Below are 72,089 nucleotides of genomic sequence, written 5' to 3' on the forward strand. Positions count from 1 at the left end.
CTTTTGCTGGCACCCAGGATTTGGGTCTCCTGGGGTACGGGATTGCTGGCACTCACTGCTTTCTCCATGTGCGTGCGAGACTTTTTTTTTTTTTTTAACTGGCACCCATTGTCTATGGGTGCGGGATTTCTCTTTTCCTGACCTCTTGCCCTTCGTCATCTTTCAAATTTAAAATCTGCTGTTCAAAAATTTCACTCATTATCCAAGCTTTTTTATTTGTAGTCCAACTGTAACGACTTTACTCCTTTGAAACATTGGGGTGTTACCAGAAGCTTCAGTCCTTCATTACGGCCATATTTGACTGGTAACGAGACACCAGAGTGGTTTTTAAAATATTTAGCCAATTTTGTGTTCTGCGCATGCGAGAATAGTTTCTTAAAAGATTCCCTGGGAACAAGTCGATAAGATGACGACTTCCATCCCAGGTATGTGGAGATTCCTTTTGGGTAACCACCTTATTAACTCCTGGCGAAAAAACACAATATTCTAAGGAGTGTGATGAACAGTTTGAACTTTCAACTTGGAACTCTTTACATTTTATCCCAAAACGCGATAAACACTAATTTATTTTGTGATTTTTTATTAAATTATATTCATTTTCCATAAAAAAATACGCCATTACTATTGCAAATGAGCTCGATGAAAACTGTTTTTATATCCGTAGCGAGGAAAGGGTCGCAATTGGAGAGAAGTTACAACCCTGTTTCGCCAAGAACTGAGGGTGGAATTCTGAAAATTGAAGAGTTTTCCCAACAGAAGAATCCTTCAATTTAAACGCATACCAACGATTTTCTTTATAGGTTCTTGTAACAGAATTTTATTTACAACTTTTGTTCAATAAATGTATTGTAGATGGATGTGAGAAGTGTGGTATTGGGGTCACGGAAGGGTATTACGGTGGATATAAAGGAGTTAAGTGGAAAAAGACAAAAATTCGTCGTAAATGTGCAGGGTTCAGAAATTTACTAGTGTTACGCACAGCGTCCCTAGAGTCCTGCCTTAGGGGCCTTCTGGGATTTTTCTTTTATTTTCAATAATGATATTGAAAGAGAAATAAACTTTAAAATCATTTTGTAGTTTGACCACTCTTCGTCTAACAGCGTGTTTGGAAATCGATATGTACACATCGCAACGCGCAGTAGACCACTACGAAGCTTAAAAAGAGACTTGCCACCTGTACGAACTCCAGTTACTATGGCTACCACCATTCGAATTGTCTATCAAAATGCAAGGAGTATTTGTAACAAGCTAGACACTGTCGAACAGCTTCTCCTCTCTAAAATCTTTGATATTCTCTGCATTGCCGAAACGTGGCTTGGGAATGGGCGGGATTCCCTTGCCTGTGCTCCTCAGGCAGGGTACCAGATACTCAGTTCCTCCAGAGAGGATCGTAGAGCGGGGGGGAGTCGCAATATTCTATAATACCACTATCTTCTCATTGGTACATTCTGTGGTAACCAAATCCCTTGCATTTGAAGCTGCTATGGTATCCCTCAAGCTCAATGCCAACCTGATAAACATAGCAACAGTATACATTCCACCAGGCCCAAACAGTGACATCATTGAAGATGTGATCCACTGGCTGGTAAATCATCTCCATGCCTCTGCTAAGCACATTATTTGTGGAGACTTCAATCTTCCACCTACTCTCACACATCTTAGTAGGAAACTCATTAGAAGTATGAATTCATTGGGTATCGGCCTACTTAATTGCCACCCCACGAGAGGATCTAATCTCTTGGATCTGATATTCTCCTCAGCACCATGCGACCTCGAAGACAGTCCTCAAAACCTATTTCAATCCGATCACGAACCCATTGCCTTACTCCTGCACTTAGCCGCACCTAACTTTGATATCCAAGGTCCAAAAAAGAAAAAAGACATCACAGCACCCAAATTCATTGATCCACCACGATGTCTCGAAGCTGCATCCTCGATACCTTGGGAGGCTCTCAATAATTGTGATCTCGAGCTAGCTGTGGACCTCATGACTAGATGGATTCGAACCATTGCAAGTTATGGTGCTACAAAGACTGTCTGCATCACTCCCCGTTCGAGAGCTTGGTGGACACCAGCACTGAACAACAGCTTTCAACGAAAACAAAATCTGCATAAGAGATGGAAAGAATCAGGCGCTATACAAGATCGTATTGCCTTCTCCAGAGCCCGAGCAGTTTTCAACCGTCAGAAAATATTCGCAATTAAAAAGCATTTAAATTCAACCCTACGAAAAGGCAAATCGTTTTATGACTCTCAGCACACAGGAATTCCTAAGACACTGGACCTTGAACTGTGGATGGACCACGTTGCACGGTTCTCAAACACTGTGGCCCCGATGCACCTAGGCAACTTATTCATCAACAACGTCCCTACTGATATGCTCGCCACCGTTCGCATCACCAGGAAACAGCTTATAACTGCTATAAATGGATTGCCACCCACTGCAACTGCAGGCCCCGATCTTGTGCCACAATTCATGATTAAATGTCTTAGCTCGTTTATCATCGATCCGCTACTATCAATTTTTAACCGTGTATTAACGCAGCACTACTTTCCCCCTCTCTGGAACAGATATGCTGTGAGGCCACACGCTAAATGCCAATCTGCAACCCTCATTAAACAGTTCAGGCCAATCTCTCATTCTCCCAGCCTATTGAAGATCATGGAGAAGACATTACTTTCCACCATCACCAATCAAATCATGCCTCACAAACCCCCACAGATTCACTATGGCATTCCAGGTAGATCCACAGTCACCAATTTAACATCGATAACCAACACCATTCTCAGTGCACTAGAAGCTAAAGCAGAGCTTTCTGTCACCTACATTGACCTGGAAGCTGCTTTCGACTCCATCAGTATCCCCTCACTTGTTCACCTCCGAGAAAACTACTTCTACATAAAAGGTGACATGTTGTGGTTTATCACAGCCCTGCTCTCTGACAGAACCATTCTTCTCAAAGTGGATCAACACACAATCTGGAGAAAGATCACTGCGGGAGTTCCCCAAGGCGGAGTTCTCTCTGGAGCATTATTCACCGCAATTATTCTTCCGTTTGTGCAACAGAGAGAAGACATACTCTGCTATGCCGATGATATTAAAATATATACTCAGATTAACCCCGGCGATCATCTCTCAAACATCAATAAAAAGATCTGTGAAAAATTACATAACTTAGGATCCTATCTCCATCAATTTGGCCTCCTCATTAACCCTGCCAAATCAGCCCAAATTGTCTTTTCTCTGAAGCGCCAACCCACTGAAATCCAAGCTTCTCTAGACGGCATTCCCTTCCCAGTGGTCAAGATGCATACAGACTTGGGAGTCGTCTTCGACTATAAACTGAGCTTCAACCCCCACATTGACAAGCTCACAGCAAAATTCTGTCAAATGCGCTGGACCACAAAACAACAACTGCTCCACGTTGGGGATCTGGATGTGACTCGTCGGTACGTATACACCTCAGTATACTCCGTCGTACTGTATGCCTCGGAAATTTGGGGGTCCGCGGCCCCTACCAACATCAATACTGGCTCCTTCGTTGGATCACGCAAAAACATCGTCGTCCACCCCCAGCAAAGAACAACTGCGATGGCGATGTCACTTCACTTTGGCCGACTTCCAGATCTTGTATTTGAAAAACGCCTCGTTCTCACTGTCAAGATGACAACCGGAATGGTCTCGGAGCCAAGCATCTGGGAACTGTGTGGCTGGAGGATCCCTCTACCCCGACTGAGGTCAGCTCCCACGCTCACAGCTCACTATAACAGACTATCGCTTAGTGACCGCTTTCTCCCCAGGGAGATGCTCCCCACAATCCTTTCAATTGACGGCGACCTCTGTAGGTTCGTGAAGGATCGGAGGTACCGAAGACAGATCCTTAAGAGCCTGACCTTGGCCAGGCAAAGTGCACATTGATAAGGGCAGCATAATAATAATGCCCAATATATTGTAAATAATGTTCAAAGCACGATGTCTTTATGAATGTGTTGTAAATAAAGTCAACAATATCTTTATGAATATAAATAACATAATTTAAATATGAATATCTTTATTATTTCATTGTAAATACTGCCAAAAGCATAAAATGTCCTGTAAATAATCTGACACTGATTCCATTTTATTGTTGGCTCTGGGGGATGAGCCCGAACTTCGATGTGGGCCCCGTTCCCCCAAGGCTATTGTCCACCAACCAATGTAAAACCCCTGGCATTGCTGCTGTGAAGGGTCTATTGTATATACCATGTTTGTATACAATAAAGATGGTTGGTTGGTTGGTGTCGTGTCCATTTGAAGTCAAATTGAACCATGCGCTGATATCACTGCTTTAGCTAAGTCCACGATCTTTTCGTTGTAAAGTTCTCCCTGAAAAGGGGATTCGTCCATGCTTTGCAAAGTCGCCTGAATTGCAGGACAGCTGAAGATGTGTTCCGGAGTAAGCTGTTCTCTCGGGCAGTTTCTGCAAAGTTTATAAGTTCTGGTACCATCCGCACTAATTTTCATACCTGCCATGTGTCGAGTTCTCAGTCTGGCAATGGTCTTAGTGATGTTCCTATTTGCATTAATCTCGCAGATTTGGTGATCAGTTTCTATATGTTTCTGTCTGAGTCTGTATCTGGCGATGGCATTAGCATCATCTAGAGTTATGGTTTTTGAGGTGTTGTGATTTAAGTTTCTTGCCTCTTTTGCCAGTTTATCGGCCGCCTCATTTCCTTCTATACCCACATGCGCAGGCATCCACTGCAGTGTGCAGCTCTTTCCCAATTGATGAACTGTCTCCAGGTGTCGGTGAATGTCCTGTGTGAGTCCTGTGCGTCCATGTTTTATTGCCAGCAGGGCCGCTCTCGAGTCGCAGAAGATTACAAGCCCTCTGGCTCTGTCTATGTCTCTTAGTGAAATATAACTATTTAGGGCCTCAAGGATTGCCCTTAGCTCACATGTGAAGTTAGAGGCGATGCTGCCTGCACCTATGCTTTGTTGCATTTTTGTAGTATTTGTCAGGGTGGTGTGTATGCCTGCTCCGCCCTTGAGGATAGTCTCGTCAGAGGATCCATCGGTATACATCTGTACTAAGTCTCGCCTCGAATAAGTCTCAATTGTTTTGATTCCTATAGCTTTGACAATGGTCTCGATTTCTTTTTTTGTACAGTGTTCCACGAGATCCAAATTTATTATAGTATTTTGGGGGATGCAAGATGGTAAGGTAGGCTCTTGAAGTATGTCATATTTTGTGAGTTCAAGATCAAGACTTTCTCTGATTTCCTTATCGTATTTCATGGTGGATGACCTTTTGAGTCTTGACCTGCAGTTCCAATTTATAAAGGTCCTACGGGAGATGTGATCAATGTCTCTGCTGTTAGCCTTATTAGTGAATTTAATTGTGTGATATCTTCTTCTTTGATTGAGTGTCTGAAGGCCGCATTCCCGCTCTGCTTTGGTGTTGTTTGTAGACGAAACAGCCCCGATGATTATTTTGGCTGCTCTTGCTTGGATCCTGTCCAGTTTTCCAAGTGCAGACTCAGAAGCATGTGCCCATATTGGTGCTGCATATTCCAAATTAGCCCTGATAAGTGAGGTATAAGTTGTTTTAAGTGTTTTCGGATTTGCTCCCCAGTTCGTACCACATAAGCTTTTTAGGATGTTTAACTTCTTCAGTGCTCTGTTGGAGCTGTTTTCAATGTGTTTGGTGAAACGTAGTTCTGTGTCGAGGGTTATACCCAAATATTTTGGGTTATCCATTTTTGAAGTGGGCACGCCGTCTATAGCGATAGCTGGGTTAAAGTTCTTTCTGCGGCTTCTGTCTGTGGTAAAAACTGTGTGGTTAGTTTTATGGGGATTTATCTGTAATTTCAGTTCTCTTGCCCAGTCCACAATTCCTTTTAGTGATCTGTTTATGGATATTTCTGATTTTGCCATGTCTCTGCTGGTATGCCATATTGCTATGTCATCTGCATAGCATGCAATCTTGGTGTCTTCGTCTATATGTTGATGGACGTTATTGGTGTATAGCAGGAAGAGCAGGGGACTGAGAACAGAGCCTTGCGGGACTCCCTGCCATGTTCTTCTGTCCCTGGAGTAGGCCCCATTATATCTTACTCTGATCTTTCTGTCTCTTAGAAAGTCTGCAATCCATATTAGGGCGTTACCCTTTATACCATGTTTGTATGCTATTTCAATTAATTTCTTTCTCCAGACTGTGTCAAAGGCCGATGTCATGTCGAGGAAGACAGCAATAGTCTTTTTTGGAGGGTTTTCTTGCAAGCCGTCTATGATTGACTGACATAGATAAAAGAGTTGATCTTCTGTGGCATGTTGTTTCTTGTAAGCTGTTTGATAGAAATTTAATATTTTCGTTTTTATGAGTTCATTCATAATTCTAGAATGTATTATACGTTCCGTGATTTTGCAGAGAATACTAGTGAGTGCAATGGGTCTGTAATGTTTACACTCGGTGGGCGATTTCCCCGGCTTAAGTAAGGGGACAATGATTGAGGTTTTCCATGCCTTGGGGAGTTTTCCCTTTTGCCAAGTTATGTTTATTATTTCCAGTAAGCATTTTGTAGCGGTTTCTCCAAAGCGCTTGACCATCTCCCCAAAAATTAGATCACTGCCTGGAGATTTTCTTGCATCAATGTTCCTGATCGCTGTCTTAAGCTCTTGGCAAGTTATAGCCTGAGTAAAGATATCATCATTTTTGTATCCTCTTGCCTCTGTCAGAAGTCTTCTAACTCTTCTATTCAATTTCTTGTCTTCCCTATTGAAGGATAATTTACTGATGTTGGAGTAGTGTGTTGCTAGCATATTTGCTGCCGCTTTGTTTGTATCTGCATCAGAACCAGAAGAGTTAATGATGTTTGAATTCTGATCTGTTGTACTAGAAGAGCATTTATTTAGGGCTCCGACGACTTTCCAATACTTTGCATCTTTCCTTGGGTCTAAGCTGTTGCAAAATTCTGTCCATTTTTTACTCTTACCCTTTGCTATCTCTTCCTCTACCTTTCTTGTAGCTTCGGCAAGCCTGTTTCTGTTTAGGCTTGTGTTGTTAGTCTTTACTAGTTCGTTTAAATGGTCCCTTTCTTTAATCAAAGAATCAATGTTGAGATCTTTCCAATAAGGGACCCACTGTTTTTTCCTTTTACCTCTGGGTATGAACCGCTTGGCCGCAATTGTGATGTTCTTTGTAAAGTTTGAAGTCTTTTCTTCAAGACATTCAGTTCGAGGCTCATTTAAACATAGTTCGTCCAGTAACTGTGTGAAACCTGTCCAGTCTGCTTTTCTGAAGTTCCATGATCTCTTTTTCTGGTCAACTTCCTCCGTTTGAAATTTAAGTGTGGTTATAATGGGGCGATGATCACTCATGGCACTATTCAGGATTCTCCAGCTGCAAAGGCTTGAGATATGATAGCTGACTGCTGTGAGATCAAGGGCAGATTCCGTGCCAGTAGTTCTTGATAAGTAGGTATTTTGCTTGTTATTTAATATGATCAGACCTAGATCAATTAGGATATCTTCTACCTGTTGTCCCTTTTCATCCAGGACAGGTGATCCCCAAGTGGGACTTTTTGCATTAAAGTCTCCTACCATAATAACAGAGTCTATTGGGATGTTGCTTATTTCATTGAATGAATTGGGGCTGATGGAGGAGTTATCAGGATGATACACATTGATCAAGATGAAGGAGCGCTCTGGAGAGATGATCTCCAGAGCCTGGACTTCTGTGTTGCCAGTATCTTGCCCTGCTGTGATAACTTTATACTTGACAGCAGAGTCTTTAATTAGGAACGCTAATCCACCTCCACGTTTATTCTCTCTATTTTTTCGAATCGTAGTGTAACCTTTAATGTTGAGCTGTATTTTGTCGTTCAGCCATGTCTCCTGAAGGCAGGCAATGTGAACATCATTTTCAAGTAATAGACTCTGTAGTTCGTCTCTTTTCCTCTGTGTTCCATTAATGTTTAGCTGTAGGATATTGATTGTCCTCGTAGCACATTTCCCATCAAGTTCCCGGACTGCAGAGCTTGACGCGTCGGCTACCCCGTACGCGGTAGCATGGTCTAAATCTGTGAATTGACTTCTCATGGAAAAAGGGTTGCCATTGCCGTAGGGAGGTTGGACTTCTACCTGTTGGTCCGCGGAAGGTATTTGATTTCCCTTCTACCACCCAATGGGAGGCATTCCCCGATCCGCCACCTGGGGACGCGCCCTCTAGGGGTTACAGGCTCCCCCGAGGGATACAATAAAGATTATATATTTTTTTTTTGCGAAATAAAATGAATCCTCGCAGGACTTCCGTTGCTGTTTCCGATCGTGGAAATCGCGAATGCAGCGCTGGATGGGCGCAACTGTACAGCGCTTTTTGAATAACAAAATCGTTCCATTAAAAACAGTAAATGACTTAAAAATATTTCTCGTTTCTTTTTATCCGCACCATGTGCTTAAGAAAAAGAAAATTTATTTCATTTTTCAGTAATGGAATAGGCTGGTGATGCAGGATTCCCCTTAACCAACCCCGCTGACATCTGTTTAAGATTACCTGTAACACTTTTATAGACAATGCACTCTCGGTCCTAACCACTCTCCTACATCAGTAGCCGAGTGGTCAGGAGCGAGAGTGCAGGTCGCCGTTTGAGCATTCCAGGCTGAGGAACTTGATGAAGTGAGTTTTGGGACAGAGGACTAAATAATTGCTGCATAAAGAGGAACGTGAGAGAGACATCGGAGGAAGTAGTAGTAGTAGTAGTAGTAGTGGCACGAGAAGCAAGAAACCAAATGTATCAGCTTATGCAGCATCAGCCAAAAAAAAAAAAAAAAAAAAAAAAATCACACCATTCCCTCCAAATGCCTGTCCAGTTCCTCCTTAAATTTATTTGACCTATCAACTTCCACAACGACAGATGGAAGTTTGTTCCAGCAATTAACCACCCGCTGGCTAAAGGCAAATTTCCGCACATCTATTCTACACCGGTCCTTCCTCAATTTCAATTTATGTCCCCTTAGGTTCGTAATCTGAACAAGTGGAAGGATCCCATCAGAATTCAGCGTGCTCAACCCATTCAAGACCTTATAGACCTCAATCAGATCACCGCGCAGGTGCCTAGTCTCCAGCCACTGCAATTTGCACAACTTAAGCCTCTCTTGGTAAGAGGATCCCTTCATTCCCGTCACCAAACTTATTGCCCTTCTCCGTACATGCTCAAGCAACTCTACATCCTTCCTAAAATGAGGCCTCCAGACCTGTACGCAGTACTCAAGGCGTGGCCTGACCATTGCCTTATACAGAGGGACAATCACCTCCTTTTCCCTGCTAGCAAATTTCCTATATATCATTGACAAAACCCCATGACCTGCCCTGGCAGGCTGTCTGCATTGCTCAGAAAACTTCATATCTGACTGCACAATTATTCCCAGGTCTTTTTCATTTTCTACCACCTTAAATGTAGTACCACACAGTGGGTACGTTTCTCTGGGGTTACTTCTACCCATATGCAGTACTTTACATTTGTCAAGGTTAAACTTCAGTTGCCACTTCTTAGCCCATCTGCCCAAATTATCTAGATCCTGTTGCAGTAGCACACTGCCATTACTGTCATTAACAACCCTGCCAACCTTTGTATCATCTGCAAACTTCGACATTAAGCCTGATATACCTTCATCAATATCATTGATAAATATACAAAACAACAGTGGACCCAACACCGAACCCTGTGGGACTCCACTAATAACATTAGTCCAAGAAAAGCAGCACCCATTGATTATCATCCTCTGTCTTCTCCGACTCAACCATCCTTTTATCCATTGTAGCAACTTACCCTTAATACCATTCTGCTCCAATTTGTACAATAGTCTTCCATGCACAACAGTGTCAAAAGCTTTCCTGAAATCCAAATATATGATATCAAAATTATTTTTTGTATCCAGTTCCTTTGTAACCACATCATAATATCCTATCAAATTTATCAGACAAGACTTTCCCTTAACAAACCCATGCTGTGTCTGAATTATTTCTCCAGTCTTGTCTAGATGATCGTGCAATGCATCTTTAACCAGCGACTCCATTAATTTACCCGTAACAGAAGTTAAACTAACTGGTCTGTAATTACTCGTGTCACCCTTCGATCCCCCTTTGTGAATTGGGGATACATTTGCACATCTCCAGTCCGTGGGAACCTCCCCTGAGTCCAAGGATGTTCTCATAATTATGGCTAACGGTTTGCTTACTACCTTTAATATAACTGGATAGATCCCATCCACCCCAGGTGTCTTTCTTATGTTTAACTTCAACAATTTCTCCTCCACTTTCTCTCAGTTATTACAAAATCATTAAACACCCTGCTACAAGTTTTCCAACCTTAATAGTTCCTCATGTGTGAATGTAGATGCAAAATACTAATTCAGTTTGTTTGCTATCTGAGCAGGATCATCAACAGTCGAACCATCGATGTCAAGTGGACCAATCAGATTCATCCCCTTCCTTTTAGAGTTCATACAAGTAAAATAAGTTCTTGCTGTTTTTCTTAGCATCTTTTGCCAAAGATTTCTCGTAATCTGCCTTCGCCTGCCGAACCTCCTTTGTGACCTGATTACAGACTAGCTTATATCTGCCATACGCTTCTGCGTCGCCTGAGAATTTATATGCATCCCGTGTATTTTTCTTCTCTGTCACGAGTCTCATTAGTTCATCTGACATCCATTTAGGTCTAAACCTTGAACAATATTTCTTAATAGGTATGAAGCTTTTAGGAGCATCCACGATTTCTATACGAATTCAGAGTTTTGTTTTTGTTTTCGTTTTCGTGTTCAGGAGGTGAACCTGGAAGGCCAGACCCTCGTCCCGTACTAGCTCAACATCCTTCTATGTTTAAACTAATTTGAATGGATGATCCATTGATGATAACATTGATATCATTTCGGGACTTCTTCGAGGTAAAAGACATTGGAGCTGTCTTTGCTTGGTTAATCTGTAAAGCGACTGAGGAAGAAATTGTTCAAGTTGATAGATCTCTTTATTTGCATCATAGAGTGGTGTTAAGAACCTGATTTTGGACAGAAGATGTCATGTGAAGTTTCGGGTCATTAGCATCACTGGAAGTTTGTTTAGGATGCCAGGAAGGGCCAAACAGGGTTGATTATGGGATTCCACCTTCGTGGTACTCCAATTTGTGATGCATTTTGTGCTGTAAGATGTAGATCAAATAAAATATTAATATTTGTTTTCCTAAAATAAATCCAGGAAGGGCAATGGAAAGTGAGAATTTGCATTAATGTCCAAGTATTAAGTTAAAGATTAAGATTAGATATTTAGTTTTAAGGTAAAAAAAGGTTAAAATTTGAAGAAACTGGATTTGGGGATGGGAAAGTTATAGACGTATGTGTTAAATAGCTGCTAAATGGAAACAACTAAATTCGAACAACATAACAGAGCTAACAGGGACATCACGGTAAAGGTAGAGGGTGCCATTTGAGAACAGGTGTGAAAGGGTTGCTGAGGGCAAGAACAATAAGACTGTGAAATGGGATTACAAAGCGTCTCTTCTGATCTAAGCCACCGTTAGGAAGTAAACAGGAAATTAGTGGACGTCCAGTGTTCGCCTAAAAAGAAAATGGTGTCAGGGTGGCTGATATTTGGGTTAAGTTCGATATATTTAGCAGAGGTGTGAACACGAAAATGGGTGTTTTGGAGGTGAACGGCAAACATGAAAAGGTTATATTGCGGTGTGAAAAAAAAATAAGAAATTTCTAGAGAAGGGTTGGTTTGTGCGCTATGGAGACAGCTGGAGTGAGATAATTTAGCAAATAGGAAAGAACGAAAAATTAAGCAGAATATAGGGATTGGTTACAAGTCCTTGGGGGAGGCGTTCCAAACTTGAGGGAAAAAGAAAAGTTCGGGGGACAGAAGGGAGTTTCCACTCTGTATCTGACTTCTTTGTGGTCTAAGAGGAAAAAGTCGGGAGTTTCCGGGTTGAAGTGGAAGAAATAGATTTTTTGGTGATCGGAGTTCACATCTCGTGGTGGGAAGAGGAAGAAGAAAAAGAAAAAAAAAACGTGAGAGAAAGAAAGCCTGGTTTGGCATCGGAAGGCGGTGATAATGGCCAGTCGTGCAGATAAATGAGCCAAGAAGAGAAAGAAAGCCTGGTCTGGCCTTGGAAGGTAGTGTGCCCACGAAATGGAAGAAAGCCGGTCTGCTACGAAGAAAGCCTGAGCGCGAGGGAATTCGAAGTAGCGGCTGTTTCGGAATGTAAGTCTGTTCTTGTTTTTTTTTAAACCCCGAACTCATGGACTCATGATCTGAACTCTGTAAGAAATTGAATGATAGTTCTTTCTAACGAAAATTAATTTTGGAATAGGCAGGTTAGTTACTAAGGTTGAGACAATTTGTTACGAATGTTAATGATTATGAAATAACGAAAGGGTGGTACTGGGGTAAATAAAGGGAAAGTTATAGTATAGTAAAGGAATTATGGTAAAAAAGAGTTATAGCAAAGGAATTAGTAAAGAAATTATATTTATAGGGCTACTATTGTAAGGGTACGTTAGTCTATTTCATTAATTTAGGCCAGGTGCCAACACACGATATCGTGTCAGATGAGGTTTAAACAGAAGGAGATTTTATTAATGGAGAAACCTCATGAGTAAAGAGGGATGACCAAGGTGGTAACTAGAGAGTAACCAATTTTTATCATGTGGGGTGGAATAATGATCTACGCCCGCATCCCCCTTTCATGTATTTGCTAATTGTTTGCTACTTGCAATGCAAACGCCATGTTGGTGACTCACAAGAAAGACAAACCGCGTCTGAATCTGTAAACAGCTACCTAAATACATTCTGTAGGTACGCCAAATTGTTTGGCCTGTCAGTCAATCCAGAGAAGTCAAACTATCTCATCTTTACGCCAAGTCGGAGGACTTCTACTGATACTGCATCTTCTCTACTTCCGGAATTGGCAGGAAATGTTCTGACTCCCACAGACAGCGTCAAATTCCTAGGAATAATCCCTGATGCCAACCTCACCTACAACAAAAAAATCCAAGCTCAGTATTCCAAAGCTCACCCACCAGCCTCAGGAAACTGTGGGGCCTCGAATTCTGGGTGCTGAAGTGGGCCAACTTGTGGTCGCACCTGATGTACACAACATCTAAATCTACTCTCTGCTGCAACCTGCAATATACGCCCATAGTCCGCAGAGCCCATGTGCTAAAAATAAAGTCATTCCTTCATCTGTGCTCAGCTAAGCAGGATCACATCAACATCTGGAACACGGTTGGTTGGCGGTTGCCAGGCAGACATCTCCGTAGTACCCCCTCCTTGTGCTCAAGGCTACAGCGGTTACAGAATTTCAGGAGACACTTCCCTAATGTGACTCTGGACACTCTCAACTCGCTCAACATCGACATCGAGCTGTGGACGATAGACAAGGCATATCGGGATGGCATCTTGTCCTATCTTGCTGTTTGTAAAGGACATTTATGTAAGTGCCGATCTTAAGTTAGTTAACCGATGTCATTTCATGTTGTGCTCAACTTGTTGTCCTTTTTCGCTGTAATTACTACTTCATTCATTTTTACATTTTGACTATTATCTTTGCTTTGATCTATTAATTATTATTATTATTTATTTTTTTAATAAACAAAATCACTTGTATAAACAACAACAAATTGTAAGATTCCTCTGGCTTTCTGTGTAAGGAATCATTATTGTATACAATTTATGTTAATAAAGAATCTTATTATTATTTGGTAGGGGTACCGCAACCACTAAGATGTACCAAGAACAGATCCTGGAACCCTAATGCCACTTTTCAGGGGTGCGGTTGGCCCAAATTTTCTTTTCTTGCACGACAACCCACCACGGAGCTCGAATGGTGGAGGAACATCTTCAAATCGAAAATATGCAACGACTGCCGCGGTCAGCACGATCGCCAGACTTAATTCCGATCGACCATGTGTGGGACGCCATTGTACTCCGACAGCGAACTCCACGTTCACCGGGTCAGCTGAGGTGTGCGCTGGTGAAAGAATGGGTTTTGTAACAGAATCTTAGCCACCCTTACATCGAGCATAGTTCATCGCTGCCAGGCCTGTTTAGTCGTTGGAGGGAATCATACAGCGTACGGATGTCATGGGACCATATTTTCGAGCATCTTGTATCGACTGTTTGCAATTCTTATACACCCCAATAAATGTCCCTTATGCCTGTCCGACGTTTCTCGCCCGCTCCTCATTTCCTCGTTATTGCACGCTACACCAACGTAACAAATTTTGTTCCGCGTCATCGCAAGCTGCACGAGTGACACCACGTTTTCTACGTGTTCTGTGAATTTTGTGGAGCAGTGTAGTTTCAAACAGTACCGATCCTGTTAAGCAGGCAGTTTTCATGGTGCAATATTGGTGTATCGAAATTATGAATGTTCTTCGACATCCATAACCCGATCATCCAGAATATTGTGCATCCATCCTGATTCATCGCGATTAATATTTCGAGTGGGGAACCCGCCTCATAATAGTTGAGACATCCCCAAACCGACGACATTGCATCGGCATCCCAATTTTCTCCAGTTTGTAAAATAAATGTAGACCGCACAAAACCTTTCAACTTCTTTCTCGCAACCGACTGTTTTATGGCCTGGTCTTAGTGATTCACGAGATTCTCAGGCAATACTTGCCCTTTTAGAATAAATGAGGTGGTTCGAAGTGTCCTCGTGAAACGTGCTCCTCAAAAATCTGCGATATTTCAGTGCCACGCTGACACCAGGGCTTAAGTTTGATACCTTCCGATTCAGATTTAAGTCATCAAACCAGATCTTTAAGCGATTCAGGAAAGAAGGTAAACGGATATTTATGATTTGATTTTAACATTAAGCTATACCGAAAGCCAACAGCGCTCCCCGTGCTTTTCACTTTTGCTTCCACTTACTACAGCAACAATAACAACCCCCCCCCCCAACGACTAATGCCACGCGCCATCTAGCTTTGTGTTAGACTTGATGCACTTGGAGAAGGGACCAATGAAAAGCTGTGCGTTGGATTGAGAAGTCACGGCACGGAGTCTACCAGTGTGACAGTCATGGAGAGGATATCATCAAGGCTAAAGCACACGTCATTAGTTCACCTGTTGTTGTTGTTGTTGTTGTAGGGTTTTAGGAGCATCGGCAACTAAGGTCATATTAATGCGCGTGTTCTGCGGTGATTTTCTGTTTTGCTGGACAAAATTTCCGGGAGAAAAAACTACGCTACCCATAAAAAAGGCGCAGAAAAGTTCCTCCCGCCATCGAACCTTTCCACCGAGTGTGGACAAGACGGCGATCGTACTAACTGCCCACCAGGTGGCGGTTTTAGCTTTCCTAGAAATAAAAGTAATTTGAAGATGAGCGGGTGACCGGAAATCAACGGTGTGTCAATGTGTGACATCACAGAACAGACCGAACGCAGCACGGAGAGCAGAGAACAGACTGAACGCAGCGCAGCTGCAAACATCCTGATGGCGATTTGAAGAGGACACCCTAGCCCTCTTCGCCTATTGTTCCCACTTCCTTTGAGGGGGCGGACGTTCTATGTTCCCTCTGCTCCACCCCCAAATTTCTACTCTGGTGGGGCAAGGCATGTCATACTGAAAACTGGGGCTATCTACTCTATTGGCCCCATATTTCTGTCTTTTCCTCCAATCTTCGTTCTCCCTCCCCTCTCTACCTTCATCACAGCGAAAGCCCCACACGTCAAAAACTCAACGTGATAAAACGACCTTACGCCCAAAACTCGACCGAGCAAACAAAAGCGATGTTATCCCTAGGATTACGCAGATTTGTTTTTTTTTAGGTCGTAGCCACCGAAATCCCAAGAAATTAAGTGGCAGGACCTGCCAGAGTGAATCTACAGCTACTGGGTTCGTGGTCTGCCTCCACGGGGGCGTAAGTGGGGCAGCGTTGGGCCTCAATAGGGGTCCAACGGCTAAATGACCAGATGAACAACGGTACAAAGGACTACACGTGAACAATTCCCACACACTTTTAAACTTTTCTCTAGCGAACTGGTTCACCCACAATGAAAACAATTCAGAGATGGGGGGGGGGAGACCCCTGGTGTCGTATGACAACAACAACACACTGAGTGTGTCTATGGGGGGCTGAAGGAATATGAAATAACTTATTAACCGCAATTCGCAGAACACCCCAGTGATGTCACAAGCCCATCCCGCAAATCGCAATTCACAGAAAAATTCTGGATTGTGGGGTGTGTACAGCGAGTGTTAGCGGAACATTAAAGACACGTTTATTTACTAACCTTTCATGAGCGTTAAAGACAACATTTACATAAAAGAAACAATAATTTACATACAAGCATACTAATTTCCATGTACATATGTAAACCGTAGAACAGTACACTACACTATCTCTCATTAACTATTCGCAATTTAAAAATTATTAGCATCAGTTTGTATTTTACTTAATTTGAATCCTCGATGATTATTCAATCATTCTTTTACATCCAATTTTTTTTATCTCTTACATCGGTAATATTTACTTCAGCTTTTATTGCTCTTTCCTCTTACATCAGTCATATTCACTATTAATCCCTCATTCTACCTTAATTACTCTTTAGTTATCAGCTTAGTCATCCCCTTCACCACCCTTACGTTAATTCATAATCATCTACATTCATAACAACCTATCTCAACCTTAGTACAAACTTGCCTATTTCAAATTTAACTTCGTTAGAAAGAACTGTCAATCAATTTCTTACAGGAGTTCAGATTATGACTCCAAGAGTTCAGGGTGTTCAATACAAAAACAAGGACCACACTTATGTTCCGATATGGCCGCTGATCCCACATTCCTTGCGTTCAGGCTTCCTTCTGGCTGACAGGCTTACTTCAGTCATGTGGCACCCAGGATTTCTCCCTTTTCTTGGGCACCCTGCTTTCCTTAGTGGCGGACAGGACGCACAATCTCACGTAGTCTATATAGGCACATGTGTACACTCCTGGCTCATTTTCTATGGGTGGGAGCTGAAACCCCTGGACGGTTCCTTCGCGAGATACTCTTCAGACTTTTTTCTACAAGTCCTACATCACCAAACTCGCCTACCTCTACTTCAACCCGCAACTCACGACCACACCACACAGAAGTCCGATACAGAATGCACACGCCTCTCAATTTTTCTCCCAACGAACTTTACTCTTTCCCTCAAGTTTGGAACCCCTCCCCCAAGGACTTCAACCAATCCCATATTCTGTTCAATTTTCCATTCCTTTCTATTTGCCAAAACAACTCTCCCAAGCTGTCTCCCTAGCGCACAAACCAACCCTTCTCTAGAAATTTTATTTTTTTTCACACAGCAGTATGACCTTTTCATGTTTGCCGGCAACCTCCAAAAACCCTCATTTTCGTTTTCCCACTTTTCTCTCTAAATATATCGAAACACCAAATATCAGTGAGCCCGAGGCCGTTTTTCTTTTGACATGAACACTGGACGTGCACTCATTTCCTGTTTAGTTTAGATCAAAAGAGACGCTTCCTATAATCCCGTTTCACGACCTGTTGTTCTTTCCCTCATCAACCCTCCCACGCCTGTTCTCAAATGGCACCCCTTCGCTAGTCATTGCGCTGCCTCTGTTTGTTTTCTTGTATTATTTAAATTACTCGTTTACCTTTTTTGCCACTATTTTAATTCCCACGCTTAAAACTGTCCTTTACTAATTCCAGTGTTCTTCAAACTTTAACCTTATTTTGCATTCAAACTAAATGTCCAACCTTAATATTTACTGTTTTCAAATTAATACTCGGGCATTAATGCTAATCCTCGCTTTCCATTGCCCCTCCTGGATTTAGTTTAGCAAAACAAATATTTCTATTTTAATTTGTAAGAACAACATCGTGGTGGAGCGCCATTAATTTCCGGTTGTGCGATATTTCGAACATTTATGAGAAAACAGTTGGTGAATATCATTTGTTATTTAAATGTTTAAAATTAAATGGGAGGTGCTGTATAACGCTGGACGTGCGTCATTTCTTCGCTACAAAACAACCACTGGGAGGAAACAGATAAGTTATTTATATCTCTTGTAAAGTGAAAACATTGCAGAACCCAATGAAGCTTGCAACCGGATATGAACCAGGAGGATCCATCACGCCATCGGATTATTCGTTGCACTTTCATTGGCTAAGCGGTCTGGTCCCGCTTTAATTACTTCTGGCCATTTTATAAAGAGCCGAATCATTCCAGGGTACCACGCTGAGCTCGTCCGACGCCCACAAGTTAGTCCAACATAAGAAGATATTCAAGACAGGATCCCCTTCTAACTTTAACAAGAGCGATGAAGTCAATCGTGTACGCAGTCCTTGTGGCCGTGTTCTTGGCCGTTGGGTGCGAAAGCGAACCAACCTGTGAGTATTTCGACAAGTTTTATTTCTCGATGGACTGATCGGTTGACGCCAATCTCGAAAGGTCCTCTTCGATACTTTTGGTCTTTATTTTAATGAAATAGTAACGTTCCTCTCTCTTTCTTTCTCTTTTCATTTCAGGCACCATTTCGATACAGCAGTCGAATCCTGAAGCCCGTCCGTGTGTTAACGATGCCAACTGTACCACCTTACCAAGTTGCGTCATTGGGCCAGGAGCAACTACCACTTCCTGCATCAATGTTGGTAAGCGCAGAGAGAAAGTAAGACATTTAAAACGAGTTCCAGTCCGGAAATTATTATTCAGTTATTCCAAAACGATTATTGTGTGTTATAGGCTTCAATTCAGAGCGTTCTTTAGTCGGTTTGTCTGTTGCCCGAACGAAAAATCCGAGCTTCCGGGGTGGAAAAACACTGCTCTCCTCTCTTGAGACTAACTGACACTCGGGCAATGAGCGAAAAAAGCCCACAAAAGTTCCGGGCGTATTCACAGGATTAGGACCTACGCCTTTATCACCCAGTGCGTGGAGGATAGCCTATAATACACTCCCACTCAGAATAATGAGGGTAGGAGTGTGCTATAGGCCCGATGACTCTGATGAGCATAAAATGAGCAATTGTGCAGGGAAATAGAGTGGGCCATTAAATCAGAATGTCTTATAATGGGGGATTTTAACTTTCCAGATATTGGAATTTGGGGGCTGGTTACTCACACACTAGCAGGGCTTTTGTGGATTTATTGGATGATTGTTTTCTACAACAGCATGTTCGGGAGGCAACTAGAGGGAGGAATACTCTTGATTTGATTATCAGCAGAGATTCTTCATGCATTAAGAATCTGCATTAAGATAGTATTTAAATTCTATACAGTGGAATCAACTGATGATGTTAACAACAGCAAATGCAAAATGGGAAGCATTCAAAGAACTTATCTTGGAAGCTACTAGGCTTTACATACCAACTAAGAAATATTGTTCAAAGTTTTTAGGCCTAAGTGGATGTCAGATGAACTAATGAGACATATGGCAGAGAAGAAAAATGCATGGGATACTTACAAATTAACACATGACACAGAAGCCTATGATAGATACAAGTTGATCTGTAACCAAGTTACAAAGGAGGTTAGGCAGGCGAAGGCAGAATACGAGAAATCTTTGGGAAAGAACGCAAATAAATATAGTAAAAAGAGTTCTTTACTTATTTAAATTCTGGAAGAAAAGGGATGAATCAGATTGGTCCACTTCATATCGATGGTTGTGGGGTTTTCTCCTTTCTTTATCTTTCTTACTTCCTTATTTTTTTTATTTCAATTTATATCACCCATTTGTACTTTTGTATTGCCGTCTGGAAATTTCTGACAGATTTCTGATAAATTCAATGAGTATCTTGAAATCAATTTTGTGGAACAGCTTTGCTGAAGCTCCCTCAAGCAACTCGATTGAGTTAAAAAAGAAAAAAAAAAAATCAGAATATTCCCGAAGCTGAAGGATTTTTATTTTTCCCATATACATATTATTATTATTATTATTATTATTAGTGATATCTCTTGAGGAAAGAGAAAACATTTTCAACAAGAAGTCGTTTATTATGGTCACACTTATGTACAAGACTTGAACTGAAACCGATATTATGCATTTCATCCTACAGTACACCGTTTCCTTTTTTACTGCATCCTCCTTTCCTTTTCCCCCCAAAGCATTTCTCACTTACACATTTTATGATACAACTGAACATTTTAATTTGCTTCAATCGTACCCATCTTCTGGGCTGTGTCCATTAATTACTCAGTCAGGTACTCTCACAACACACACAACTGAATTATTTTACTCGCAAGATATTTCTTCTCTCACACGCAATGCAGCCCATGGACATTTCAGATTAGTAACACGCATGCATTTCCTCTTAGCCACCCTGTGCTGCATCTACTATCATTAACACTTATTCCTTTCCTTTTATTAACACTTCATCAGAATTATCTCGTGGCATATTCACCATAACCTTGTTTTCCAGAACACGGAACCCTTCCATCTACTGCCATGGGATACCCTCCGGACTATACTTTTAGTAGAAGGCCGAGCCGATGCCTCTCCCAAAATGACTGAATGCATCCTCAATCAGTGATATGACAGAGGGATTAAGCAGACATCTCTCTGAGCACCCTTTGAGTCTAGGGTCCATCCAATTCGATGTTTAAAAGACTTTGTGTCTTGCAGTTCGACTGTCGATGATTCTGCTCAGATTGCGGACAAATTGAATGAGTATCTTGCATCTACATCACACGAGGAATTCTGTGGGGAAGGGCTGGCAGAAGTTGATCAATCTCTAACAGGGAGCTCCAACTAACTTTCATATCACATACTTGGATCTTAGGAAGGCTTTTCATACTTTTGCACGTGGAAGACTGCTGTCCAAATTGCAGCAGTGTGGCTTTAGGGGCAAATTGCTGCTATGGCTAAAGGGGGTGGTTGAGCTTGGGTACTCCCAAATTTCCAGCTGTTTGAAGTATTTCTCTTTTGTGTGTATAAGTAGTGGTATTCCAGAAGAATATTCTACCGCGTATAAATAAATAAATTGTCTTTGTCACTCTTTAGCTTCAACCGAAGAGAAGATTCCAAAGACATGGACCGTATACGCCACCTATGGCTCACCTCGTAAACAGGTGCAGGGGCAAATCATCGAATGCACTGAACCAAACTGCGACTGCGATTATAAAATTGTGTTTGAAATTCCTTTGGACTGTTCGGTTAGTATTTTTGGAAAAATGATCTCCTCTCTATTGCAGCAGACATTGAGTGCGCAGCAGTGTACTCATCCTTTGCTTTCTTTTAGTGTTTCACGCGGTGTTTTATTTCATTGCAGGGCCCGATCGATTTAAAAGGCTGTGACAGTGTACTGTTTTGCATATCTTTGGGGACCATTAGCCCTGGATGCCGGATGTAAGTAAAACGATATTTCTTATAAAGATTATTTTCTTATAAAGAAACTAATTTCTTCACCTTATGCGCTAATCATATCAGGGTTCGATGTGGATTTAAAAATAGTGCCAGTTCTCTTCAAAATGAACTTCTTCGCGTATATTAATAAGGCGCAGGTGTACTGTCGTGGTAACTGTCTGTTCCTTCTTCAGCAGTTTTGCTGGTTGCTGGAACCAAGAGAAACCAAGAGAATAAAATCTGCATTCCTCACAAGAGACCGACTAACTCATCCACATTTTGCAAAAAAAACCAAAAAAATTCCTTTTTTCGCTATATTTCTTTTTATATATAAATTCCTTTTTATAATGAGTCCCCACTATAGCTAAATGAAGACGATTTAGAAAGTCGCTCGTGCGCGACTATTAGCCTTTATCTCACTTCGTTGAATTTATTTTAATTAGAGAACCATAGAATGGAAAGTGCACTTTCCTTTCTTAGCAAAACTTTTAAAGCCCATAACTTAGTTTTTAAATTTCGAATCCCCGTAAGTTATTAGAATCTCTTAACAACTATGCACGTGGCAAAACTTCCCACCAACTAAGCGGATTACTTGAGGTGAATGTTGAAAAATTAAGCTAAGCATTATTCACCATCTAGTGATTACATCGCAGCACATAAGGACTCTTTAAAAACATCATCGGTGATCTCAATCTATCAGACAATCTCTGGGATGAATTGGATCGTGGGGTGGGTGTTAGGAGAGGACACCCAAGAAACAGAGCTCAAGTGGTCGCCGCTTTGAAGGATGAATGGTGAAAAATATCGAAGGACATTAACAAAAAGCTGGCAGAGAGAGTGTTCCTCGGGGGTTAAAGATTTCAGCACATCTTATTAGTTTTCTGTAAATAAAGGCTCATAAATCAAGGCCGCATAAATAAATCTCAACTTCATATAATATTTTTAGGTGCCAAAGCAACGTACAGTAGTATTAAGCACCAAAAAGCAGACTGAGTCAAAAATTCTTACTGGGGAAAACTTGTAGCCACCTCATACTAGTGTTGATGGCCAAAATCATACCGGATTCCGGCCCACCGTTATGGCCAGTTCACCTTTGTTAGGCACTACTGGCCCTCATCAGTATCATCGAATAGCTACTTTGAGCCATCCAATGTCCCAATACGCAATAAAGAGTTCTTCTTCAAATTAGTGTTGGATGTTAGACAAGCACTAGTCTAACAGAAAACTGATTACGCAGCTTTAATAACCTGCATCAAGAACCAAGTATCTCTAACGGTGGGGGTTCTCTCTCTCTCTCTGCCTTCATGCTCGCAGCTGCCTTTGAGCAATTCCTCGTCACATCCGATAAGATCCGTGGCTGATGGTACAAAGTTTTTCCTACAGAAAGGACAAGAAGCAAGTAGCAGAGGTGATCTTCAGAGTGCTAAGCAAATCCAGCAGATAGAAAAATACCCTAACACCATCGGTTTGTAGCTTAACCTCCCCCCAAAGACGCGCAATTGTCAATTACAAAAAGGAAATCAATAAGTGAAGTCTGACCATCCCTGTGTTCCAGAATAAAATGCGTCGAACACTCCCTCCACTACCGACGACCTACGGCTTGTCTAAGATGAGGACCTGATCTCTTCTCATCTTACTAATCACAGCAAAGCAAAGACATACGTAGCATTATGGACCATTACACATCAGTCGGGCCCTCAGGGAGTAGTTGTAGTGGGTGACTCTATTGTCAGGGAAACGGGAAGTGTATACTGTGCAAAAAAAGACAGGCGGAATAGGACCAGGGTACCTTGCCAGGGTCATAAATTGGAACTTGGGGAGAACAATGTGTACAGAAAGGTAGACACGACAGGAGAGGTTATACTCTTAGTTAAGAAGAATATTAAAGTTATGGCAATGCATCCAGTTGACTTGTGTGACGAGTGCAACGTTGCGTCAGTCTCGTGTGACATAAGCACTGGAAAACAAAATTGAGAGTAGGAGTATGTTAAAATCCCAATGACTATGATTAGTATACCAAGCATCTATACAGAGAAACAGAGTGGGCCAGAAAATCAGATTGTCTTAAAATGGTGGATTTAACTTTCCAGGCGTTGACTCGAATTTGTGGGATTACCACACGCAAAGCTTTCGTTTCTGCAAAATGGTTAACGATTGTTGTTTGGGTGAGCTACTGCAATAAGATTTGGGAAAATTGGGTCGATGGGCTGAGAAACGGCAGTTGAAGTTTGCTGCAGAGTACTGAATATGGGTAACAGTAAACCCAGAGTAACTTAACAAATGTACAAAAGGTACTACACTCAGGGAAGTGGAAAGTGAAAAAGATCTGGGGGTAATTGTGCAGTCAGATATGAAATTCTTCGAGCAGTGCAGAGGTGCTATCAGGACATTCATGGGGTTTTGTCAATGGTAGACAGAATTTTGTTAGCAGGGATAAGGAGGTGGTTTTATCCCTTCGTATAAGGCTATTGTTAGGCCGCATCTTGGATCCTGTATACAGATCTGGAGGCCTCACTTCAGGACGGATGTAGAATTGCTGGAATGGGTGCAGAGAAGGGCAACCAGATTGCCGAATGGAAGAACAGGATTGTTCTTACCAAGAAAGGCTTCAGTTTTGCAAATTGCGGCGTCTAGAGAACAGGCACCTGCGGGGTGATCAGATTGAGGTGTTTAAGGCCGTGAATGGATTGACTTAGCTGAATGTGAATGGTATTCTTCCACTTGCTCAGGCTATACGCATGAGGGGGCATAAATTGAAGTTGAGGAAGGATGGTTTGCACGAAAGATGTGCAGAAGTTTGCCTTCAGCCAGCGGATGGTTTATTTTTGGAACCCGCTTCCATTTGTTGTTGTGGAAGTGGATGGGTTGAACAAATTCAAGGAAGAACCGATAAATTCTTGGAGGGTACGGATGGGTGACCCGTGTAAGTTTTTTTTTTTTGTTTTTTGCCGATGCTATATGTTTGCTTTCTTGCATCAATTGTCATTACTGCTGTTACTACGTGTAGTAACAGCAGTAATGCCAGAGCTCTAGAAAGTAGACGTTACCAAAAAAGCTGCTTTTCAGTGCCCGTCCCTGGCCCCTTCGTAACAGCTAACCGACGTACGAAATCCCGCATCCAGTGGAGGCAGTGCTTTACCACTGACTGCCAGGGAATAAGGGGTGCTTAGAAGAACATCCACACATTCATTTGAATGTTGAGACGAAGAAAAACTTCAAAATATTTACCTACCAGGATGAACAATAAACTGCGCTGCAGATGTACAGTGTCAGAAACATTTAAGAAAGTGAGCTGCGAGTAAAAGGTAAGTGGTTGGTGAAAAACACATCCTAAGGAATGTCACGAACAGTTGCAATGCTTTGAACTTTAAACTATTCACATTTTAACCCAAAATGCGATAAACAATAATTTATTTTGTTATTTTTCATTAAATTATACTCGTTTTCCATAAAAAATGCGCCATTACTGTTATTTATCAGCTCAATGAAAATTGTTTTTTATCCGTAGTGGGTAAAGGGCCAGAGGTGGACAGAAGAGACAACCCCGTTTTGCGAAGAAGTGGGATTTCGAAAAATGAAGTGTTTTTCCAACAGAAGAATCATCCTTCAATTTGTACGCTTACAACTCACTTTCTTTAAGTTCTTGTGACAGAATTTTATCAACAACATTGGCTAATTTTGCTCAATAAATGATTGTATTGTAGATGGATGTGAGAAGTGTGTTATTGGGGACACGTTGGTTGGGGGGGGGGGTATTACACTGGTGGATAAATGGAAGGAGACAAAGGGTGATCGTAAATGTTCAGGGTCTCGAAATGCTCTAGCGTTATGAACAGGGTTCTTTGAGGTTCTGTGACAGGGACCTTGGGATTTTTCTGTATTTTCAATAATGATATTACAAATTCCATCTTCGTCTAATAGCGTGTTTGGAAATCAATATATTTCGGTGAAAAAGAATGTGCGGCTAAAAGGAATGAGGCGGTGCCTTCCGAGGATTTCGGCTGCTGTTTTAGATCCATCCTGGATATCGGGAATGGGGAGCTGCACACGCGCGGCTCGAGAGTACTTTGAAGGGGAAATCATTTGTTTAAAATAATAAATGATTAAAAAATATTTCCCGTTCTTTTTCGCTGCTCCATTTGCTATTGTGAAAAAAATTGATTTCAGTTTTCGGTAATGGAATAGGCGGGCCATGTTTGACCTTCCCTTTTTTAATTTTACTGTAATGAGGATTATTTTTATTACATCTTTTGAACGATCGTGGTTGCTTACATTTTTCTACTGATTGTTCAGGACACCCTTCGTCTCCATCTGATTCCATCCATTTCTGTTATCTTTGGTTTCTTCGGTTTGTTTGCAATTTGTGCAAATTCGCAAAGCGGGTTGTGGGCGGGATGAAAGAAAGACACGCCTTCTTCCTGAAGGACACGCGTTTCTTCTTGAAACACATGTCCTTCCTCTATGGATGGTCGCAAGGCCTGAGGACGAATCCAACGTCAGTGAAAGCCACTGTTCCCTTGTCGCAGTAGATGTCAAACTACCAAACAAAAAGAAGAAATGAGTTCTGCGTACCTTGACACATTACATCTACAAACGCAGTGGGTATGCTAATTAAACCTAAAACTACATCACGTGACTTCTGCGTCCTGTTCAGCCCTACTTAACAAAATATACTGAACGTCAATATGAAGTAATGCCTCCTTGAACAGCGATACAAACACATTCTTCTAATATCCCCAAAGTCCTCGCGACGTTTCCGAGTTCCTTCCAACTTCCTTTAACCCCACATCATCGTCATCGTTGTCCCCACACCGAGTGGAAAAGGCACAGGTTCGAATCCCCTTGATGACGCAAGTATTCTACTGGACTTTTTTTCACTCCGTGGCTGAGTTACTCGGTCTAAGGCGTCGATAGCAAGGTTTCCCCCCCCAGAAACTGGGGTTTTTCGACCATAGAACGCACTCAATTACAGCACAAATGCGGGTTTATGGAATCAATTACAGGTAACCCAAATATGATAATTAGAAATTAATTAGATTGACCCCATGTGAACAGTCTGGATATACACAAGAAATTTATTTATTAATCCCAACTTTCCGAAGCAGCGCATTATCTGTAAAAAGTAATATGAGGGGTCCGAGGAAGTCTGGGTGAATTTTCTAGAGATGAATCCTTAGAGCCTCACTGAGTCTATTCGGGGTCAAATTGGTCGTTAGAGATAAATCCTTAGAGCGCTGTTACAGGATTCAGTTGGCCATCAGCTGGAAGAAACGGACTTTCCCTTAGAGCTCAGTTAGTCTATGACGGAAAGGAAAGCTATCCCGAAAATGTACATTCAGCCACTTCCCCAATTCTCGAATCCTATTGACAACTTCATTTCCCTTCTTCTCCGACAACCTCTAGAGAACCTCTACACGAGCTAAAATCTGTCCTCAAAAAGAAACTGGAATAATGGGCTGCTGAGTAACCTTGCTTGCAACGTGAGGATCGGTGTGAGTTGCACAGAAGTGAGGGGAGATCTCACCCACTACTAATTCTTGTTTTCCGGTTATCCTTAGCATGAAATTTGTGTGATCCACGTGCATTTCTTCTTCTTTCGTGGCCTGCACGTTCGTTGTGGATCGGTAAGCAAATCATTCCTTTGTAGATCAAACAGCTCTCTACAGAAATAAACGAGATGATGAGATATTTTGAAAAATCCGCAGCTTCCTTATCTTTAACATCAATATATACACGCAGTGATCACTGAATTATAACCACCCTAATATCGTGAGGGCCTTCAGCTCCTTTTAACACGCGCGAATAACCTGTTTTTCGCCGACGCACTGACTCCACTAGATATCTGAAGATGTTTGTGGGGATCTGTAGCCGAGCTACCTTTAAGGCTATCCCTGGTGTCCCGATAGATGATGGTTGCGTGCCCACACGCTTCACTTGCCAAACCACAAGTGTTTAATTCGATTGAGTTCAGGCGAATTTGGAGGCAAATCAAGATAGGTGATATCTTCGCTGTGTTGTTCGAACCACTCGTGCACAATGCACGGCGCATTTTCGTCTAGGAAAATCGCGTTTCTTTCTGTCGGGGGAAAAAATTAACACGGCAGGGTGTGCGTATGGTGTGCTAACAGCTGTCGGTAGACCAGACCAGTGAAACGTTGGTTTATACGTACCGGGGGTCCTAGTTCTTGCCAGAAAAATGTGCCCCATATTAAGCAACCACCGTCTACATTGACAGTGGGCATCACGCACGATGGGTACTTGGACTCACGAAGCTGGCACCACATACTGTCTGCGTATTGCACCAGGTATTTGGATTCATCTGACCAGCACACTCGTTTCCAGTCCTCCAGTGTCCAACCAGCGTGTTGTTGAAACCACAACATTCGCCGTCGATGATGAACCGCGGTGAGGAGAGGGAGGATATCTCTTGGGTTGTCTGTTGGGCACCCGACGTCTGCGAGTTTGGCGCATTGTTCATTTGGAATATTGTCCTCGCATTACCACATTGTATCGATAGAATGCGCTGCACCCTTCGCACACCAGGAACATCCACCTCGCGTGATCCTTTTCAGTTCTACGCGGGAAGGGGTTTGAACTGTTCGACGCCATTCGTTGTACACCTTAACCACAGCGGGCCCATAGCAACCAAGACACGCTGTTTCCGATGTGGAAGCACCTGAAGCACGAGCTCCCACAATCATGCCATTTTGAACCTCCGTGATATCCGTACTCCTACAAACGTTACTTTATCACTGACTTGCACGAGCAGATGGAAATGACCACTGCTGTAGCATACGAAGCTGGTCGGCTTTTTATATTGCAAGTTATGCAGCGCAGTCCATTATGGATGGGGTGGTGACAATTCAGAGATCAGGGAGTGTTTAAAAATATTGCTCCTTCTATTAACATTCAGAGGGACGGATCCTTGTTTTCAATTCTTTTGTCTATTTCGAAATATACTATTTATTTGTGGGTTTCGAGGGTTCACTTACCTGACATTCCCTCTCGGCTACGATGCCCAATTTAACCTCCTCCGAATCGGGCGAATTTTTATTGTATTCGAGGACTTTCTCGGGATCTATCATGAAAGTACCCTACGTGTTGAGACCCTTTGCTCCTCTTCCGTGGGATTACATTTTAAAAGGAAAACAGACGTGTTTGGGAGTTGTCAGAGAACGAGGGAGACAGAATAAATGCCAAGCTTCCACTCGTGACCAAACAAAATCCATAGCCAAATAATACTTTGAAAAACAAACGTTTTAATTTGCGGGTCTGGAGTGATGAACAACATTTTGTAAATAGCAACCAGAGTTGGAAAATTTTCGTACAGGTACTCCTAAAATTAGAGTATACGGAGGAATCTCACGAAAGGAGAGATCTCATAAACGGGGGGGATCTGCTTTAAAACTTAAATTTCGTCTCAAGAAAGAAGAAATTGATGGTCTTGACAGATGTATAAAACGCCAGAGGGCTGCCTTATCTCACCTGTTCGGTCACCTAGTTTTCCACGCAATCGCTTCCAGTTGACGAGCTGGTAAGGTTGATTGACGAAGCCACACTCATCATCTTCGAAATTGCAGAAGTGCGCAGAGATCATTAATGGAATAATGAACTGGCAAGTTCAAATAAAACGGTTGAAATTCCATCTGCATCTCTTTGTAAAGTAGAGAGAATTTAATATTATAAGTGTAAGTGTCAGTGTAAGTGTAAGTGTGTGTTGTTGTCTTACGGCACCAGGGATTTCCCCCATCTCCGTGTTGCTTTCAGTGTGGTGAACCAGTTCACTGGGAAATGCCAGAGATTTAAAAGTGTGTGGGAATTGTTCATGTGTTGTGTTCTGTACCGTTGTTCATCTGGTCATTTAGCCGTTGGACCCCTATTGAGGCCCAACGTTGTCCCACTTACGCCCCGTGGAGGCAGACCAGGAACCCAGTAGCTGTAGATTCACTCTGGCAGGTCCTGCCGCTTAATTTCCTGGGATTTCGGCGGCTAGGACCTTAAAAAAAAAATTAAAATAAAATAAAATAAATAAATAATAATAATAATAAAAAATAAAAAATAATAAATAAAAAATATAATAAAAATAATAATAAAAAATAAAAAAATATATATAAAAATAAAATAAATAAATAAAGAAAAAAAATAAATAAAAAATCTGCGCTGTTGTAGGGGTAATGTCGCTTTGGTTTGCTAGGCCGAGTTTTGGGCGTAAGGTAATTTTATCATATTAAGTTTTTGACGTGTGGGGCTTTCGCTATGATGAAGGTAGAGAGGGGAGGGAGACCGAAGATTGGGGGGAAAAGACAGAAATATGGGGCCAATAGAGTAGATAGCCCCAGTTTTCAGTGGGGCATGCCCATGCCCCACCAGAGTAGAAGTTTGGGGGTGGAGGAGAAGGAACAAAAATGTCCCCTCCCCCCAAGGAAGTGGGAATAATAGGTGAAGAGGGCTAGGGTGTCCTCTTCAGATCGCCATCAAGCTGTTTGCAACTGTGCTGCGTTTTGTCTGTTCTCTACTGTCTGTGCTGCATTCCCCCGTCCTTGCTTTTCTTTTCCGTGTGATCAGCACCCTTCTTGTCCTCTGCGGGGTTTCAGTTTTTTTTGTCACATTTGGCGGCGATTTTTGTCAATCTCTGCGTACGTTGCTGTAGATAGCTATTAGTGTTTTTCTCCTGGTGAATAGGTCTTGCGCATACTGGGAGAGTGCCCTATATTCATCCTCAGTGTCCAGGAAGTGGTGCTCCAGTCCTTTTGGGAAGTATCTCAACCTTGTTATTAGTAGCCCTCTGAGGTCTTCATAGTGTTCACAATCATAGACTATGTGGCTCCAGCTTTCACTTTCCCCACATATGCAGTTGGGGTCCTCAACGAGCCGGAAGCCAAACAGCTTCTCCTTGTAGGGTCCGTGTCCGGTTAATAGTGTTGTCATATGGTACCCTGGGAAGTACCAGGCCGGCTGCTTTGGGTATATTTTCCGGAGGTCTGGTAGAAATCTTTTTGTTACTTCGCCTTTTGTAGTCTCTGTCCATCTTCTCTGCCAAAGATCTAGGAGGTGGGTCTGTAGCCTATTTTTTTCGTGTTTTAGGTTGCCCGCCGGGTCAGTCGTGTATCCTTGGTGGGTAGCGGCCACTCCCCTGGCCAGCAAAAACAGTAGCCCCGCCTGAACTGCCTCCAGGTCCAGAGGGAGCGCTCCAGCAAGTACCTGCAATGCTGGGGTACTTACCGTGCTGCAGGCGCGCGTTGTTGATAGCAGTATGGTCCTTTGGGTCATTTCTAGTGTTCTTTTGTTGACTACCAGTGTCGTTTTTGGATACCACACCGCTGCTGCATAGGTGATTGCAGGCAGGAAGGTTGTTTTATAGTAAAGCATCAGTGCTTTTTTCTTGAGTCCCCAATCTTTCCTTGTGATTCTGGTTACCAGTCCAGAGTATCCTCTGATTTTTCTTCTGATGTATTTCAGATGCGGCTGGAACGTCAAGTTTTTATCTAGGATAACGCCCAGATACTTCAGTTGGCTCACAAATTTGATTGTTACATTGTTGATTTTAATTTGCGGGGGTCGTCGTAGTTGCAGAGTCCCCTTTAGCAGGATCGATGAGGTCTTGTCTGACGATATTTTCAGCTGGTTCTTTGATGCCCATTGCTGCAGCCGCTGCAGTGCCTGATTTGCCAGCGTCTCCAATTGGGCCCTGGAGTCCGCCTCTACCGTCAATGTCAAGTCGTCCGCGAAGGCGTGTGCTGCCACAGAACCCAGGTCCGTAGTCAGGAATTCATCGAGGACCATTGTCCACAAGAGCGGCCCGAGCACCGACCCCTGCGGGCATCCTCTGTGCACCTCTCTTGTTATTTTTTGATAGTGCACATTGATTTCCACTCTTCTTTGCGTTAAATAGCTTTCAATTACTTTGTAGAGGTTAAGAGGCACCTCAGCCTCCCTCAACCTTGCCAGGACGCTTGGCCACCAAAGTGAATCAAACGCCCCAGCAAAGTCAACAGAGATGAGCAGCAGATACTTTCGTCTACAATCCTGGAATATCCTTAACAAGTTTCCCAGTGCGTCCACAGTTGAGGATCCTGGTCTGAAGCCATACTGATTTCTGGCATGTAGGCCTGCCGCTTCATAGTGTTTTACAACTCTCACATGGAGTAATCTTTCAAACAATTTGCTTGCCACTGGGAGCAGTGCGATGGGTCGATATGAATCCGGAAATTCTGGATTTTTGGTAGGATTTTTCAGTATTAGTTTTAAATTTGCTGTTTTCCATGCAGTTGGGAAATGTCCTGTTTCCAAGCATCGATTGTACAGTGTGAGGAGTAGGTGCGGCTTGTATTCGATGGTTTTCTTGAGTATTTCAGGCTCAATAAGATCGAGGCCCGGGCATTTTCTATTTCTGACCCTACTAGTGGCCACGCTGAGTTCATCCAGGGTGAAGGGAGGCTCAATCGCCTGGTTTCTGTAGTTATCGTTTCTCTCGCATGTCTGTTTCTGACCTGGCATAGTTAACATATTTGGTTTTTGATATATTGTGTCGAGTATGTTATTCATCGACTGCTCCCAGGTTGTGGTGAGATCTCCCTGCCGAGTCCTAGTGGTAGAAATCACCTCCCCCCTAGGCAGTCTATTGGTTGTTACTTTGTAGACAATGCCCCAGGGGTCATTGTTCCCTGCTGTGGAGACCAAGGACTCCCAGGAGCGTCTTTTACTTGTCTTTATGGCGTCAGTGTACCGGTTTCTTATTTGTCTATATATTTGCCTCAGGGCTTCAACCTCATTTGCTGGCCATGTTCTTCGGGCCCTCTGGAAGTCCTTCCTACTCTTGTTCATTTGTCGCCGGAGCATGGCAATGTCCCGGGTCCACCAGGGGACTGCGCCCAGCCGGGGGTGTTTCTTCCTGATAGTTTGGTTGCTGATATCTATCATCAATTTAGTAATTGCCTTCTGCAGTTCGTTCGGATTATTCTGTGGATCTAGGGACGGAGGTTTGTTGTTAACCGCTGTAGTTAGTAGCTCTTTGTATTGGGGCCAATCTGCCTTGGCAACTGCGTATCTGTGGGGTGTTTGTATATTTGCTGTTGTTCTTGGCAGCGTTCTTGTTACTTTGCAGGTGATGACCCGATGGTCCGAGGTGGTCCAAGCGTCTTCCACCCTCCAGTCGGTCACGTGGTTCGCCAGGTTCCTAGTTGCTAGGGTGATATCGATGGTGGCCTCCCAGAGGGTGTTGCAGAATGTTGGCAGCTGGTGCGGTTGGTTCAGTACAACAAATTGGGATCCTATCAGATAGTTTTCGAGTTGCTGCCCATTTGTTGTTCCTCTTCTGTCGGCAGTAATGCTGTACCATAGTGGAGAGCGACAGTTTACATCCGCTCCTATAATTATTTTTTCATTCGGTAGAGTGTTTTGGAGACGGCGCAGGTAGTTGATTGTGGTCTCAATTTCCTGGCCTGGCCTGCTGTAAAGGGCCACTACATATAGGGAGCCTAGTGCTGTAATGAGCTGGGCACAGGCAGCCCAGGTCGTGCACAGTTGAGTTACTTTTGTTGCAGTGATTTTGGTGTCCCTGACTATGACCGCTGCCCATGGGGTGTCCTCCTCCGTGTGGACGGCCTTATATTGCAGCGGATACCCCACCATCCGCTTTGCGTGAACGTATGGCTCCTGCAATATGATTATGTCGGTGTCCTCCTCATCGGCCCTGACCCGGATTTGGTCTGCCACTGTTTTGGCTCGTTGCGCGTTAGTCTGGATTATCTTAATCATTGCTATATTATACTCTTTATTTCTTGTCCCCATAATCGATTCTATTTTGGTATATGCTTTTGGCTTTAAGGTAGACTGGACACTTCGGGTCTTTGATTGAATGAGCGTGTTCTATTTTCATTGCCTTACAGTTTGCGCAGGTGGCTTCCTTGTCTTTGTGTGGACAGTCTTTAAAGGCGTGTCCCTTCTCTGTGCAGTGTCCACAAGTTGGAACTGTCTGGGTGCAGACATGCGTAGTGTGTCCGAACTTGCAGCATCTAAAGCATTTCGGAACAACCACTCGCTCCCGGAATCGGTAGCTGCCCCACTCAATATATACCCTTGTTCTGTCCTTTAAGACTTGCCAAGCTTCCGGTATAAGCTCCACACTCCAGTTGTTGTTTATTCCTCCTCTCGCCTTTATATGAAACTTTGTGGTTATTACTTCGTGTGTTTCTTTGTCTGGTATTTCCTTTTGCAGATTCCTGAGGTAGAGCTCTTCGGCCAGCTGGGCTGCTGTGACTTCTGGATTGACGTCATAGATTATTATTGACGGTCCCTTCCTTTTGGGCGGCTGGGCCGTTAATCCGAGAGCGTCTATTTTGGGGTTTTCTATGATACTTTGTATTTCTTGTCTAGTTTCGGTCTCAATTACTAGTCCTACGTCTCTCAGCTTCCGTATTCCTTTTATTCTTGCATTTTTAAGGTCCTCCCTCATATTACTAATTACTTTTGTTTTTAATTCCTCACTAGAGGGGATCTTGCCAGTCTCCTTTGGTCGGAGTATCACCAGGTTTGGTGTTGGCAACAGTGTTTTCCTCTTCTGGTGCGTCTCTGCGCTTGGTTGGGTTTCCTTTGCTATTGGGATCCTCAGCGCTTCCGAGTATGTCGGGACGCGCTGTGGCGTTTGTTTTGCCCCGCATTCTTTATATGCTTGTAGCCGTGCGTTAGCTTTCTGGCTTTCTACGTACGTGTCATGGAGGATCGTCTCCATTTTGTGAAATATGGTCACTATTTGCGACCTCAGTCCTGTGGATACTCGATCGGGATTGTCCGTAAAGATATGTTCTAGGGCCGTTTTCAATACGAGGGTTTTCTCGTAGACTGTGCCCTCGGGCAGCGTGTGGTCCAGGGGCGTCTCCTGCTGTTTATCATCATTTACATCTCTTTGGGACGCAGCTAGTTCCGGTTGTTCTCTTGCTTCCGCTGTGCACTCTTCTTGTACGTGTGCTGTAAGCTCTCCTGAGTTAGTAACAGCTTCAGCATGGCTTCTTTTATCGAACTGAGTTGAATACACCTGGCTGTCACTGACGTGCCGCCTTCTACTACGCTGCAGTGGGCACGGCAGCATCAGGTGGGAGTCAAGCAGCAGTTTGGGAGGGGGGCTCAAGATTGAGTGGGAAGGGCTCCCTTGCCCATTCGCCGGCTTTTTTCGGCAGCAGTACGCAACGAATTTACCAAGCAACAATTATCCAACAAAGATGGAAACTTGTAGAGTGCGCAGTGTTAGGGGGAAGGTGGCTCCGGTGGTTTCCCACATCTGCGCCATTTAAACTCTGTGGAGACAAACAGTGTCACTGTGAAGGCCACAAAGTGTTGTGTTGTAAATAAAGTATTATTATTTTTAACAAATAAAATACTCAACAAGCATGCGCCCAGTTAAAGTGTATAACAGAGCAGAAAAAAGATAAGAGAACAAAGATTGTACAAAACATAAAAATAAACAGTAGAATTATACACTTTGTACAAAAAAAGACCAAATTATGATGTTAGGGTCCCCCGTAAATGATTACATCTACCCATATATTTATTTTGTCTGTAAATTCCGTGTGTCCTCTGCTCGATTTGCTATTTGCTGGACGAAAAAAACCCCTGTTTCTGGGAAAAAAGCCATGCTATCTACGCCTGAGACCGGTTAACTCTGCCACGAAGTGAAAAAAGCCCACTAAAGTTCAATACACTTTGTACAATGAAAGTTCATTCAAACGGAAACGTCCAACTCACGGAAATAAAAAAGGTATTCATGACGTCAAGTCCAGAGCCGTGAAAAATCGCAGAGAGCAGGGTTGCTGCAGGAGACATCATCCCCCCCCCACACACGAATTAATGAGGACATCTTTAGCCTAGAACTCATCCGTCAATCAGTCAACGTACTCCAAACAGTTCTGTGAAACTGTTTCTTGTTCACAGCCATATCCAACTCAAACTTGTTCATGAGTGCCAAGGTTCTTTTGAAGAAGGAGTTCCTGGATATCTGTAATCTACAGTTACCCCTGTGCAATGTTGTCTTCTGTCTAGTAGCCACCGCTGGAACGAGAAGGTCAAGATGGCATAGACGATCCGGCAGGAAGGTCGAACCAGCGAAGACATGGTACAACAGTTTGACGAAGGTCGAACCAGAGAAGATATGGTACAGCAGTTTGAGATCAAGAACAGTTCGTCGAGTTTCCGAGGATTGAAGCTTGAAGTAGGAACAGAGATTCCGTTAGAAGATTCTGTGGTAAAACATGGGGTTACTTCTGGAAAGATAGTGGATAAATTTCATCTGGAGCGATTCTATTTGCTGTATCAAGAATGCATAGTGTGGGTTCCATCTAGGAGCAGCAAACTCCAGTATAGGGAGTACAGTAGTTTTCAATAGGTGCATAGAGAACTGAGGATCTTGAAATCTGCACGTCTGCCGTTTAATGAAGCCAATTTGTTTTTTCGCTTGGTTTAAAATATTCCTAACATGTTTATCAAACCCACATGCAGCGGTAAAAGTAACTCCCACATCTTTAACTTCGTCAACTCTGGAAATCGGCATCTCCCCGATGTAATATTCATTAACTGCAGTCTTAGTTTTCCTCGAAGCAGCAAAGGAAATAGAGCTGCATTTCCTACGATTAACCTCCAGCCCATTCATAGCAATACAACCAGCGAAAGAGTTGAGAGCAGCCTGAAGGTTAACTGCATCATCTTGACTGCTGATACGTGAATCGTCGGCAAACATTAGGATCTTAATACCACCGTTCTCAAAAAATTGCGACAGATCGTTGATAAAGATGGTGAATAAAAGAGGCCCAAGAGATGATCCCTGTGCTACTCCTCTCGATGGAAAAAATTCCCTTGAGACTTACTGTCCGATGATCACCCTATGTTTTCGATTTGAAATATAGCTCATCAACCAGGATAGTAAAGGGTCAAGTATTCCATAGCGGCTTAGTTTTTTAGCAAGTTGATTGTGCGGGACACTGTCGAAAGCCTTAGTAAGGTCTGTGTAAATCACATCAACCTGTCCTCCGCGATCGACGGTGTCTAGAACCTGCTGCCAGATAGTGAAAAGATTAGTGGTAGTTGATCGGCCCCCGGTGAAGCCATGTTGGCAGTCGCAGATGTGTGCTGAAAACATTCAGTGAATCGGTTGTGAATGACAGTGTGCAGAACTTTTGCCAGCGAGTTCAGAAGGCAGATCGGACGGTAATTCTCTAGTGAGTGGATTGCGCTGCTCTTTGGGATAGGAATAACATTAACTGTTTTGAAGTGAGTGGGGTGAATACCAGTCTTAACGGAAAGATTAAATATATGCAATATTATATATTTAAGTTGTGGAAAGCATTTCTTCCACAAGATAAGTGGAATCTTATCTTGACCAGCTGAAAAATCTTCTGTAAGTTTCCAAAGCGATTCAATGATATCGGCTGTATCCATCGAGAGAGTATTCAGTGATCATCCTTAATGACTTGAAATTGATAAGTTGAAGCAGAAGTAGCTGCAGTTTTCTCGGAAAAGGAGGAGAAAAAGGTACCAAAAAGATCTGCTTTAGTTTTGTCAGATGGTAGGCTTGCCATCGGAATCAATGATTAGAATTCTTAAGCATGTTCCAAAACGGCTTCAGGACTCCATTCACAGTCAAACTACGTTGAACTGATTGAATATAACAAGCGCACTGATTTCTTATCATCCTTTTAATGTTGCTTCTATGTTCCTTGAACAGTGCCATATACGCTTCTTCTTGGGTCGCCCCGAAGTGTTTTCTGCACTGCTCTTTGGCTCGGATAATCGCAATGTCTGTCGTGATCCAATGAGGGAATCTATTCTTGTAATTTTTACTGAGAGGTACGAACTCTTGAATGATGGAGGAGATTGTGATAATAAGATGATCGGTGACTGCGTCAAGATCATTAATCCGTGGAAAGGAGAACCAATCAATGCAATCAAGTTCACTCCCTAATAATTGCTAGTTTGCTCTCCTAAAGTTCAGCTTGGCTGGGGCAAGGGTAGTGCATCTACTCTTCTGTGATATATTTAATTGACAGCTTAAACTTAAAGCCTTGTGATCAGATGGCAGAAGAGAAACTGCTTCTAAAATTAAGATCTGCTTGGATGCACAAATGAGATCCAACATGCCTTGCCTGGATCTCATTGCATGCATCCAACAGTACAAGTATTGTTATACTGCTGGAGGCCCAGTTCAGACATGATGTCATATAGCAGCCTAGTTGTAGCGGATGACTCCTCAATGCCTAGTGGAGAGTGTTGAATATTGGAATCTCCAAACAAGTCAACCTCATCCGACTGGTGAAAAAACGTTCCAAACTCACAAAGCTCTTGCGACAGCCTCTCCATAAGAAGCAGATCGACCGGGGGCGGAAGGAAGATAGCTGCAATGAGAACAGTTTTGTTATGAACCTTCAACTGACAAAAGATTCCTTCGATATTGTTCAAAGTCCTGTGGATTTGAGATAATAATTTGTGTTGGGTTCTGTTGGGTGTCCTGGCTTTTGGCCACAGGGCCCCTGGAGGGATCCCACGTTGCCCGCAAACACACACCACTAGGAAGTAGCTCGGCTGCCTGCCCATAATTCTTTGACTAGTCTCCTCCCGATCCGCTGAGCTTGATGGAAAGACATCAAGTAAAAAAAAAAGTACAGGATGTGCCGGGGAGAGAGTAAAGGAAAGGAGGTATAGTAGAGATACGGAGGATGTAAGAAAAGGCATCATCCTCAGGTTGGGTGGGATTTCTCCCACCCAAAATAGGTTACAATGTCATGTCAGGTTGTGGTTTCGGTTAGAATGGAGTTATAGATATCATTGGTTGGCACTTTCTCTCTAAGTTTGTAAAGCAGTCCCCATGAGTTCGAGTTGGCCGCACTGGAGACGAAAGAATGCCACGTAGTGATTTTTTTGCTTTGAAATTTCAAGACTGTACTGTTGTGTTTTTTCTCACTTTTTAATTAATTGGGAGGAGAAGAGCGTCGTCTTTGATACAGATTCCTTGCCTTGTGAACAAGTCTTCATAAACCCTTAGCTGGGGACTCCACCAGGGAACAGATGATTTCTTCGGAGTTATTCTTTTAGTCGAGCGTTCAGTTGCTCGTAGTAAGGCAGTTTGGATAGAGAAGGCTTGTGTTTTTGCATTAATCTGGTTAAATGAATCCAAAATTTCATCACGGAAGTCATGTTTAACTGATTACGAGAACAGTGGCCGTTTTATATGCTTTATAGCAAATCTTCTCAAGTCTTCAGAAGGTAATCTACGATTTTGTAAACTTGGGGAAATTTTAAATGAAATTGCGCGGTGCTCACTATACGTAAGATCCTCAATCACAGCCCAGTTCAATTTTATGTGAGTGCTGCTTGCAGTGGTGAGAGTCAAGTCGGTAATAGACTCACCATTTATTGTGAAGAAGGTGTTGGGTTGGTTGGATTTATTTAGGATGCATAGGTTAAGTCCAAGTATGGATGCATAGGATGCATAGGTTAAGTCCAAGTCCAGGGGACTACAACTGGACAACTGCAAGTTGTCCAGTTGTAGTCCCCTGGGGTTCAGTGGAGGCACAGAACCATAATGGAGACTTGGCATTGGAGTCTGTAGCTATAATAATCGGTGGTGGGCGTAGTTTTTCGATGACAGTATCTAGATAGTTCGTGGAGATAGATTTGGATGTCTTCAGATGGAGGACAGCAGAGTGATACCAAGTAGAAAGTGTCAGAAAGTGCTGCAATTTGTGCATGTGTACCATTCGGAATACAGAAGGAAGAAACAGCTGTTAAGTGAAGTGAGTTATTAAATGTCACTTTTGCAGATTTTGGATGTTCAGCATCAGCATCTGTGATCCGGGGAGAGATTGGGAAACCCCTTAATTTAAGGTTGTTTCCATGGAGTCTTCTGAAAAAATAGGGTTCTTGTAAGCAGAGCAGGTAGCAGGAATTCTCGGTGATGGCAACTCGGACTTCATCTGTGTCATTCTTGCGGCGATGGGCGTTCACTTGCAGTATGGTAATATTCTTATGGTTATTATCATGAAGAAGAAGTCGCGTTAACAGCAGAGGTCTGGGCGATGTTACTTATCAGCGGTTCTTGTTTTAGCCTTTGGCAGTGCTCTGATGTATTCTGGACACGGTGCCCCTTATGGAGTGATTGTAATTCTTTTGACGCCTCTTGCAGTTGATGCATTTTGGTCTAACACAACTATCCCCCAAGCCACTAATCACCCCCGACTAATGTTACACGCCATCTAGCTTCACGTTGAGCTTGCTGTTCTTAGATGATAGACAAATGAAAAGTTGTGCTTTGGACTGATGTCAGAGTACATGGTCTACCACTCTGAGAGTCGAATAGAAGATGTCACAGAGAATAAAGGTTTCATCACAAGTCATTAGCCGAGGTGTTATTGTCGTCGGGTTTTCGGAGCATAAGTGACTAAGGCCATATATGTCTGTAAATTGCTTGTTCTGGTGTTGATTTTCTGTTTTCTGGATGAAAAACCCTATTTTCAGGGAAAAAGAACCATATCGCCTCTCCTGAGACCGACTAACTCAGCCACGTTGTGAAAAAATGTCGTAAAAATTCGTCACATTGTCGATGGGACTCCAACTCGGGTCTTTACCAGCCTGTCAACCCACGCAACGAGGGCTCAGTTTTGAAACCAGAGTACCACAGGTGTTACGAAATTTTATGAGAAAACAGGTCACGAATATCATTAAAATGTTTAACATTAAAAGGGAGGTGCTGTATAATTAGCAGACGCCACGCCATTCCACCACTACAAAACAAATTCACTGGAATTGAACGGTTAAGAATCTGATGGTGTTTTCAACCGGATATGAATCACGTGGAGTCACCACGCCATCTGCTTATTCGTCGCAACTTCATTGGCCGAGTACTGCAGTCATTTTACGAAGTTCGAGATCGTTTCACGGTACCACGACTCAGCTGGACTGAAGCCGAGAAGTCAGTCGAACTTAAGACAGAACACGTTGTTCAATTGGAAGGAAGGATCCTCTACGAACTGTGAGCGATGAAGTCGATTGTGTGTGCAATCTTTATGGCCGTGTTCTCTGCTGTTGGGTGTCAAACCGAAATAAAGTGTGAGTATTTGAGCAAATTTCATTTCTATTTGGATCGATTTACTCGAATCTTGAAAGGTACTTTTGATGTTTATTTTAATGAAATAATCACGCGCCTCTCTTTCGTTCTTTCTTTCTCTTTTGATTTCAGGCGCCATTTCGGTACAACAGCCTTCTCCTGAATCGAGCACGTGCTTTAACACAACCGACTGTGGCATCGTACCATATTGCGTCGTTCAGCCAGGAGCGACTATCACGATCTGTATCAATTTAGGTAAGCAGAGACAGAAAGTAAAATATTTAAAACGAGTTCCAGTCCGGAAATTATTTATTGGTTATTCCAAAACTGTTATTGTGTATTGTGTTCGTGGTTCAGCAGGTTTCCTGTTTGGGTAAAAGAAAGGTCCAGGCTTCGGGGGTAGAAAAACGCTGTTACCCTCGCCTAAGACTTACTAACTCGGCCACTGAGCGAAAAATGCCGATCAACCCCCGCGCACAATTTTCTACGTAAATTGTAGAGGTATGATGGAGTAAGTCAAATATTTTCTACGTAAAAGACACACCTGTCGAAACGCCCCGATGTTCCTCCTCTTTTTTACTCCTCTCCTTCAGCTACTCCCTCCTTTTTGCTTTTTTTTCCCTTTGTTCTCCATCAGATAGTTCAGCCGACCCCTGATGGAGAGCAGCCAGAGTACTGTGGACAGCCTGGCTCATCTTCCAGTAGTGGTAGCGGGTAACGTGAAGTCCCGCTAAGGGCCCTCCGGCCAAAAAGCCAGCAAAAAAAAACAGAACCCAACACTAAACTATACACCACTTTTTGGTTTTTACAGAGGTCCTGTATTCATCACAAACAAGAGTATCGATGGTGCAGATGTGGGAAACGATAGATGGGGCCTTACCCAAACACTATGCCACTATGATCGATATCTACTCGGGAAATAACCTACGGAATTATTTACCCGCGCCTTTGTAGTGACGTAATCGATCTCCCACTTGTAGCACGTGACCCGCATCCCTCTTCTTCCATTGGCTACCCTACCACGCGGCATTCTGAAACCTGCATTTACCTAGGTCACTAAGGAAAAGGTCTTTTGCTTCAGGTTCCATAATCCACGAGGATCCAAAAGAGCAACACTAAAATATTTAAAATATTTACAAAATACTAAACAATTTACAATTTAAATAATTTTATTATATTGCAAAATGTGGTTAATTTATTTATTTCCTAAATAATATATTGAATTACATCCTTCAAGGGCTCTCATACATTACTTCTCTTTTAGAATAAAAAAGAAAGTATTTTTCTTTTAATGGTAAAACTATAACGCATAAACTTAATAGGAAGTTGGAGAGGTCGCATCAAAAAATCTCGCACAGGGTGTTCATAGACCTGGGGCTGGTTCTAGGAGTGAGTTATAGGCTTAATGAATCTGAGGAGTATAATAAGCAATTGTACAAAGAAATAGAATGGGCCAGTAAATCAGAATGTCTTGTAATGGGGGATTTTAACTTTCCAGGTGTCGACTGGAACTTGTGGACTGGTATCACTCGCACACTAAAATTCTAAAAAGGAATTCAAGGAATTTCCATATCCGAGGAAGGCATTCATGGAATTAATCTTGGAAGCTACTACGCATTTTGTTCCAACTAAGAAATACAATTCAAGTTCATCTGATATCCATTTAGGCCTAAATGGATGTCAGATGGACTAATGAGACTCGTGGTAGAAAAGAAAAATGAGTGGGATACATATAAATTAACACGTGACACAGAAGCCTATGATAGATATAAGCTGGTCTGTAACCAAGTTACAAGGAGATTAGGCAGGCGAAGCCAGATTATGATAAATCCTTGGCAAAGGATGCAAAGAAAATAGCAAGGACTTCTTTACTTATATAAACTCTAAAAGAAAGGGGATGAATCAGATTGGTCCACTGGATATTGATGGCTCAACTATTGATGATACTGCTCAGGTAGCAAACAAACTGAATGAGTATTTTGCATCTACATTCACACTGGAGGAATTCTGTAAGGAAGTGGAGGCCAGAAGCTGTTTAAACTCTAACAAGGAGTTCAATGATTTTGTAATAACTGAGAGGAAAGTCAGAAGAAACCGTTGAATTAATTATAAGAAAGGCATCCGGTGTGGATGGGATCTCTCCAGTTATAATGAGGGAGGCAGAAATGAAAGTAAGGAACCCTTAGCCATAATTATGAGAGCATCCTTAGAGTCAGGGGATGTGCCTGTTGACTGGAGATACGAGAATGTATCCCCTATTCAAAGAGGGAGATGAAAAGGCGACAGGAATAGTTAAGATCTGTTAACTCTTGTTCCTGCGAAAATAGTAGAGTTAAAGAAGTAATTCAGAACTATCTAGAGAGGAACTGAAATACTGCAGTCACAAAACGAATATGTTTGAGGGCGATCTGGTCTGACCACTCTGATTGTCTGATTGGATACCATACAGCAATAACAAATAAAGAAAATAATTTCATTTTGACATCACATATTTACATTTCAGAAAGTTTTTGATGCTGTTGCACATGGAAGACTACAAATTGGAGTCCAGTGGGGCATTAAAGGTAAATTGCTGCTATGGATAAAGGGGGTGGTTGAGCTTGGGTACTCCCAAATTGCCAGCTGTTAGAAGTATTTCTCTTTTGTGTGTACAAGTAGTGATGTTCAACAACAAAATTGTACTGCGTATAAATAAATAAATATTGTTTATCACTCTTTAGGTTTACTCCTCAATTTTCCGATTCCACCGACATGGTCCGTATACGCCACCTATGGCTCACCTCCTAAACAGGTGCAGGGGAAAATCATCGCATGCAGTGAAGAGAACTGCGACTGCGATTTTAAAATAGTGTTTGAAATTCCTTTGGACTGTTCGGTTAGTATTTTTGGAAAAAATATCTATTGCAGCAAGCATCGAGCGCGCAGCAGTGTACTCATTCTTTGCTTTCTTTAATTGTTTCATTGGGGCATTTTCCTTCATTGCAGGGCCCGATCGAAATCAAAACCTGTTCAAATCTGGGCATTTGGTTGCAATGCTTTAGTTTGGGGACCATTAACCCTGGATGCCCGATGTAAGTAAACCGATATTTCTTTTTTTTTCTTATAAAGAAACTAATTTAAGAACTAATATCAGGGTTCGATGTGGATTTACAAATACTGCCAATAGTCTTCAAAATGAACTACTTTTCGTATAAATGAGGCGTCTGTAATTGTCTGTTTATTCTTCAGCAAGTTTGCTGGAAGAAAAACTTGGGTTTCTGAGAGAGAAAAATCTGCACTCTTCAGAGACCGACAAACTGTGCCATGTTGTGCAAAAAACCGACAACAATCCCTTGTTTCTTTGCAAGCATTCTAACATGAGTCTTTTCCATCCGGTTTGGGGAGGACAGTTATTATATCCATTACGCCATCCGCTAGGATTCATTGTCTCTATATATGCGCTGCCTACCAACTCGCATGTCCCTTTTTACACTTGATAGCTAGCAATTATAGATACTTTTCATTAAGCTTTATGCTATTCAAGCTTTGAGATACTTTTCCTTGAGCCATTGGTACTTGATTCATGTTGCATGGTCATTGGACCTCTTCCTCTGCCCACAACGGATGAGCCATCATCTCTGTCATCAAATAAACGGGTATTTTATATTTCCGCTAACGCCCGAATGCTTTCATTACATGAGTTCTAACCCACGTACAGCAAGCAAACACTGTATTGCCCTGACGGCCAAGAGTGATGACGTGGCCAACCATGAGAAGTCAGAAAGCCCTGCGCTGCATAACTCCCCAGGCGACGGTAACTTACCATACTCCTTCAGGTTTGAAAACACCTGTTTCAGCAGAAAATACAATAGCTGACTGATATCAATTCTGGAATAAATGAATCCCGGGGTTTAAATCCTTAATCCTCAGGAGTGCTTACAAAGGCATGACGAGACTTATTACTACTCCCACAAGCAAAGCATCAAGAGTACATCTAAAAGTACAAGCGTTCTTCATAATTGAATTCCACTGCTGCGCAGAAAAGCAAATTAATCGGAGTTGATTTCAAACTAAAAGCAAAGTATGCAGAATCAAAAATTTCCACAAGCCATCCCTCGTGCTTCCGTTGTAAAATTGATCAGGAAGCGCTTGTCCAATGTACGTCACATCGACGAGTTTACTGTGCGGCCTGTACCAAATGCGATATAAAGCGGATCAACAAGCAGCGACGTCAAAAGCAGATTGCCCATGCTGCAAAGCAAGCAAAGAACAAAGAACAACAAATGCAGCGGAATGTGTCGATATCAACGATGACTGGAAAATCTAGTTGCCACCCTCACCTCACACCGACTAACTCAGCCGCATTGTGAAAAAGGCCATAAGAAGTCCTCACGTCATGGAAGAGACGCGTGTCTTTTCCACCCGGCGTGGAGAGGACGGCGATCCAACCAGCTTTGCTACCCACGAGGGTCTTGTATACATCGCAACAAGTATGACGAGGAATGGGACTGTTTTGAGGATATGAGCATCGAAGTGTTGGACTGGGCAGCACAGAGCTGTGACCTCAATCCTCCAGACAACTTCTGGGATGGATGAATTGGATCGTGGGGTGTGTGTTAGGAGAGAAGAGCCAAGAAACGGTGCTCAACTGGTCGCCGCTTTGAATGTGGAATCGTGGAAAACATCGGAGGATATTTACAAAGAACTGGCAGAGAGTGTTCCACGGAGACTAATGGCTGCCTTTAAGGATAAAGGTATCAGCACACCTTATTCGTTTTCCCTTAAAGGTTCACAAATGAAAGTCTCGTAAATAAAGTTCAACTTGATATAATCTTAGATTCCAAAGCAACGTATAATAGCATACACGTGGTATGAAAATATACCTGTGTACAAAGAGCAATAGCGTATTAACACGCGTCACTTCAATCATTGAGGAAAGTGAGCTATCAGTAAAAGGTAAGTGATTGGTTAAAAGCACCATATTCTAATAAATGTGATCAATGCTTTGAACTTGAAGCTATTTATATTTTATCCCAAAATGCGATGAACACTAATTTATTTTGTTATTTTTTATTAAATTATACTTTTTTCCATAAGAAATGCGCCGTTACTGTTGTGTATGAGCTCAATAAAACTTGCTTTTTAACTGTAGAGTTACCACAACTGGAAAGAAGTGACATTCCCTTTCTGGAACTGATGGATTTTTAACTGGAAATGGAGTAACTGGAACTAGGATTTTAAAAAAACGAAGTATTTTTGAAGAATCTTTTTCTTTTCTTTTCTTTTCTTTTGTTCAATAAGTGTATTGCAGATGGAGGTGCAGATAAAAATCTTTAGTAACAAGTTTGTCTTTTTGTATTCTTGGTCCAGTTGAAGGATGGATGAAGGCCGATTTATTGAAGAAAAGAAAAATTTAATATTTCATTAAATCAACAGGAATGTCTTGTGGAACACGAGCGTCTTGTGCATAAATTGGGGAAGTTTTGGTATTGGGGACAGGGTACAGTATTATAGTGGATAAAGGGGTTAACGTTTTCTTTTTACATTTTTATTAAACATAAAGGCAACGTTAGTTCAAATCCGCCTAACTCTCAACTGAGTACCTTACAAGCTTCCTAAAACAATAATAATAATAAATAAAATAAAACATAAAATTTTGAACACTGACAACTAGTCCAGGTCTTATACAATCGTGGGTACGAAGAGCTCTAACGTCATACTTCTGCAATTAAATATCGTCGAGGTCTTCTTCATAAAACGAACCTTCATTTTTCCAATAGCCTCTTAAGACGAGAAACAAGGTAGAAAATAAAATTGACACAGCGTAAAAATAATAACAAAAATTTATAATATTGAAGTCATAAATTAAACGTAAAAACGTATAATATTATATTAAACATCGAATCGGCTATAAAAATTTCACTTTTAAATAACTAAAAACATCATGTTCATTTATTGAGTAAAACAATACGAAAGAGCAAAAAACACAGCCATCAATAAAACTAAAGAGTAAACCCACCAACATATTCGATTTATTTAGAGACTGTCTGTTACCATCAACTACTAGAAAACAGTGAATTCGCGTAAAACAGCGTTTGCAAAAACTTGTAATGCATTCAAAGTTCCAAACATCCATTCCGGCCCTAAAGTCATAATCTCAATATTCACCATTAATCTTTCTCTAAAATCAGTATATAATGTACAATCGTAAAGAATGTTTCCAATTTTCTAAACAACCACATCGACAGAGATCCGTGTCAAACAACCGAAATTGGAAAAGTTTCGCGTTTAAAGAACCGTGTCCAGTAAGTAAATAGGACAAATACATTCCCATAGAGAACCATCTCTGGTTCTTCTTATTCAAGAAGAACGTAACGACGGAGAAAAACTCTTTGGTAACCAGACCTTTGGCAGTCGTGTCCCATCTAGTTTTCCAAATATTAATCAGTTCATTAAAACATTTGGTTTTGTTCTTATTAATATCAGCGTCAGTGTCAATATTTCTCCCAAAAATTTCAGTTGATCGCTGTTTACGAATGCAGTAACATAAACCTGTAAAAATCACCATCAAGTCCAAAGGCAATGTCCCAACAAGAACCTGTAAAGCGGTTCTTGCTGGAACATGGAAACGGTTCTGCATACTCTCAACATGACCAGAAGCATAGTTCGCTGAATGGAAATCAATTTTGAACTACAGTGCCAGACAGTGCCAACCCTACGGAACCATACTCCTAAAGCATAGGTGACCACAGGGAGAAATACCGCCTTATAATACATCGACATAGTGTTACGAAACAACCCTCAATCAGTACGTGGTATTCTAACCAATGTACTAGTAAATCCTTTAATTTTCGTGGAAATATTAAATAAATGGAATGAAAATTTAGCTTATTATCCACGGTAATCCCTAAATATTTTAATTCTTCAACCATTGGAAGTTGTTTGTTACTAATTTTTATTTGAGGTGAACGATCAATGTCCAGTTTAGAACCAAAGACCCTCATTTTCGTTTTATTAGGACTATCACTAATATGTTAGCGACAGACCAATCTAAAAGATCAGCAAGAACATAATTTGCGGTATTTTCCAAAGCCCTACGAGATTTTCCGTTAATCAGTATGGTAACGTCATCTGCGTATGCAGTTATTTTAGTAAACTCAAAATCTCTCTAAATCCAATCCTGCAGAACCTTATTCCATATAAATGGGTCTAATATTGATCCCCGAGGACAACCTCTCGATATCTCCCGAGAAACCTGCATATGCCTTGTTTTGACCACAACAGATCTATCAGAGAAATATCCTCTAAAAAGTTAATATATTTGCTGCGGACAGTGAGTTGCCCGAAGACGTTCCAGGGCACTTTGCGACCATAGGGAGTCGAAAGCGTCCTCGAAGTCAACAAAAATTGCCAACGTATACTTAAACGATGAATTGTTAATATGAGAAACTATTTCCACCAAAGCGTCCTTACAAGAGTTGCCAACACGAAATCCAAATCGGTTAGAAGCTGTTAGATTCTGAGACTAATATTTCTAAAAGTCGAAGAGCCATCAATCTTTCCAATAGTTTCACGAGATTTGCCAATAAGGCCATCGGACGGTACGATCTAGGTTCTGTTAATGGTTTGTTAGGTTTTCGAATTAATTTCAACAAGGCTGTCTCCCAAACAACTGGGAAAATACCCTCCAATAAACATTTATTGTATAATAACATAAGCATTCGTAATTTAATAAATCTCAGTAGTTTCTCAGAATCAGCAACCGGATCATCTATGGGAAATAATCTGTCCAAAATGTGGTTCACTGTTTCACAAATGACTATTCCAAAATATTAGTATTAACAGTTTTATTTCTAGTAATTTTGTATAGAATTAGTCGAAGTTGAACGTTTCCGAGATGCAATAGCTTTAACACAATTGTTTTTTAAATTAATATAATGCAGTTCGAAAGGTTCAATCTCATAAGATGGCAAATGACGTTGATATTTCCGCCTTGCCTGGTGCACCTTTTTACGCGAGAAAGATAAATCATTTGACCACCACCAGGGTCATGTACGCTTGGTCATAATCTTCTTACGAGAAGACATATACTAAGTTTTTGTCAAAGATTTTTGAACCATGTCAACAATGTGAAGAGCAGAGAAGTCATTAAGATCTTGCAAAAATCTTCAGGAAAATCAAGAACTACAGAAGTATCAAAGGCTGTCCAATCTATATTTTTAATAGAAAATCTTATCGATTGTGGAGTAATTAAAGTTCTAGAATCAGTAGACAATATTTGTACTATATTAAAAAGCAAAACCCGGTGATCACTGACTGTCCAATGAGAGAGAACATCCCAATTTTCAATATTAGCACCAAATGCCCTTAACATTAACAACAGTAACATCGATGTTAGTTCCCCTGGATAACTAGAACGTGTGGTGAGCACGTGACATTTGTGAATTACTAACAAATTATGACCGACGATGAAATCTTCCAATAACTGACCACATGTATCAGCCCCATCACTAAACCTTAAATTAGACTTAGCATTCACATCGGGTGTTATTACAATATTTCTTGAACCAACCGTAGTAAGAGCAAAGTGTACAAAGTTCAAAGTATCATTAATATCCTCAGAAGGAGGGCAGTGTATGGACAAAAGGTAAAATGATAAACAAAGGTAAGTAATAAACACACACGTGACACAGCTGTTACAGAGACCATTAATAACTGTTACATCCAGATTACTCATAATAACTATACAAGCTTTGAATTTAAAGATTCAGGTTGTGTAACAGGTTGAAGTAATAGGAAAATCTACAATTTTAGAGAACTGACTTGAAGGCAAGTTTACAAAATATGGCTCCTGTATCGAAATAATATCAACTGAGTTTTGTTCCGATGAGATTCTAATCTCGGTGCCCATTTATCTGCACAAGTTTAACTGTTTGCATATAACACCATTTCCGTTGTGATCTTTACTGTTCAAATTAAAAGAAATAGTGATAATTTACCCTCAGACGTGCCTGTTCAAGTGCTCTAACGTACTCAGGACAAGAGGTATCTCTCACTGAATGTTGGTATTGCCTTTTACGACGCTTACAGTTGACACAACGAGCCGGTTCCTCTTTAAACTGACATTCTGAAAAAACATGACCACTCCTAGAACAATGAGCGCAGGATGGGGAATCGTGAGTGCAGTGCTGGGTCGTGCGACCAAAGCCCAAACACAAGTAGCACTTTGTGAGTATTGTAAAATATCTAAATTTATGTGATCAAAATTCAAGATAAATTCTGCTCATAGAGGAAATACAAAAGAGAAAATTTTGGAGGAAAACTAATGACCCAGTGGATAGTTGATAGAGATTTAGATTTAGCACTAAAACGACATTGTACGTTACGCTTAACTTCTTTGTCTCTTGTCTTTGGCTTTGTCTCTACTTTTTTCCAGCGTTTCGAGTCCAAAGAGTCCAAACACCACTCTTGGTAGGATTTCTCATTGTATTCGAGGCCAATTTTAAAGCAAACGTACTGGATTGCTCTCTTTTGAATATTTTCAATTTCCAATTTTTGGTAAGCAGCATGTGGGGACCAGACCTGTGAGGCAAATTCTAGGGCTGGACTAACATAGATTTTGTAAAGAAAGATGAAAAATGCCAGCTGATTGAAGTCTCGGTTGATTCTTTTCAGGAAACCTAGTTTTTTGCTAGCTGCCTTCACAATGTTAGAGACATGGACATCAAAGGAAAATGATTCTTTAATAAAGATACCTAAATTTTTGGCTGTACTGACTTTTTTGATTGCCTCGTTGATACAATAAGAAAAATTAAGTTTTTTTTTCTTGCGTGCATTAGCAAAGCTCATCAGCTCACACTTGTTTTCATTGACTGCCATTTTGTTCTCCTTCAGCCACTGAATAACTCGTTGAAGAGCTTCGTTTAGGATGATGCACTCATTGGTACTGCCAATTGCTTTATAGAATTTTATGTCGTCTGCAAATATTTTGATTTGGTAGTCTCCAAGGGTGCGTGGCAGGTCGTTGATGTAGATAAAAAATAATAGCGGGCCTAAGGATGAACCCTGTGGGACACTAATTTCAGGACTGAAAGAATATGAGGTTTTACTTTAAATGTCACGGACATTTCTCTACCTTTCAAGTAGTTTTCAATCCAGTTTATTGCTTGTCCTCTGAGACCACAGTGATGCAGTTTGATTAGTCTCTGATGTCGAAGGCTTTGCTTAAATCAAGGAAGATGGAGTCGACTTGTTTTCCTTCGTCAAGCGCCTGGGATATGTTCGAAACAAACGAAATCATATATGTGCAGGTGGAACGACCCTTGATAAATCCGTGAGCGTAATCTGACAAATTAAGTTTCATAAAGTTAAATAGCTGCTTCATTACAATAGATTCAATTATCTTTGAGAGTGTATTCAATTGACAAACTGGTCTGTAATTGTTGGGTGAGGATTGGTCTCCTTTTTTGTAAAGAGGGGTAACAATGGCCTTTTTCAGTTGAGCTGGATAGATTCCACTCTCAAATACCAATTTTATTAAGTGAAGTAATGGCTTTATAAGAGTAGTTCCACATTTTTTCCATAGAACAGTAAGGATACCGTCCGGACCTCGTGTGAGGTCCTTTTTCATACTATGGATTGTGCTCAATAATTCTGCTCGGTTTATTTCGAATGCTATTAGGGTATCAATGTAGTTGAGAGGAAAATTTCGTTACCTTCCATCCCGTCATCTGCTGTCAATTTCTTCAAAGCTGCTAGCAAGGTGGTCTGCCTTGCTAGCAGCTTTGAAGAAATTGACAAAATTGACCGTTTTTAAATGCATAATTCATATCAGGCCATTTCACTTTATTGAAATTGAGCTTCTGTTTTTGTTCTAAATCCGTATCTTTAACTGATCTTTTCTTGATGGAAAAGGCCACGGGAATGTGATCTGATTTGAAAAGATTAGTTGGCTTAAAGATCACCAAAGGAAAGTTGGTGAAGACTAAATCCAAGTAGTTCATTTCTAGTTGGAAATTCACAATTTAGAGATAATTTTTTTGAAATCTACCCTGGAGTGTCCAGACATTAGTTGGATTGGCATTACATCCATTGTAGGCATGTGGCGTATTAAAGTCCCCTAAAACAATTAAATGGTCTATTCCCAGATGTTGATCAAGAATTTGGTCGATAGTGTTCTCAAATTCCGTCATAAGAGTGTTATCTATAGGTGGTGGAAGGTAGACAAGCATAACATAGCAGTTATAACAGCCACTGCCCAGTTGGAGAAAAATTCCTTCAATGACTTTGATTTTTGTTATAATTAGTTTAGTTTTAAATTAACCAATTGTTATATTGTTCAAATAATGGATTTTTTACTATTCACCAACTTCACCAAGGAAAGTTGGTGAAGTGTCCCGGTTAATCGAGAGTCTGCTGTAACACGTTTGTATTAGGCACACAGGACGTTGCTCGTCGTCAACCAACGATATCATTTGTTGATGGATATCAAGCACGGATTAAGAGCCAAAGGGATTAAATTTTGCATACCAGTGTACTATTACTACGTGGTACATAATTTTATTTATTTTATCTTTTAATTTAAATTAATTTTCGATTTTATTATTCTTAAATATACATTGTACCAAAAAAAGAAACATTTTTTTTTTTTCTTTACACCTTTGGGGATCCTCGTTACTCCGAACCTCGTTATTACAAAACTTGAAAATTTAGGTCCCTTGAATTTTGTATTAACGACATTCGACTGTGTAATGTAAATGGATTATACTACTATCATGCTGAGAAACCCATCACTCCTTCATCGATCTTCGCCCTCCACAAATATCCTGCAAGGGACAAGGTATTCTTGTATCGATTGCGGCCTCCAGGGTTACCCCTATATACTGCTGTAGCATCTGTAGGTTATTTATAGCCGGCAAGTGTGTGTACGTATATATGTGTGTTGTGATGGTTGTTGTTTGCCGGCCCTGGAGTCTTAGCAGCAGGGAGCAAGCTACCTGCTGCTAAAAAAAAAAAGAATACAGTAATATATATAAATATCCTACAGATAAAAAGACAAAGAAACAGTTGTGAAATACAAAATGTTGCAATCAAATACAAAATGCGCAATAACAACCCTTCCACTTCCTCGCCCAAATTTCCACATGCAGAACAACCCTCACCTCACCGCACCTTCTCCGAATTCCTCCCCTCACCTCGAGCAACGAAATTTAATAGCTGAAGTGAAACTGGATCGATACCAGGCTTCAGAGTAAATTCCTTTGCAGTCCTCAACGGAGTCTGCTCCACCCTCCCTCATGATATTGCTATAATAAATAAACCTGAAACGTACTAAGATTAGAAGGTGATACCACTCATAAAACTTATTTTGAATGTACGTACCACTCAAAACTTCCAATTTTGAATGTAGGTACCACTCATAAAACTTCTAATTTTGAATGTAGGCTTAAAAATACAGTGATGTGCAAATCTTAAGGACTTGTCAGATGACCGTGGCATCTCGGAACAGACGCACGTGAGTAAGGCTTACCCCCTTACGGTAGCGTGCACCGGTTACAGTACCGCCTTCCACTATCTGGAGTTGTGTAAGTCCATCCAACATAACGCCTCCCCGGCCGAGAACACCTCGGCCGCCATATCGATCCCTTTCAGTGATGTTTGCGCGGTGATACCGTGTCGTGTGCCAACCTCTCTCCAGATTAGCTGACGTCCAGAATCGCTGCCGAGACTGAATCTACCCTCATCAGTAACGAGTAGCTTAAGTTTCGTACACCACAGTAGTAGTATGAAAAACCAGCAGATTTACATTATTCGACCAAATTTCATCACCTATTTAACCTATTTAAAATACTATTTTAAATAGGTTAAATAAAAAATACTATTATTTTTAGGCCTACCGAAATAATTAAATTCATCCGCCATGCTGTGTGTGTCTTATGTCTGTGAATTGAGTGTGTTCTATGGTCGATTTGTCTGTTTTGCTGGACGAAAAACCCCAGTTCTTGGGGGGAAGCCTTGCTATCTACGCCCAGGACCGACTAACTCAGCCACAGAGTGAAAAAAGCCCATTAAAGTTCTTGCGTCACCTCTTTCACTCCGCTGGATATCGCTTACAGCCTTGATATTCTAATCAGAATATCGAGTAGCAAGGCGACGATACACCCTACACCCACAGTATATATACTTTAGAGCAGTGACGTACGTATAATGGTCAGATATACATTCCATTGTTAACTGAACAATTCGACCAAATAAATCACTTGTGATTGTTCAAAGGCAACAGATTCTCATTGTAAGTCACTTCTATTGTTTACTTTCCTCCCATATTTGATCATAAGTTGAAATATAGAGCCTAACGGAACATGAACAACCCTTGGCACCGAACTCAACGTATCCGTGGACATAAAACATTTGATCCTTAATATATTGAACAGCGTTGCACAAAAGCCTTTCCCCATGTGAAGTGTCACATTGCGAGTCAATACAATCTTTCCCACTGGAACAGCGAATGTTAAGAAACTTTCAGATTCTCGCTCAGATCATTAATAGAAATTTCATGTAAAAATCCCCACCCCCTCCAAACCAGAAAATGACGTCACCTCGCACAGGCGTGGAGCTCATGAAAGCACACAATTACTTTTGCGGTCTTCGATGAGGGACATTACCTTCCTACTTTAGTCATTGTCGTGCGAAAATTATGGGACTTTGGGAAAATTGTCCCACGGTTATCCTTCTAGAAATTAGATGGGTTCTGCACATTCTGCTCCAACTCTATGTTCTCCATCGCAATGCTTCCACGAAGTTAAACAGCGAGTTTTGACTACCAGTTACAACCAATTTACGAAGAGATGGTTTTTACCTCTTTCAAAGCATTGCAGTACCTCCTCTTACCCACACCCTCTATCTGATGGAAATTTTGCAGTGACACATTTCCTGATGTAAATTGATTCAATTTATAAATGAATGTTCTGATACGAGACGATGAAAGTTGCGCGTCAAATGCGACTTTTGTAGCGCAAATCCAAAAGTCAATGTCTGGTGGAGATAACACGTTACAAAGTCAGTGTCCTCGTGCGAAGCTCGGTTGGTAGGTTCGCCGTCCTCCCCACAAGGGCTATGAAAAGATCTGATGTCGCGTCCAATCGTTATTTATTATCATTATTTTATTTTATTTTTAATGCCCATGTACAATCTGTTCAAGATAACGAACATTAAGGCAATATTATTGACAAATGCCAGTGGGATGGTCTTGAATGTAAGAGACGCCCGGCAACAACATTTTTATTGAGTTTACACTGAAAGGACAGATCGCGATACACCTGGTTCCAGGGCATCGCGAGGTTGTCACACCCTCTAGCTAGTGGAAGAACCCCCCGCTTGGCAGGTATATTACTACACTGTATTCACGTACACGGTATTGAACGTTGGTATGGATAAACGTTAACCGACTTTGAAAGAGGGATGATAGTGGGTGCCGATGCATGGTCACTCTGTCGCAGGGTTGGTACAGAAATTGCACTATCCCCGTTCGGCAGTATCAAGAGTGTATCGGGAATACTTGTGGATGAACGTGGCCGTCTACATCTGTCTCGCATTGTTTCAGCCAACCGGAGACACGTGTTATTGTTAGGGTGGCTCCTAGAACGTTACTTCAAATCCGCCTCGTATTACTGTAGGTTTTAACACACTGTATAAGCTAGGCCAGATGTGATGTTTGTGTATTTTTATGTACGCTGTGTTGTTGTGATGTGCTGGCCTCTTGACTACCTAGAAGGAGGGATCGCCAGATCCCTGCTTCCAGAAAAAACAACGCAACGCTTTAAAAAAATAAAGGAAATATTATACTTTAAAAAAATGGTATTGACATCGAGAGACGACACTTTTGGTTGAAATATTTGAATACTAGTTAGCAGACAAAACTCAAATTATAAATAAAGATGACTGATTTGGAATGAGCCCGAACGTGCCAAGTCAAGAGGTCAACGTCCCAGCTTCTCGAAATGGCAATAAAAATATTCCACGATACGTACAGATGATATTCTCCAGATTTTGCCATCTTATGCAGGCTATTTCTATATGCCGAAGGGTATTTCAATATTCCCAGTATTCCTTGATTTTCGTGTTGTCATAGTAACGGTATGATTCTGTTAATGCGTGGAATGTGTCCCCACTAAACACGCGAAGAGCCACTTAAATTGAAATAGGAAAAGAAAGCGCTGTCATTCCTGAGATCTTTCATCACCCATCCACCTTGAAAGAAAAATCTGATTGGGTGAGTAGTAGCAACGACACGTAAAGGACGATTTTTAGAGAAAAATACATTTTTTATCTCTGGGAACATAACAAGGTTGATCTTTCAAAAAAGACTCCATGCAGCTGGGACTAACTTTGAAACTAGTAGAGATGCTATGGATCTGAGCAAAGAAGTAACCAATAAAAACCAACACCTTAGCTCTTAGAGCGATCTAAGGTTCTTTAGCATCTCTTAGGGATTGACCCCAAACTATCGATTATCAACAACTAATGATTAATTTGTGAACTTTGTAAATCCAGTACTGGGATAACCGAGTAATTGAGACTGGTGTTTGAACCTATTCTGGCTCTATGAATTTTGCTGTCGATTTTCGTTTTGTGGCTTAGCTGTTGAGTCGAGAGGAAACAATTTTTAGTTCTTATTTCGCTCGCTAGATGACGCCACTTATTTTTTCGATTTTCATTTAATTAAATATAAATTTTATTTTCCCAAGGCTCGAGCCCATGTCATTGCTACTGCCAGTTTGGTGCTTATCCCCAGGGCAACCCTTTCAATTATAAGAACATGTGTAAATATGGAAGTTATAATTAACAGTGTGTGTGTGAGTGTGACGTCAAGAGATCTGTATTTTGCATACGAGCTTTGTTCTGATTGGTGGGGGGTATGAACCGATGTGCTGATTGGTTGTGGGGGTTTAAACCGACTTCGCTCTATGAGTTTACCGGTGGTTTCTGGTCGGGTTGATGCCTTAGAAATCGTCTGTCTTTTGCTGCGTTGGTTTTCAAGTGAGCGTCGGTGGGTGTGCAATGAATTGTGGGTTTCCCCACTTGGAGACTAGGGATATGAACCAGTGTTCTGATTGGTTGAGGGGATATGAACTAGCACTCTTTTAATTTAATGTGTTTTTGAAGATTAAATGTATATTTTGGCACGATAGTGGCGCCATCTGTCGATACTTTCTCTAAGTCGAAAAGCGAGAATCTGAAATTAAAGGATTTTATTTTATTTAATTTTATGTGCTTTGATGATTAAATATACATTTTTTTTTAACCCATAGCTATGCAAGGCGGTATGATGGCGCCATCTGTTGATCCCATCTGCAATTTAAAAGCTGAGAATCTGAAATTAATGATTTTAGTTCATTTTATGTATGTTTAGAGACACATTCTGTCTTGGAAAAACCTGAAAAGTAAATGTCTTGATGTGTACGTATATATTTTTCTTGATTTTACCGTCATCGTGAAACGGTGGCACCATCTATTGGCCCAATCTACAACTTGAATTTTTACTCTATATTTGAAATAATTTAATGCCATTTACATTTCTAAAAGCAACTTCTCAAAAAAAAATATATATCACCCATTTTGTGTTTGAATTCATCCCACTGTCTTCTCGATAACATCATATGCGTATTAGCTGTCTCGATCGTAACACGTGGCTCGAATTCGTAGCAATAAACACGCGCTGTACTGCTGTGGTTCAAGCGTCCATAGAAAGTAACGTTCTGCTTTCTTACATCGTCAAACTTTTTAATTTCGATTTTTAATTTCAATTGTTTAATTTCGATTTTTAAAAAATTGCTTTATAGAATTATTGTTTGGTAATTGTGTTTCTTACCGTTACTCTTTTAGAATGTGGAGTTCTTTGGAGTCGAGCGTGCTACCACCCCGTGTACTGAAAATCAGGCGGGGAGTTCGAGAGATGTCTTCATCCTAGAAGGCGTGGGGCAACACGACGGTGGAAATTTCGAGCCAGAGAGCCCATCTATATCGGATGGATTTATTAATGATGACGAGGATGTAAGTATGTCTATATGTATTTTTTTGTTCCATGAAAACAAATCCCCAAACTCTTACGCGACTTTTTTTTTTAAATTTAGATGGAAGAAAGAGACGGAGACGCCTCACGTGATAATTTTGGGCACTACTACCACATACAGGATGGGATTGAGCACTATTCAAAGAAATACCGGGCCTTGTTTAAAACTTACGAGGTCCGGTTTAAAGATATACCGGATTTAGCAGACGGGGATCTGTTTTTTTCGAACTTTTGACAGATGCTAGAAGAAATAATAGCCAATTTAGGCCAACAAGGCGTTTATTCTCACGTTACGTTGTGTTTAGGCGCACCCAGCCTAAAAAATCCAATAAATCTGCCCTTCATTGCCATGACTGATCTGACGTTTGACCGCGTGATGGCCGCATTCATAGCAGCAATCAGTCAAACAGTGAGTTTATGATTATGGACGACCTGAGTCTGGACATAATTCTAATTAATATCACCAATAGGGGGAGGGGAACAACCGTCCTGAGAACATAAAAAAAGGGCAATGTTGAATTTGAATGACTTTAAGAAAAAAAAAAAGCTGTCATTCAAATCAATAATACCGATAGTTTGTGTCTTGCCCAAGCTATAGCTTTCGCTATTTTTGCCCATAGTGTGCATAGTGTTAGGGTCGGGCGCCATCTGTGGTTTCCCACATCAGCGCCATATGTACACTGTGAAGAAATACAGAACACTGTAAATGCCAGAAAAAGCGTAGTGCGTTGAATGTGTAGTATTGTGTTGGGTTCTGTTGTGTGTCCTGGCATTTGGCCACAGGACCCCAGATGGGACCTCACGTTGCCCGCACACACCACTAGGAGGTAGCCAGGCTGCCCATTATTCTCTGGCAGGTCTCCGTCAGAGTCGCCTCAGCTTCTTCAACGGAGACCAATTAAAAAAATAAATAAAAATAATAAATAAATAAAAAAATAATAAAATAATAATAATAATAATAATAATAATTTTAAAAAAATAATAATAAAATAATAATAATAATTTTAAAAAAAAATAATAAATAAAATAAAAATAAAATAAATAATTAAAAAAATTAAAAATAAATAAAAATAAAAAATATTAAAATTAAAATAAATCAAATAATAAAATTAAAATAAATTAAATAATAAAAAAAATAATAATAAAAAAATAATAAAAAATAAAATTAAATAATAAATAAAAAGTTACTTGGCCCAGATCCAGGCCAAGTAACTCATCAAGGACGATGTTCCAGAGGAACTGCCGAGGATTGAACCCCGTGGGCAGCCTCTGTAGATTGATTTGGTGAGCTTCTGGTATGGGGAGAAGATGGTGATCTTCCTGTTGGAAAAGTAACTTTGTATACACCTGTATAAGTTGGCTGGTATGCATGCCAGTCAGCCTGCGAAGAATGCTTGGCCACCAGAGCATGTCAAAGGCCCCGGAAAAGTCAATGGTTATGAGGAGAAAGTACTTTTAATTAGGGTTGGCTGAAGCTTGGGTTATTTGGTAGAGAGCATCCTCTGTGCAGTGTCCTGGGCCAAATCCGTACTGTGAATTGGATTGTAGGCCAGCTTCTGTGTAGTGTGTTAGGAGTCTGGTATGGAGGAGACGTTCAATTAGCTCGCTCAATGTGAACAAGAGTGCAATAGGCCAGTATGAGTCAGGCTGTTCTGGAGGCTTCGATGGGTTTTTGAGAATTAACTTTAGTTCAGCTATTTTCCAGCTTTCTGGGAAGGATCCCTGGGTTAGGCATTTGTTGAAGAGGTTAAGCAGAAATTGTGGATTTACCTGGGCGACCTTTTTTAGTATTTCTGGTTCAATGCGATCCAGTCCTGGGGATTTTTTATCCTTCATTTTGCCAAGGGCTTGCTGCAGTTCTTCAGTGTTAAATTCTTCCTCCACAGAGTCAATGTGGTAGTTGTCATTATCTAGACAAATTTGCTGCTGTTGTGTTGCAAGATGATCGGCGTCGCTGATAAAGAGAGTATCCAAGATATTCATCATGGATTGCTCCCATGACGTTGTCACGATTCTTCGTGGTGTTATTGTGGAATGGACTACTTCTCCTCTTGGCAGTTTGTTGGTAGTAACTCGGTACACCGAAGGGTTCGAGTTACCATTGGTGGTAACCAGCCACTCCCATGTAGTTCTTTTTCCCTGCCTGATCATGGAAGTGTATTGGTTCCTGGTCCTCTTGTAGTCTTCACGAAGGTCTTCCACATCATTAGCTGGCCAAGAGGTGCGAGCTCTCTGAAAAGCTTTCCTCTTGTTATGAACAGTCCAGCGTAGACGTTCGAGTTCATGAGACCACCATGGTACAGCACTTGGAAGAGGTTTTTTCTTGGGCATAGATTGATTGTAGGAGAGGGTGATGATGTCAGTTACAAGCTTTTGATGCTGCTCGGGATTCAGGGAGAGGATATCAGAAGGGTGATCCATGATTGCTGACTGGAGAGAGGTGGTGAACAGCTCCCAATTGGCTTTGCAGATAACATAGCGATTGATATCGTAGTGCGGAGTAGGAGTTGATTCTATATTTCTGTGAGGCTGTATGTAATTGCTCTATGGTCGGAGGTGGTCCAGGCTTCATTGACCTGCTACCCAGACACCTTACTTGAGATTGATCTTGTAGCAATTGTTATGTCCATTGTAGACTCCCACATAGTACTGGAGAATGTTGGGAGGTTATTGGGCCTGTTTATTATATTAAATGGCGAGGTGGCTAGAAAGTCTTCCAAAAGCCGCCCAGTAATCCAACCAGGTCGGTTAGCTGTGAGGATGTGCCAAGCAGGAGAATGGCAGTCAACATCCACCCCCAGGATGATTTTAGCGTTGGGTAGAGTAGTGATAACAGTTCTGAGGTAGTCAATAGCTGGGCCGATGTCTTGACTGCGTCTACAATACAGTGATATTAAATAGAAGGCACCTAAGGGGCCAATTACATGGGCACACCCTGCCCAAACTGTGCAGAGAGAAGAGATTTTGGTGACCACTATGTTCGAGTTCCGGATGACTATGGCAGCCCACGGAGTATCTTTATCTGCTTGAATTATTTTATATGTGAGAGGATGGCCTCTAACTTTCTTGGAGTGGGTGTATGGTTCTTGCAGTAGTAATTTCCGCCGCTACTACACATGCTCGCTGAGCATTAAGTTGTATAAATTTAATAACACTGTTGTTGAATGGCTTAGGCGTGACTACCACAGTCAGTCTTCAGTTGTTGGTTTCGCTTTGCCTTGATGTAAATGGGACATTTGCTGTCTCTGATTGAATGGGATGCATCCAGTTGTACTGCTTTGCAGTTTGCGCACGTCGGATTTCTGCCCAGCAGGACGGTGCTAAAACTTAGACTGGTGGGAGAGGATAAATGTCAGGGCTACAAATAAACTATCAGAGCTACAAATTTACACTGAATAGCAGGGGTTGCTTTAGAAAGTTGTGGCTTGAATGAAGTTGAACTGTTTTAGTGTGCGATCTCCGATTACCAACTTGTAGTCATTTCCGCAGAGTGCGGTTTTGAAGTTGCATATTGGGGCCCCGCTGCTGATAAACAGATATTTCTTCTCAACCACGACGGACTATATGATGTTGTGCGATCTTTGAAAGCTTTGTTTGGCAGTGATTACTATTGTTCCCTCTGCCTTAAAATTTTACCTAATCGCGAGAGATTGAGCACTCACAATTGTACTTTCAAGTGCAATAGATGCAGCTGTCGCCGTTCATAATGAAAGCAACCTTCTCTTGTGTAATTTTTGTAATTGCTATTTCCAAGGAGAACGATGTTTTAACTCTCATAGGGCACTCAAAACTTGCTCTGAAGTGCATAGCTGTCCCATTTGTTTGTGCGCTTTTCTTACCAGTACAGCACACAAATGCATCGATCTCGACTTCTGTAGCCACTGTAAGACTGTGCACAAAACACAAAATTTTATTTTATTTTTTTAAAAACCTGAGGACCCGAAGCACAATGTTTCTGTTGTTTACTTTGACACAGAAACAGTCTTTCTAAACGGCGAGCACGTGGCTGTTCTCTACGTTGCTTCTTTTGGCGACCAGGAACGCGTTTACTGGGGCCGAAATTGCGTGGCGGAGTTTTTGGATGAACTGTTAGGAGTCCGACAGACCTTGAAACGAGGCAGTGATGGCCGAAAACTTCGACACACAGAGCCAAAATATAAGAATGTGCGAGTAGTCGCCCACATCCTTCGTGGTTTTCACGGCTACTTGGTGCTTTCTTATATTTTCGCGAAACACACAGTTCCTCACACGATCTATGATGGCTCGAAGATTTTGGGCATCTTTCTGTCAGCGTTAAACATGGTCTTCTTGGACTCTTATTCATTTCTAGCAGTTCCGCTCCGAAAGCTGCCATCGATGTTCGAGCTGCCTGAGGTTCGTAGGGCTTCTTCCCTCACGAATTCCACAAGACAGACACATTAGATTATTTGGGAGCTTTGCCCGACCAAAAATATTTTAAACCGGAATTCATGAGCGAAGAAACCTGTACGGAATTCGTGTTATGGTACCGAGAGAAGTCACGAGAGACCTACAACCTGAAGTATTTGGTATGTTGAGGGTCTAACGGTTCCTGGGATTTCTCCCATCTCCGCGTATGTTCTCTGTATCGGTCAAGCCAGAGATTTAAAAGTGTGTGGGATATGTACTATGTAGTATGTTGTGCCCATTGTTCATCAAACAACCTGAAGTGTGAGCTTTTGGCTATGCCTTGGATGACGTGAGGGTATTGCGAGATTCCTGCAATAAGTTCCGTTCGCTCTTCATAGCAGTCTTGCAAGTTGATCCTTTCTGTCAGGACATTACTATCGCCTGTGCATCTTCGCCAGAAACTATTTAGAACCAAACACAATGGCTATCCTGCCACCTGGCGGCTACATAGGGAACAACACACAGAGTAGGGAGGCGTTGGCTTGTCTTTCATGGCTGGAACAACAGAACAGCATTAAAATTCAACACGGTCGATCACGGGGTGGGGAAGTTATTATTATTATTATTATTATTATATAGAGAAAGGCAAAGGAGATCCGACTAACAGCAAAAGATATATATCAGAACAACAGCAATATCCCAATCTACATAAGTGACCACTTAACAGCCCACCTGAAGCAATTGTTTTGGGAAACAAAACAATTAATACGAACTCACAGTTACAAATTTTTATGGGTAAGACATGGAAAAATTTATGTGAAGAAGAATGAATCTTCAAGAGCCATTAGAATTCAGAGTTCAAAGGATTTGCAGTTTATAAAATAGACTCTTTTATTTGTGAATAATTGAAATTTCCAGAAATGTAGATTTAAGGTAAAATTAAGACATCAGGAATGCTTTTTGAGGAATCACAGATTTTCAATTTACCTTTACATTTCTTAAATAATCAAAATATTCAAGCTGTTATAATTGATAAAAAAACAGTTCTTTCTGGTAGCTCTAAATATCAGGTCACTAAGAAAAAATTGGTTTAACTTCTTGCAATAAATAAATGCAATGAAAGAATATATCTCATGAATAGTTTTAACAGAAGTTAACATAAAAAGTAATGAAATTTCCAAATGATAACATACAAGATTATGATAAGGTCTATATAGTAGTAGTAGTAGTGGCATGTGATGCAAGAAAGCAAGTGTATGAGCTCATGCAGCATCAGCCAAAAAAAAAAATCACACCATTCCCTCCAAATGCCTGTCCAGTTCCTCCTTAAATTTATTCAACCTATCAACTTCCACAACGACAGATGGAAGTTTGTTCCAGCAATTAACCACCCGCTGGCTAAAGGCAAATTTCCGCACATCTATTCTACATCTGTCCTTTCTTAACTTGAATTTATGCCCCCTTAGGTTCGTAATCTGAACAAGTGGAAGGATCCCATTAGAATTCAGCGTGCTGAACCCATTCAAGGCCTTATACACCTCAATCAGATCACCGCGCAGGTGCCTAGTCTCCAGCCACTGCAATTTGCAGAACTTAAGCCTCTCTTGGTAAGAGGATCCCTTCATTCCCCTCACCAATCTTGTTGCCCTTCTCTGTACACGCTCAAGTAAATCTACATCCTTCCTAAAATGAGGCCTCCAGACCTGTACGCAGTACTCAAGGCATGGCCTGACCATTGCCTTATACAGAGGGATGATCACCTCCTTTTCCCTGCTAGCAAAATTCCTATATATCATTGACAAAACCCCATGACCTGCCCTGGCAGCCTGTCTGCATTGCTCAGAAAACTTCATATCTGCCTGCACAATTACTCCCAGGTCTTTTTCATTTTCTACCACCTTAAGTGTAGTACCTTAAGTGTATATATTGAGAGAGTTGAGAAAGGGTGGAGGAATAATAATATACTATAGAACATGCTTTAGGGCAATACAGGTTTACCACTTAACTCAGTCTTGTCAAAACTGCTGTGTCAAATTATTAGGAGAAGACCCAGAAAACACATTCATGATTTGTGCTTTTTACAGGCCACCATCAGATTAAATAAGCAGCTTCCTAATAGAATTAGAAAACATTATTTTGCAATGGGACGACATACAAACAGATAAGACCATACTAGTAGGAGATTTTAATATTAATTTACTAACAGATGGAACTGATAATGTGATACCCAGATACTCTGCAATCTTAAACAATTATGGATTTGAACATACCTTATTTGGAATAACTAGGCAACAAAGGATGGAGGGTAATAGAACAGTCAGCTCTTGTTTGGACCACCTAATTACAAATATCAAGCTGAAGTACGCTAATTCCTACATACTATTAAATCAACTTTCAGATCACAGAACATGTATACTAATAGTGGATTTGTACTCAAAACAACACCCATATGAAGATATAAAATTAACAAATGCTACGAAGAAAAATTATTTATCAACAGGGAAACTGAAACAGAACATAGGAAACTTGTTAATACAAGAGCAAGCATCATACACAACAAATGTAAATGCTTTTTCAAATAAGATAATACAAATTATAAACAATTCGAGGTTTAATACCGAGAGAAAAGTTAATCACACAGCCAACAACACAAACGCTGGGAGTAGCAGGATTAAGCTTAGGAAACCTTGGATGACTAAAGAAATAGAAGAACTAATGGTACAAAGGGATAAATATTACAGGCAGTATAGAAATTGTCCAACAAAGAAAGAATATTATCAAAATTATAAAACAATCGGAAATAAAGTGACAGGTATGATAAAAAATCAAAAAAAAACACTTATTACAATCATCTTTTCATGGATAACAGAAAAGGATAAATGGAGCATTATAAATAACATGTTAAACACAAGGAACAAAAAGTCAAGGGGAATCCAAATTAAAACACTAGAAGAACAGATTTCTGGTGCAAACAAACAATATGAGGCTGCAAATAGGTTTGCCAAAGCTGTATTACATCTCAACAGATATTTAATACATTATTGCCAAGATTCCTTTACTGAACAAGATAGGCTTCCTCAGATAATGAACTCTTGTGTAGTCTTAGCTCCACATTATACTGAGATTCTTAAAATTATAGAACAATTAAAGAACAAGAAATCTTACGGACTGGACTGCATTACAGTAACCGAGGTAAAGAGAAACAAAGAACAGTCCTCTGTTCTGTTGGTGGAGCTAATAGCACGGATGTTAGAGTCGAGAAGGTATCCTACAAATTTACTCTCATTTAAGGTAATTCCTATATATAAAAAGGGACCACCTGATGACTTTTGCAATTACAGACCAAGAACAATACAGTCAGTTATTAATAAGATAATAGAAAATTATATTTTTTCCCATATAAGCAAATATTTACATCAATATGGACTGTTAAATAACTCTCTATTCTCATATCAGAAGGGCAAGCATTATTAGAGAACTTAGTAGACTCTCTAAACTTACATTTAAACAACAATAACTTCATATTGATTTTATTTATAGATTTGACCAAAGCATATGACCTAATTTATATCCCAATATTGCAACAGAAATTATTGAAATATGGTATAAGGGGAAGACTCAATCAACTACTAGCAAATTATTTAACCAAGAGAAAAATAACAGTAGAAGTAGAAAATACAAAGGGAAAATCTTAAAATGTAAAGAGGGGAGAACCTCAGGGCACACATGCTGGGCCAATCATATTCAACATCAATATAAATGACATATTCGAAGTAATTAAGAACTCCTTCATAAAAATTTATGCAGATGATGTAATCTTATATACAATAGGAAAGAACCTAACAAAAATGGAGAACGATTCACAACAGGATGCAATACATTTACAAACTTGGTTGCACGATAATAAATTAGCACTCAGCTTTGAAAAAACAAAATTTTTGGTAATAAGACCTCCTCATCAAACCTTGGACATTCAACCCTCTATCAAATTGCACAAACATGATCAGAATTTCAAGAATTGCGAATGTCTAACTGTGGAAGAAGTTTCGAATCATTGTTACCTTATTTCATGCATTAGTGGACTCCCAACTCAATTATTTAGTAAATATATGGGCACAAGCAAATAAAACAGAAATAAGGGTAATAAACAACTTAATTAACAGGATTTTGCGACTTTTAATGGGGACAAACTCTTGGAATGACCTGAAGAAGAGAAGGCAATTTTTGTTGAAACATAAAATATTGTATCCAGTTCAAAAACTGAAGTTAAATCTATTCTTAAAAAATCTTAACACTATTTTTGAAGAGTCGAATCTGCAAAGAAATGTCTCACAAAATTTAAGGAACCCAAAAGCAATTGCCTCACCCTAGGGTACTAAATAGATTTGGAGATAGGCACACAATGAATATAATAAACAACTTGATGGTTAGCATTGATTTCAGGCTCAGGAGAAGTTATCCCATCTCCAAATTAAAATTCCTAATAAGAAAATTCTTGATACACAATGGCACAGTAGATTAGATTTGATATGCAGATAAACTACTACCTCTGTTTACAGTGTGGAATATACTATGTGTAGTGACTTCATAGTCTTTTCTGTAAGATAACAAAAGGAAGAATTACAACTTGTTGTCAAGAAATTTACTTTTCGTAACAAGTTCATTTATTGTAAACGAATTCTCTTGAGAAATAAAATTGTATTGTATTGTATTATTATTATCATCAGTTTATTTCTCTTAGGAGAACACCCGGTTACAGCCACTGGCTAGAGGGTGATCATACATATACAACTATGTTACAAAATATACATCAATGTTACAATTATAAACTACATGAAATACATGATATCTGATTTACAAGTACACTTTATCTGGAATATTTGAGTTATTAATTACTCGCAAAGGCTTTTACTACTGTAAACTGGTAAGAACATAATACCGTGACAATTGAAGCATACCTTCTGCTTAAACACACACACAAATGGGAGTTTGACCGTATTTACATAAACACAAATATTTACAGCCAAACAACGTACAGCATTTGAAACAACAGGAATGACCACGATACAGCAAAATAAAAATTTGAAAGTTCAATTTTCCAGCAGTCGTCGTCTTCTTCTGTGGGGGTTTCAGTTGGGTTGTGTGGGTAGGACAATCCTGACACCTATTTCTTGATGAGGTCGGGTTTCCAAAAGTCCAGTGGCTTGTGCCTGGCCAAACAAGGTGCTGAAACTGTATCCTTACATCTGTATTTGCAAGTAACAGATTTGCAGTTGCAGAGCTTTTCAGGATTGATGTTGAGGTTGTTGAATAGCTGGATGGTGTTTGCTGGAAAGAATCTTCCGAGGCTATCCAACTGCGTAAATGCCACTTTGAGTTGTGGTTCCTTATTTGCAACTCGTCTTGGTTTTTTTCGTGCGAGGGTCATTATGTTCCTTGACGTGATTATTTGTCTCCAGGGAGTCTCAGTATAGTATAGTATAGCTCTTGTATAGTATAGTATGTCTCAGTCATTCTATGCGCGAGGCTTTTTTTGCTGACAATTCTTTTGCCTTTTTTTTAGTTTTGCTTTAGCCATATCTATGTGTGCCCGTTTCTTCTCCTTCATGAACCGTGCTCTTTCATGTTTGTACCGGGTGTGGTCCTCTGGATGCCCAGTTCTTTTCCATTTCCTGAAACATTTTTGCTTATTTTTGAAGATTACTTTCAACTGTGAGTTGAACCAGGGCTTTGCCCTGTCTGATACTTTTATTTCCTTCGATGCTCCTTCTTCAGCCATATGCATGAGTGATTGTGAGAGCGCTGATAAGACATCATCAGTGCCCAAAAGGTATAGGTTTTGCCAATTATATGCCATCAGATGTTTCAGAATGACGTCACTTTTAATATATTTTGATGAGAAAATCACCTTTGTTTCACTTTTTGGATGCAGACCAGTTTGGCGGATGTCCCGGATTCTTTTTAAAGTGGCTTCACACGTGAGCGGTTGGTGATCCGAAGTGAATTTCATGTAGCTATTCCTCAACTTTATATCTGGGGTATTGTAGTATATGAGATCTAGGCACTGAGTTCCTCTTGTTGCTGGTGTTTTCAATTGGATCATGTTTAAAGCTTTCATTGTATCGTCCAACTCGCTTTTTGCCTCCCGATGTTTTGGTAGTGGCATATTTAGGTCTCCCATTATGATTGTGTCAGTGTTCGTGCTCAGATTTGAGGTGAGCCACGTAAGAAGCTCGGCTCTGTTTTCTTTAGTGTGTTCCGGTGGTAGGTATATTACGCCTAATTGCAATCTCCTCGTTTCCGTACCAAGAGTGGCAATGATAGCCTCGAAATTTTCAGATTGCGCCGCGAGTTCTTTGACTACTGAGAATCCTTTCTTGAAAAGAATCATTACACCGCCTCCTCTTTTACCCTCTCTTCCATTTGCGATGCAGTTGTAACCGGAGGAGTGTGCAAGGGCGTTTTTTCTTCTAATAACTTTTTATTTCTGATAATTTTAATGTATTGTAATGAGAGCTTTCTGCAACACGCTGTACAACGAGGTTTGAAATTTTTTCAGTGTTTTGGGTTCCGCTGAGAAGTCTCCGATGTTCGCAGTCATCTGGACATGCATCGCAACGAGGATTTCCGTTATCCAGTCACCAATGACATTAATTGGTTCTTCGGGCATTCCAGAGCAGATACCTTGAGAGGAGTCCGTAGGCTCGCGTTCGCTGCAGGCGTCATCGCCCGACTCGCCTTCGCTAGACTCTTCTTTAGATGGCTTATTTACCTGTTCACCCCATCGTTCTCTTTCTTGATTTATATGGTGAACAAAGAAATTTCTTCTTTCTACATCGATTAAGTCGAGATATGTCAACCGAGGAGCAACATCTTCCAATAACCGCCTTGCATCCAGTGTATTTAATAGCGCATTTGCTCACTTTTTGGGTTATATTACATATTTGATCAGTTGCTTCTGATCCCTGTTTTTCCATTCTTTGTAATCCAGACATGTGTTTTCCTTTAGCTTTTAAGTTCGCTCTTTCCCTGAGGACAAAAGAAGTCTAGTGAGCTACTATAACTTTGCTAAGGTCTTTCTGCCCACCTATTAAGGGGAAGTACAGCGGGAGGTATGACCTTGTAGTGATTTCGAGAGACTTTACCCTCGATAAGCGGACACGTTGCGTTTATACGAACTAGAAAATGTCCGATCAGGTATTCGCAGTTTTAATCTTTAGAAATAATATTTACCTGCATGCTTTAGTCTTCTTTTGGTAGTTGTTTCAGAAGCTGGAGAAGAGAGCTACCCACTAATACCAAATACTCTTAGTTTGACACTTTTAATCCATACTAAATTAAGGTAAAAAGCGGAGCACATAATTCCTCAGTTAGTCAACTTTCGCCACCCAGCGGATGTAACTTTTCCTTACCAATACGGTTTCAATAAAACTGTTCTGTTGAGGATGCTACAAATGACTTGTAATTGGTAATTTATTGCAGGCTATCTTCTAGTAAATATGTGTTAGCTCTGTTTATGGACTGTGAAGGCGCTTTCGACACAGTGTGGTACGAGAGCGTCCTTCAATTGTCCTCATTTGTTATATTACACCGTTAAAAATTATTTATGTGGAAGAAGGATTTTGGTTAGATCTCAACGTTTAGAGCAGGCCCGGGCAAACTATGGCTCGCGGGCCGCATGCGGTCTGCCGCACATTTTTGTGCGGCCCGCGAGCTTTAATCGTATTTTCGAAAAAAGTTTACTTATTTTATGCCTTTTGCGACGCCTTTTTGAAAAATAAATTTGTATATGTAATACATTATAGAATTTGTCGACTCGTAAATTGTTTTATCATCTCAGTATTGTTCAAATTTAGATAGAATTTGAAATTGTGCGCGAACCGGAGCGAGCCAACGGGCGCTTTTATAACGGTATAATTTGAAAAATGTTTAACAGTAACAGAGTTGAAAAATGCTTAACAAGATATAATTTACAATGGAACAAAATGGTAAGCGTAACAACTGACGGAGCAGCAAGTTTGACAGGTAAAAATGTTGGAGCGTTAAAGAAAATTCAGGATAAAATTTGTGAAAATTATCCCGATTATAATTTAATTACAATTCATTGTATTATACATCAACAAGTATTATGTAAAAATATGTTAAAAGTTGAGCATGTCACATCTTGTATTATTAAACTAGTAAATTTAAAACGATCGAGGAGCCTGAAACACAGACAATTCGTTAATTTTCTTCAAGATGTTGAATCCGAGTACACACATATTCCTTATCATAGCTAAATTCGATGGCTTAGCTTAGGAAAAGTTCTTCGGCGAGTATGGGATGTTAAAGGTGACATCATTCTATTTTTAAAACTGAAAAATATTATGGACTTTCCCGAGTTAACTGATAACTGGATTTGTGAATTTGCGTTTACCCTGGACATCGTGACGCACTTAAATACTTTCAACACCGTGTTACAAGGGAAAAATTTATACGCCCATGATATGGTAAAAAGTTTGAATGGATTTCAATTAAAACTCCAGTTGTTCCTTCGACATTTATTGATTAAAAAGGTAGACCACTTTCCAACCATGAAGTTGCTGAAGATTCCTTAAAGTAAATTTGAAAAATATTGTGAAATTATCAACGCTTTGAATGACGACTTTTCAGGAAGATTTGGCGACTTCCAAAAAATTGAGACAAGTTTGGCAATAGTGCGCGACCCATTTTCAATAGAAATTGATAGTGCACCGAGTGAACCACAACTTCAGATTATAGATCTGCTGTGTGATACCGATTTAAGGGAATTGCACCGTCGTGAGGAAATCTGTAAATTTTACAATACTCTTAATTCGGACAAATTCGACGAACTTAAAGATTTTGCCCGAAAAATGTTGGTTATTTTTGGATCAACCTACATATGTGATGCTTACGATCAAGCATCGCCGATGAACATTAACAAGCAGTTTTAAGAATCTCAACTACAAAATTAACACCCGAAATTAAAATAAAATGTTAAAAGATGTAAAACAGTTCCATTCATCTCATTAAATTCTTGGTTGTTAGAGAATAATTTTTTTTATGTTATATTTCTTCTTCATGATAAAAAATAATATATATCTAAAAATAGTATTTTACGTGCGGCCCGCCTTCTTTTCGAATTCCTAATGTGGCCCTTCAGCCAAAACGTTTGCCCAGGCCTGGTTTAGAGTATAAAAGGGATATGGATAGAGGGTGTCCACAAGGGTCAGTTTTAGGTCCAGTATTCTGGAACATGGTTCTTAATCAATGGCTTCAAATGAGTCACTGGAATGCCACAAAGTGGCATACACTGATGACTCGGTTATTTGTGTTCGAGGAAACTCTAGAATGGAAACAGAAAGAAAAATGAATAATGTAGTTAACACCTTGATTGAATGGGCTAGAAACAATAAACTCACGGTATTCATCTAGTAAGACAGTAATGGTGATATTCAGGGGAAGTTAGATTATGGTAGGCCCCCTAAGTTACGTATGAATGATAAACAAATACCCTGAGTATCTAAGGTGAAGTATTTAGATAGTTATAGACGACAGGTTTTTATTTACCGCACACCTTGAAAATCCAAGTATTAAAATTAAAAAGTTTGCGGAATCTCTTGTCCGTATCACTAAATCAGACTGGAAACTAGGAAAACGTGTTCAAAGTCTGTATTATAAGGCAATTTTTATTCCTATTATTGTGTACGCAGCCTCAGCGTAGTATCATAGGATTATTAATGTTAAGTTCCAGAAGAAATTGCTGTCAATTCAAAGAGTGATGCTTTTTACTGTAGCGAGAACACGTAAAACTGTATCAACTAATGCACTGCAGGTTTAAGCTGGGGAACTTCCTTTAGATTTGATGGTAGCATTCAGAGCTTTTGGATATTTTTTAAGAAAGGGTAAAGTTAGATTACGTTTTTGGGCATAACCAATGATTTAATGAGAGATATTAAGAAAGAAATATTCTTATGAAATTAATTGATATTTGGCAGCAAAGATGGAATCGTAGTGAAACTGGTGCTGCGACTCGTTTGTTCATTCCACTAGTTAATTTTAATTATGAAAACAAGTTGACGAAGTGGTTTCATCCTAATATTGAGACCTCTTTTATATTAACTGGTCGTGGTTCTGTAAGACAAAAGTTATATCAGTTTGGTTTAGAGTCCCAACCATATTGTCAATGTGAAGTGGAAGAGAGTTGGGAGCACGTTCGATACGAGTGTCCACTTTACGAAAAATACAGAAATATATT

At 40.8% G+C, this 72,089-nt stretch overlaps 2 protein-coding genes across 2 annotated transcripts; both read left to right on the forward strand.

The window, feature by feature from the left end:
* The first annotated feature begins 18,226 nt into the window (after nt 1-18,226).
* Nucleotides 18,227-25,029, forward strand: LOC150087590 (uncharacterized). The gene is made up of 5 exons (XM_090372154.1): nt 18,227-18,378; nt 18,517-18,639; nt 20,985-21,136; nt 21,253-21,329; nt 24,835-25,029. The coding sequence occupies exons 1-5, from the start codon at nt 18,309-18,311 to the stop codon at nt 24,839-24,841; spliced, it is 429 nt and encodes a 142-aa protein (XP_090228280.1). The 5' UTR covers nt 18,227-18,308; the 3' UTR covers nt 24,842-25,029.
* A 15,201-nt stretch (nt 25,030-40,230) lies between these two features.
* On the forward strand, nt 40,231-45,641 carry LOC150087591 (uncharacterized). The gene is made up of 5 exons (XM_090372155.1): nt 40,231-40,415; nt 40,546-40,668; nt 43,134-43,288; nt 43,399-43,484; nt 45,545-45,641. Exons 1-5 carry the CDS (start codon nt 40,346-40,348, stop codon nt 45,567-45,569), a joined length of 459 nt encoding a protein of 152 aa, XP_090228281.1. The 5' UTR covers nt 40,231-40,345; the 3' UTR covers nt 45,570-45,641.
* Nucleotides 45,642-72,089: the final 26,448 nt, after the last annotated feature.

Source organism: Mastigoproctus giganteus, chromosome 4 (genome assembly GCF_048544385.1).
Source record: "Mastigoproctus giganteus isolate SK-2022 chromosome 4, ASM4854438v1, whole genome shotgun sequence".
In the NCBI taxonomy this organism is placed as follows: Eukaryota; Metazoa; Arthropoda; class Arachnida; order Uropygi; family Thelyphonidae; genus Mastigoproctus; species Mastigoproctus giganteus.

Excerpts from the sequence above, each read along its gene's own strand:
- LOC150087591 (XM_090372155.1), top strand. The coding sequence starts at position 40,346 with ATGAAGTCGATTGTGTGTGCAATCTTTATGGCCGTGTTCTCTGCTGTT. Across the intron at positions 40,416-40,545 it reads GTGTCAAACCGAAATAAAGT|GCGCCATTTCGGTACAACAG; the intron begins GTGAGTATTTGA and ends TTTTGATTTCAG. Across the intron at positions 43,485-45,544 it reads ATTAACCCTGGATGCCCGAT|AGTTACCACAACTGGAAAGA; the intron begins GTAAGTAAACCG and ends TTTTAACTGTAG.
- LOC150087590 (XM_090372154.1), top strand. The coding sequence starts at position 18,309 with ATGAAGTCAATCGTGTACGCAGTCCTTGTGGCCGTGTTCTTGGCCGTT. Across the intron at positions 18,640-20,984 it reads CACTTCCTGCATCAATGTTG|CTTCAACCGAAGAGAAGATT; the intron begins GTAAGCGCAGAG and ends GTCACTCTTTAG. Across the intron at positions 21,137-21,252 it reads AAATTCCTTTGGACTGTTCG|GGCCCGATCGATTTAAAAGG; the intron begins GTTAGTATTTTT and ends ATTTCATTGCAG.